General features: G+C 34.9%; 5 protein-coding genes across 5 annotated transcripts; 3 read left to right on the top strand and 2 right to left on the bottom strand.

The window, feature by feature from the left end:
- Window positions 1-16,264: 16,264 nt before the first annotated feature.
- On the top strand, window positions 16,265-18,403 carry LOC128177388 (mucin-5AC-like). The gene has a single exon (XM_052844083.1). The coding sequence runs from the start codon at window positions 16,265-16,267 to the stop codon at window positions 18,401-18,403; it is 2,139 nt and encodes a 712-aa protein (XP_052700043.1).
- A 1,526-nt stretch (window positions 18,404-19,929) lies between these two features.
- LOC128185020 (ribulose-phosphate 3-epimerase-like) lies at window positions 19,930-24,100 on the bottom strand. The gene is made up of 5 exons (XM_052854692.1): window positions 23,829-24,100; window positions 23,414-23,525; window positions 22,793-22,923; window positions 22,471-22,557; window positions 19,930-20,933 (listed from the first exon to the last, which is right to left on the bottom strand). Exons 1-5 carry the CDS (start codon window positions 24,072-24,074, stop codon window positions 20,817-20,819), a joined length of 693 nt encoding a protein of 230 aa, XP_052710652.1. The 5' UTR covers window positions 24,075-24,100; the 3' UTR covers window positions 19,930-20,816.
- A 1,862-nt stretch (window positions 24,101-25,962) lies between these two features.
- Window positions 25,963-33,708, top strand: LOC128189429 (uncharacterized). Its single transcript, XM_052861040.1, has 9 exons — window positions 25,963-26,361; window positions 27,846-27,933; window positions 28,121-28,206; window positions 28,341-28,514; window positions 28,731-28,828; window positions 30,068-30,207; window positions 31,118-31,230; window positions 31,774-31,931; window positions 33,196-33,708. Exons 1-9 carry the CDS (start codon window positions 26,255-26,257, stop codon window positions 33,399-33,401), a joined length of 1,170 nt encoding a protein of 389 aa, XP_052717000.1. The 5' UTR covers window positions 25,963-26,254; the 3' UTR covers window positions 33,402-33,708.
- On the bottom strand, window positions 33,632-46,896 carry LOC128177377 (uncharacterized; the record flags this gene model as incomplete). The annotated part of the gene is made up of 10 exons (XM_052844072.1): window positions 33,632-35,569; window positions 35,687-35,931; window positions 38,706-38,857; window positions 40,083-40,338; window positions 41,795-42,013; window positions 42,755-42,966; window positions 44,205-44,339; window positions 45,240-45,673; window positions 46,096-46,207; window positions 46,771-46,896. Coding segments are annotated over 10 exons (2,136 nt in total), but the record flags the coding sequence as incomplete, so codon positions are not given.
- Window positions 46,897-53,666: 6,770 nt separating this feature from the next.
- LOC128157282 (uncharacterized) lies at window positions 53,667-56,806 on the top strand. Its single transcript, XM_052819761.1, has 3 exons — window positions 53,667-54,777; window positions 54,933-55,145; window positions 55,726-56,806. Exons 1-3 carry the CDS (start codon window positions 54,355-54,357, stop codon window positions 56,212-56,214), a joined length of 1,125 nt encoding a protein of 374 aa, XP_052675721.1. The 5' UTR covers window positions 53,667-54,354; the 3' UTR covers window positions 56,215-56,806.
- The last annotated feature ends 362 nt before the right edge of the window (window positions 56,807-57,168 follow it).

Here is a 57,168-nt window from a genome sequence, read left to right as displayed (position 1 = left end):
AGACAAACTATTTTGTTTAGTTTTATATGTTTTTTGTCTGTTCTATCACTTTTACTAACGAGAAAGTATCTCATATACTTGAGTACATGTACATGTACGACTTATTAACAACTAATATCCATTGGCAGCAATACGCTTCCCTTGGAATCAGCTTGATACCAGTTTGCATAGAAAATTAAATTGAACTTATTAATGTACATAAAATAACCAAGATAAATGAATAACACAACATTGACAATCGTTATCATTTCGATTCCTCTTCAGTAAATGTCGTCCTGACGACAGAAAATAATGCTCACATACCATTTGTATATCATCAGAATGTTAAGACTTGTAAAAATAGAAACGTAAAAATTATTAAAACTGTTTTGATAAACGTTTAATATGATATCTGCTGTATTTAAAGGTCATATGAAACGATATCCTGACCATATTGAGTTATATACAGGAATGAGTTCATAAGTGCCTATTTAATAAGACTGACATTTTTATTTGGATATTTTATGCAAAATGTGAGCGCCACAGTCGATCAAAATTACTTAATCGGGAAAAGGAACATTGACTTACGCGGCTTACCTCCCTTGCTTATGACGTCAGTAAGACCCAATCGCCTTATAAAGCTATGTTGTGAATACAAATATCCATGTCATTTTGCAGCATTTTAAAAGAAAAAAAATACTATTTTATATAAAAACTTGTATAATTATACAATAATCAACCACGTCAGTATTTTTTCTCTCAAGAAATGAAATCGTGTGCGTTTTTATTTACATGTAATAGCGTGTACATAATGATATTCAGTTTCGAGACTGCAGGGAGAATAAATGATTTTCTTCATAGATCCACATGCAAGTATAATATAATTTTAATATAAGCATATTTATATGTTTTATTTTGATCTTTTGAATGAAATTGACAAATTCAAAAATAAGTCTGATCGTTTTTTCCCATTTGCACGTTCATGCAATTCATTAAGATTTTTTTTCTAAACAACTTGTAGGCCTCATTGTGCCTCATTCGCTTCACTATTATATTGTTTGTTTCACTTTCAAATTCACAAATATGTTACCATTTAATTTTTTTTAGTCTAAGAGAAATTTCTTCCAATGTTTTGTTTTTGAAACGTGTACTTGAATGTGCCGTGTTTTGATTTTAAAACGTGTATGTACGGTGTTTACTCACAGATCCCTTTTATCTCACTTTCTTCCGCAATGTTTTCTTTCGTTTTTTTTATCATTATTGATGATGTTCTTAATAAAATCTGTTGATTATCTTCACATTCGTTCACAACTATTTTCATCAAACAACCGATTTATTTTACCGATACATTTCTAAATCCGTAAATGCCATATTTCCGCGATCTAATTTAATAAAACGTTAATACACGTGTACACAAAGTGTTTTCTAAAGATATTGCTACATGTATATATCAATAAGTCAGAAATTTATATTATTTCGAAATAAAATTTAACAATAAATTTGCGGCATTTTATAGCAGCTCTTAAATACAAACTATGTACACAATGCCTCAAACATTTTCATTGGCCTGCCTTATATACTTTTTTATGTGACAAAATAAATCAAATCAATTTAAATGCTTTAATTCCCTTTAAATGTAGCTCAATCATTATACGTACCGAAGAAGAAAATGATGTTTCTATTTCAAAAGGATAAGGATAATTCATTAATCAGCTGTAAATGTTGGAGCATTTCTTTCGTTAAATTTCCACTCCGGTACGGGATCTTCATCATGATTTTACTTTTGTGAGAAGCTGATATTAGATTTATTCATTAACGACCAATTAAAACTAAGTCATCTGTAGGCTACTACGAAATCAAATGATCTCATTTGAAAAGAAGCACACGTTCATATATGCAAAAATTACTAAAATTTAATCGATAAACTACTGTAAAGTTACACTAGTTTTAATGCATTGTTTACATCGGTGGGTCCTTGTGACGTCATAAATCCACAAAATCAAGAACGATAAGCGGGAAAGAATTTTTTCAGGTGCTCAGTTTTCACGGCTATTTCTCAGTAATGCATAGGCAAAAAAATCTTACATCATGTATTTTAACATTTGTTTATACCAAGCTTTATATTCATGAAAGAAAATCATAGTGTTAAAAATCGTTTCATATGACCTTTAAAAACGTTAATCGCATTGTCATAACAACTCCTCCAGTTTACTATTATTGTGCTTTAAATGATGTTAATTTAAATTCATAAGCACTTCCATTTTGATGGCATTAAAAATATATATTTACATTTCCTAGTGTCTTTGCCTGTGATAACACTACGTATCGAATTTGTACTACAAATTCGATACGTTATTATGGGTTATTCGATATATAACCCATAATACAAATGACGCCAAATTGAGGCGCCAGCGGGGTTTGCTTATTTATATTTAAATATTTAATCATACGATGGCTTAAAATTATATAAATATAAGTAGTAAGGAATCATTCTTTGAATACTATGAGATGATAATTTCGGTCGGGGCGTGATCAAATCTATCATAAAGCCCTTCGGGCTCTATTGGATTCGATAACGCCCCGACCAAAATTATCACCTCATAATACTCAAAGAATGATTCCTTATTCCTTACATTGATCGTAAAACGATGCACGCAAGTAACGGTTATGTTCATTGTATCTTCATTCTGATCTTTTCTTCATTTAAGTTGTTACACACAAATACTATGCATGAAAAATTAAACAAAAAAATAAAATAAAAACAATTGCAAGTTGGCCATGCTTTATTTAAGTTAACAAAGAACCTCAATGTCTGTTCAGCTTAGATTGTTTTCGTTTCGTCCTCGCACAGAATGACGATGTGGGTGTACTCGTTGAAGTAAGCCCACCATCTCCTCATGGAGTTGGGTCTGACGTCATAGTCCTTGCAGTAAGTTGTCTGGACATTGAACTTGATGTCAATGTCATTCACCCCCGGGACGTACCACTCGGACCACGAACCGTGCTCCCACTGTATCTTGTAGGCGGCGATCCTTCCATTCAGATAGAACTGATCCACATTTCTACTAAGTCCGGCATTCCATCCGCATTCGCGCAATCCCACAGGAGCTCGCTGGATCTCCCTGCACGTGGGCTGGGTCTTGATGTCGTAAGTGACCAGATCGTTGCCGGAACGGACGTTGGGTACATTGCTCCCACTGATACCTAGCAGGTCAGACGGTTGCCGGATGCCATTCTGCAGAGTGTTTGACCTCAGAGTTGTCCCGTCCTGAAAACCTCTGTTAACGTTATCCACGGTGTATGGTAACCGTCGAGATCTTTGAGCGGAGACTACAAGAACACAGCCAATAAGGATAAAGGCTTTTAAAATCATGGTGACGAATACAAGCCGACCCTGGAATAGTTCGAAGAGTTTCTACCCTCAATTTATACCAAAGCAATAGATGCTGCAGGAAAAGTAATATGTTTTATTATGTTTTGCGTATTTTATACTTAATTGATGAAAGATTTATTCAGTATGTCAGTTTTTGCGCTGTTTGTGGATAAAAACATCGTCAATTATGACTGTTACAAAGGAAAACCCGAGATAATAGGGATGTTGAATAGAAAATTCTTTTGGAAAAAAAACAGACCTGTACTCATGTATAGAAGACCGATTTGTCCTTTGATATGGTTTAGAAAGCAATTTCTTATTACAGGGGAAGTAAGTCTATATTATCAACTAATCCCTTCTCCCCAAGAAACATGGTGAGGGGTGGGGTAAGTGATCGTATTTTTTGTTATTTGAAAATTATGAAAGACTCCAGTGTTCTGAACCCCTACACCCACCCCACAAAACCCTACCCCACCCCTCTCGTGATCCAGTCACAATCGTTTTAAATATATGAACATTAATAAATATTCGGAAGGGAAAATGTGAATTCTTAAGATATTAAAGACTAACTTTATAAAATCTAAATTTAATACAGATTACGGTTATTTCCGAGCATTTAACATATCCAATATAGTTATTTTGTTTACTTAATAGGGTATCGAAGATAGAGATAAAGGTTCCAGAATTTTATTTTCTAATTTATTTTCATCAGTTTGTTATTATACTCTGTCCCGAGTTTTTGCTTCCACCACTTTTTGCTTGATATTTCAATAATAGTAAATACCTTTGTGCTCAGACTACGTTCATCCACTAATATAAAAAATGTCCAGATTATCTGTTTTGAAACGCCCCCTCTACCACTTCAGGTTTCAATACACATCCCGAAATTGAAAGTCTACGGAGATTTGCATTGCAACAGCCATTAATAAGCCCGGATGATAACGTTAAAAAATTGCGCGATGTATTCCGAGTGTATTCCGAATGGAGAAAAGATGTAAACATTCCCCATTATAAATCTCCGTAAAGAATCTGTTTTCGTTTCTGTGAATTTTTCTGAGTGGAAAGGGGTAATTGTTCAATGAAGATATCTTGGATGTATTCCCTTTTAACGATTTCAACTGTATTTCTTTCACAGGTATGTGTAATTTTATTAAAAATCATCAAAAAGCGATGGAAGCAATAACTTGGGACAGACTTTAATTTCTGGAAATCTCTTTTAACAGAACAAAATTCTACAATCTTGCTATTTCAGTCGCAAATAACTGTCTATCGTCAATGGTTTGAGGGTATTATTTGATTGATAATTTAAATTACGACGCATTTTTTTTTTAATTTTGTTTATATATATATATGACTGTTGCAATTCCGAAGTCGACAATATCCTTGCCTTCCTCTGTTAAAAAATTTTTGTATGAAGGTATAATCCTGACGGAAATGGAGCTTTCACAGACCGTTGTTTCAATATATTTATTGTTTGATTTTCTTAAGGGTTACTATTCAAAGGAGCCGCGTGGCTTTTCTTAGGACAACTGTAGGTAATATACATGTACTCGAACAACGTAGGATACCGGTGGCGAAATCGTAACATTGACATGTTTTGTCAGATCATAGAGTCAACTATATACATGTTTGTAGTATCCTAGCTGTGCCTGCACTAAGTATGAATTATAATCTATATTATTTTTATTCTTATTAAAAATATAAATAAAACTGTCTTTAGTTTTGAACAGATACTATAAACACTGTATGAACATTATACTTGATTTTTTTTTCAAATCGGAATTTACCATTTCTCTTTATGGTCACTTGCGTTATTTATTGACAAATATTCACCGAAATGTCAACCTGAATATGTATTTGCCCCTTAACATGGTCCACATGAATATATGCTCTACATGTATGTGAAAGGGCTTGGGCCGATACCAACGCTCGGGCTGATACCAGGGCCGAGATCAAAACAACAGTGTGATGTTGTTTATATCATATATATATAAAATCAAAGTCTTTTACTCCTATTCCAAATAAGGAATATAATTTATGATGAAGAAGCTATAGATTTTTTTCGGATTTACAAAACTCGTTTGTTTTCATTCTTTTTTTATATGTGTTAAGAACTTATAGTATTTCTCAGTCACTATCACTGATAATATCCGTGGGTTGCCGCTGGACTGCCTGTCGCCTCGTCTAGCACATGTCCTATGTCCTCTCGCTGGCTGCATGCGGTAGAATCCTCGCTCGCGCAGATTCCCCGCGTGGTGACGTCACGGGCTAATAGATAGCCCGTACGGGGAACGAGTCCACAAACTACTACACTCCCTCCGTTTTCCTTGAGGGGAGTAGGTCCACGTCCACCAACGGGACCACCAAATAACAAGGGGCGTGGGAACGCCATCCCAGCAACAGCCGGGATGACTTCCAGGGAACTGAGTCTCACCTACGGTAACACCAATCCCAGCAACAGCCGGGATACTAAGTCACTAGAGCAGAGCCCGTCCAAATGACAAGGGCCTCCACACACAAAAAGGATAATCCAGGGACAGTCCAAGTCGTTCTTCGAGGTTGCGGGTTCAGTCCGGGAAGGGCAGCTCTACTACGTCTGATCCACGAGGCATGCCCTGCACAATCCAGATGGCGACGACGGCATCTCCCGTGCATCCGTTACCCTAGTCTGGACACTTGAATGGAGATACTCCAAGTTTGGTGCTGCTCCTAAAGGCTGTCCTTTTCCAACTGACTCCCAAGCAAGGGAGTTCCTAGTTGCAGGAACATGGACATCCTCCACCACTGTCTCAAGACTGCTTCCTGGTATGTTCAGCTTGGCTGTACTTGCAGTCCGAACTGCCATGACAAACAGATCATCCGAGATGGCCCCTTCGGTTGGGGGCCAAGAGTCTCCCACTATGTCATCCTTGCCCTTGGCCTCAGGGCACTTGGATTCCGTAGGAACCACCTTGCTGCTCAGCACTTTCTGCCGACAATTACTGTCCACTGGAGTAACTTCCTCTTCATGGACATCAGGATCTGTGGAGAAGGACTTCAGTAAGTTTGGTCTCCTGTGTCGCATCCTACGCCTACCACGCTTCCTCCTGCGCCTTATGTTGGGACAAGGGGCGTCCTTGTCCACAACACATGAGTCATCTGTAGGGTGCTTCCTGAAACTAGTCTTCTCATCCTGGGTTAGTAAGCTCACAGTGCGAAGCTGCCCGCTGGGCGCTTGACTGCAAGTCTTGGTCTCTTCATCTGCAACTCCTTGACAGGCACCACAGCTACGCAGGGAGTGATCTACAACCTCTCCAGCGCTTCCTTCCGCCTTCCGTCTAAGGACAGCAGGACATTCTTTCCGGAAATGCCCAGTCTTTCCGCATCTGAAACACTGACCTGTCCTTGGGCCAGGTTGCCATCTAGGGAAAGAAGTCGTCGGGATCTCAAGCCGGACCGAATCGAGAACTTCCTTTAGGGTCTTTTCAAGATGCTGCACTCGGCTTTTCAACTCCTGTATCTGACTCTCAGCTTTCACATCTCTTTTACTCGACTCCTCATCTACAACCAAACTCCTCACTGCATTGTAGCTATTGCCTGGGGGTCTGCCCCGTCGGGAATGCCGGTAGAACTGCATCCGGTCTACAGCCTCATTGACGGTCTTGCGCTGGCCATCCAGGGCATATAGGCCTGCCTCTCGGTCCTCTGCCCCATAACACAGGCGTGGTATAGCCTGAGTGTGAACATCCAGTAGGTGGGGGAAGGCGCGAGTAGCCAACGTCAGTACTCGGTCTGACCACTGCCTCAGGGACTCACCGCTGTTTTGGACTGCAGACCGGAAGTTGAGCTGGTGGGCCAAATCAGGTGCTGCTGAGCCAAAGCGCTTGTCAAACTTCCTCAGGATGTCGGCGCAAATCAGGGCTGGTCTCCAGTAACAGAGTGTAGTACTCACTAGCGGTTGCTTCCAAGAAGAAGCAGAACTGGTCGTGTTGCTCAGTCTCTGTCCAGCGCTGGCTTCGTGACAATCTAACAAACTTGGCTTCCAGCTGGATCTCCCATCAAAATGCAGATCCTTATACCTCGGCCAACTCCAGGTTGTCGGATTGTGGTAGCTGGTGGGCGGTGCAACAAACTCTTGAAAGTTGTAGCGCGCTGCAGGGGTCTGCACATCTCCAGGTAAACCATAGGCTGCAGAGGCGGATCCAGCAATTTTGAAAAGGGGGGGGGGGGTTCCAATTGATGAAAATCAATACGTGCAAAATACATTATTTGTCAATAAACAAAGCCTTTTGAACGTTTTCCGTGCGTAAATTTAATGAACATTTATCTCATCAATATCTATTTCACATCTATTTTAATATCAGGGTGCACTGCATTATTGAGCGTTTTGGTTTAGTTAAAGAAGATTTGCATAATTTTCAGCCTTAAAAAAAACCCAAGTCTCCAGCAATGAGAACGTGCGTCTATGCTATGCTTAATAGAAAGAAACACTAAGAAACCAAAAATAATTCAGACTTATTACGACAAGCTATTATAAAAATGAATTTTTGGTAAAAAAAAAATAAAAAATTATGTCTTTGATGTTTAAATTCTGAACTATTTATTGACTTTGATTTCTATTGGTTCCCTTCTTAAATCAAGGTCCAATTGATAGGATATAACGAAAATGGGGATAGTTTATCAGCTGAAAAGATGGAACATGTGAAATACAATTGTACAAGCAATAGTCATCCCAGGGAACTTGATGTGAGCCACATCACCCGGCACTAGTACAGATGCGATCTTATTCAGGAAAGTTTTGAAAAGTTGTGCATTTTCATAATGGTTTATATATAAACCCCTTACACGGTATTTTGTAACATAATTTCCGATTCTTGGAAACAAAACAAAAAAGGGTTTTCTTTTGTGTTTCTTGTGGGTATGAAGGTACGGTATAGCTAGCATTCCAGAAAAATAGCATAACTTGCATAAAATGAACTATAATCGATTTTTTAAAGAAATAGAGTAGACAATACATTGTAGATGTTATTATAAATCTGTGTTTTTAGCGACACTGCTTAGTTATTTTCTAAAAATTTTCCACATGTTTTACTCACAGATGTGAGCACCGGATGCTGATGGGGAGTACCTTTTTCGATAAAAAAAATCGTTAGGGTTTTTCATATAAGAAATACATGTACATGTAAATTACGGTGCGTTGTAAAAAAAATCTTTAAATTAGCAATTTTAAAAGCATTTTTTTGAAATAATTACAGTATTTATATAATAAATGGGGACAGTTGCCTTTAAATAGGAATTACAAGTTTTCCAAAAAATTTATATGTTGAAGAGAAAGGGGGGGTTCCGACCCCCGGAACCCCCCCTCTGGATCCGCCAATGGGCTGCTGCTGGTCACCACGAGTATTCCGGGGGATGGATATACGCTGCTGGTATCAGCGCGTAATCTGAGGGACATTGAGACGCTGCGGGAATCCGCGCGTGACTTACATTAAAAGGTCTTTCAGTGGTGGGGGGCTCATATGTATGTGCCATTCTCCCCCTTCCTTCACCCCCAAAATGACAAGGTTGGGAGGGGACCTCAGGTACAGGTATAGGATAAATACTAGGCCGATGATCCGAACACCCGGCCATAACAAACGGGCCTGGTGAATACCGATCATCTCGATGGCCACCACTGAGCTGAGACTGTGCATCTGGGACAGTGGGGTTCTGGGTGGGTGGAACCTGGGGCTTTAAATCAACTGTCTGAACTGGTCTATCATACTGCAGCCCCTGACCTACATCCATCGACTCTGGTGTAACCCCTTGCGAATAGACAGGTTGGCTATCTGAGGACTTGCATCCGGGCCATGCAAGCTCGATGGCAATTGGATTACTGGGGGGTGAATCCTGGCCATCCTGGGTAGTAAGGGGGTCAAAATCCAACAAATTTGGGGTTTGCCCCTGAGGCTCAAGTGGGCATAAAGTAGTATCCCTGACAGTAGATGCTTCCCCAGGGTTAAGGGCCACATGGGAACATTGTGACATGGGGACCCCTAAATAGTCACTACGTGGAACAAAGTCCCCAACACCAACTGGCGAACTTAAACCCTTGGCCAACAAACGAACAGGATCTATAGTATCACCCCTCCCCCTCTAAAATCTTTCAGAAGACTAAACCCAAACATGGGAAGGACCTATGTAATCACTGTGGGGTGCTCTCACAACATAGCCTACCCTAACATGCCCTGTTGCGTCCAAGGATGTGGGTTGCTTAACAATACTTACGGGATCTGGCCCGTACACACAGCCGGGTCTAATACCCCGTGACAACTCATCCCTAGACATAGACATAAATCGGGGCGATCTCTCATCCAACCCCAAAGCAAACAGGGCCTCTGTTGATGATAAATCAAAGCAAGTAGCACAAACAAAGCAAAAACTGGGTCAATGTTTACAAAAACTAACAGGAAAGCTGACCACGCGGTGGCCCCCAAAATGGCGGCCTCAACGCGATTTACTCAAACTCCCTAAACAAAATGATACAGGCTTACGGGGAAAAAAAATTCCTCGAAATAACTGGCGAGTCCAGGGCCTCGAGTTGGGCGCCAATATAGTATTTCTCAGTCACTATCACTGATAATATCCGTGGGTTGCCGCTGGACTGCCTGTCGCCTCGTCTAGCACATGTCCTATGTCCTCTCGCTGGCTGAATGCGGTAGAATCCTCGCTCGCGCAGATTCCCTGCGTGGTGACGTCACGGGCTAATAGATAGTCCAAAACACGTGTATCAGGGCTGATACACTACTAGGTATATGATATACATATACTACTAGGTATATGATATTACATAAATACAATATATAAAAAGAGCATCACTGAGACTTACTTTTGGGATATATCATATGTGTTGGCCTAGTGAAAAAGATGTCAAAAATGCGAAAAGGTTAAAGACAGACAGACTGATGGACGGACCATGAACAATATGTAATAAAAAAAAAGCTCAGTTGAACCGAGGGTTCAATTAAGCTAAATATAAACCAATGGCAATTGATCAAAACTGGCATATATTCTGGTCCCAACGTCATGAAGCAATCTCAGACATAATTCAAAAATTAATTGTACACTGTCTAAAGTCTATTGATTGAAAGCACTGACCAATTGAAATGCAATTAAAATTGTCTTGAAATAACGTTGTTAAATTATTTTATGACTGATTGAACACAAATCGGAGGGGGGGGGGGGAGAGTGTTAGCAAGTACAATGTACATAGAAAATTCATAAAAGCGATTAATTCACTCTTAAATAAATGGATGTAAAGCAGGAAATGTTTTGTTTCTTGTAGCTACAAACCTTTGATGGTTTGACTTTTAGGTCTTTGATTCTACTGTACTCAAATCATTTGTAGCTTTATTCTAATTAGGACAAAAAATAAGGAAAATATCTACTGAAAACACTTCATTTAACTTTGAAGTTAAAACCGTTAAAAAATATTACGAATTAAATCTATGAATTTCCGTTGCTGCGACCATTGCAGGAAATACTACATGTCGTAACTCATTTAAGCTGGTGAACACCCATAGGCATTCATCCAAAATAAAATCTACCATTTAAATTAGTCAAGTTTAGAATTATATGATAGAATTACAAATTGAGAATGATTATTTAATTAACAATTAAATTATTTATACATAATAATCAAAGCCTGATACTTGTATCCAAGGCAAAGCGAAGTAACTGGCATTATAAAGATGAAAGTTTTAATACAAAAGAAAAGGCAAATGTTTGATCTCGAAATGCAACATCTGCTGTTTTGAACAGAATATACACAGCTTTAGATATACATTATTTATTATATTGAATTTATATTGATTATTCAATAGTTATGCTAATTGTGCATGGTCTGTTCTGAGTTATCAAATTATATGAGTTAGCGTTCTTGTTCTCCCAGGAGAAGGATTGAAATAATCGCCCTTATATTGAACCAATGTTACATGTAACAAAACCTTACACGACTGACACTACACTTTGATCATTAGCGTGTAGGCATTTTATCTGATCATAATCTCCATAATACGCAGGCATCCCCTCCTTTTTTTTTTTAAATCATAATAACATCATAATAACATGTTTTCAGACAAATTCAATTTTTGTCTGTTCTCAAACCAATTTTTAATCTGGTATAATGTTAGAAATTCATTATAATTCTCACTTTGATGAATCAATAAACAAAGATGTTGATAGGAAGATAGTACAAATTTCATAACATCAAAATTCGACATTTATAAATAGGGTAGAACGGGGTAATTTCGACCACTTTTACTGATACGTAACTTTTAGTGTCAAATTTTGTACGATATTCCCATGAGCTTGTTTGAAATCGTTTAGGATAGTTCGGATTACTTTCCTGTCACGTATTTTTCTACTTGCGAGTAAAAACTGTCATTGTACACAGGAATATGAAGAAAAGTAAATAAACATGTCACGCGGGTTAATTTCGACCGGTCTCGGGGTAATTTCGACCACATGAATGATCAAATTCGACCACTCACTTTTTTTGTCAACTACGTTATCAGTAAAAAAAAAAACCCACATAAAAGCGATTTCAGTAAACTGTAATCAGGGTAATTTGGATCTGAAAAAATGGAACAATCCACCACGCCAATAGTCTGGTACCCGCCCCTGCCACTGCGTTTTCACTTCGTTTTGGGGTCCCCAAAACGAAGTGAAAACGCAGTGGCGGGGGCGGGTACCAGACTACCACGCCAACCCCTTCCCCTACAGTGGATTAATCCAGGTCGCACCTCTGCATCAGCGCAGTGAGAAGAAATGTAAGCTTGCAAAAAGAATAGATGATCTATCCATAGGCGTCGGAACCGGGGGGGCTGGGGGGGGGGGGGGCTTAGCCCCCCCTCCCCACTTTTTTTGCAAAGTTATACCTAACCATTAGAAACATAGCATGATAGAGGGTTCAGCCCCCCCACTTTTTCTCGCAGGAAAGGTTATTGTTGCTAAATTTACCTTGAAAGACTGAGAAGTTGGATTCAGAAGCATACTAGTCCCCCCCCCCCCCCCCCCCCCCCCCCCCCCCCACGGATTAGGAATGTCATGATTTTGGAAAAGAAAAAAAATTGGCTATAAGTAATTTTTTTTTTCGGAGGTATAGGTATACTCCCCCCCCCCCCCCCCAAGAATAGGATTTCCATGATTTTGGGAATTACTTTTTTCTCAATATTTTTGAGGATTAGTGTAGCCCCCCCACTTTCAATTTGCTTCCGACGCCAGTGCTATCAGTACCTTTAAAATCGAAATGTCTGAGACAGATCTACTTATAAAATTAAGAAACAATATATTTGAAAGAATTGAGTTGTTTCATTTTATTACCTACAATAGCTGATGCTTATTTATTTGTTTTATAGATTTATAGATTTATTCAAGGAATAAGGAGTTATTCTTTGAGCATAACAAAAATATATAATTTTGGTCTGACCGTGGTCAAATCCAGTCAGGCCCGAAGGGATCGATTTATGATTGATTTGATCAGACATGTAATTGGATAGAAAATATGCTCAGATTGCACAATCTTTTCTTAGTTGTTCCGTGCAATAATTGAAATATTCTACCGATCGTCGCCGACATTGTTCGTTTGAAATATGTGTCTTTATTGTGTGTGTAGTGTATTTCTTGAAATAAAAAAAAAACACAAAGGAAAATTTGCTTGCGAAAATATGCTAATACTCCTTCCAACACATCGCCAAATCCTTAAAATCCAAACTTTATTTTATCTCCTTAGAATAAACACTGAACGCCGCTGATTTTAGTTTTATAATGTACATTTTAGAATTTCGCGTTTAATGAAAACTGTTCTTGACGATCCCTCCCGATATTTTTAACGTTATTACTGGCGGGCAATTTTAATATATCCACAGTCGCATCCATTGTCGCTCAATAAACATAGCTTGACTCCTCTTCATCTTTCCTTCAGTTCTTTTGTGACTGTCAAATTCTTAATAATGATACAGTTCTTTAGTTCTAATTTAGGAATATGCAAAACAACACATGGACGCGTGATTATTTAGGCATAAAGTTTTAACCAAAGTTGTCCGATCCATTTCATAATTTGAATGGTTTGCATGAATGTGAAATAATAAAAAAAAACATCATCTACTCAAAAATATAAGAAAGAAATGTTTTAAAACAAATTTTTATTAGAATTAGTTTAGGAAATTTGATCTACATTGTATGAACTCCAAGATCATTTAAGCTACATATATTTATTTCACCAGCGATCAGACATAAATTAACCATGTATCAAACAGTTTTCAATGCATGATTTTATCTCATCATTAACATGTTAGGTGCGAATTCATTGTGACATAACTTAAATCCATATCAAAATATATTTTTAATTCCTCCAACACAAAATCCGAGTTTTCTTTTAATTAAAGCCAAAGTTCCAGTAGGTGCTGGCACGATAATAGTACCCCCACTGATACTGCGATTAATATCCTTTATTTTTTATGTTCTTAAGCAAACTCTCTAATTTTCTTTCAAAAATTAAGCAAGGGGAAAACCTGTAACTTTTAATACAAGTTAAATTATTTAAATTCGGACCATAATAGACGTATGATAAAAAAAAAAACGCCAAGGGTGTCTGATGTATTGTGAAACCACCTTTTTGTGGCCACGAGTGGTCGAAATTGACCCGCGTCATTAAATACCATACGGGTCAATTTCGACCAAACTTCTGCGGGTAAAAGGTGTTCATTTTAAGGGAAATCGAATTAAAAATAGTTACAACCTGAAACATAAAGTAATGCACATAGAAATTAAAACAGTTTTAATTCGATACGTACTTTTGAATTTTGATACAAGTTATGAAATGTCAACAATGTGGTAAGAGTTGCCTCTCTTGTATTTGCCGACGTGAAAGCAGGCGTTCTGAAAACGGGGATTTTAAACAAGAAAACTGTTATTCTGATCAAATAATTTAAATGGAAAACAAATTTGGGGACTGAGTTTCTCTAATTCCGGAAACATCATACGTTTCTAAACACTTCCCTGAATCCTTGTGTAGAGTTTTTGTAATTTGGTCGAAATTGACCGGTGGTCGAAATTACCCCGTTCTACATGTAGCTTGATATTGTTTCGCTAATCAATGGATAAATTGCTCAGTTTTCTCTTAAAAAATTATTTTCATACATTATTTGAACAACATTGACTGCTAAATGTAAAAAATGAAGTTGTTAATGAACTTTTTTCACTTTTTACAAATTATATTATATACACACACATAGTCACATGTACTTTCACTTCACATTGCGAAAAAAATCACATATAAAAATATTTCTTCCAAAAAAAGTTACTTAGTCTCTTCTAATAAAAAAGGAATAGGTCTGGATTCTTAAGGACAAAAAGCCCTACAGCAAAATTTGTAAATGTAATTACTTAATAAACAGTTCATACATTTTACTACATGTACAATGTAAGTTCGGGTGCATTTTGTAATTGTGTAATATTAAATTAATGCAGTTGCATGTAGTTAACAAAATCACACTTACTGCAAACTTGATCGTTAGAGATTCTACGTTTTCGAACTTTCGAACTGTCCAAGTTTTTTATTGTATTTTAAATATAACCTCTGTGTTCGTTTTTTTTTCTATGATAATTATTTGTTTTATCCTGACTAAAATTTTGCTATAAGCATCGTTTGTACAATATATTATTAAACAAAATCGATCATACATTGTTTGCGTTGTCATAATTGTAAAATTATAGGTGACCTTTTTATTACGATGATCTATTGAGATCGATGGACAACAAAAAACGTCAGTCGAGGAACACACTAGATGTTTCAAATTTTGATTAAATATACAAAAAAAATCCAAAGATTAAAATAAAAATCGTGGGGGGGGGGGTCATTTTTAAAAATAGAAAATTTACACGATTATCTTTTTATTGAAAGATTCGGAGTTTTACATTTGATGTAAGGTTTGCTGTTGAATTTGTCAGAAGTGACGGTTCATACTAATAAATTATTTGACAATACACACGTCTAGGTATCAAATTACAAAAGAAATCGGAAGATCTCTTTTCTTTGATGTTTTTTTAATGAGACATGTGTACATATTATTTCATGATTGCTTTAAAAAGAGATATGTACTTTGGATATTAACAAAAATTCAAAAATATTTTTATACGCATTTTTTAACAAAGAGAAGAAATTCAAAATTATTCATACAATACTAGTATAAAAAAGATGCTCTCATATAAAAAAAAAATACAAATGGATTTCTGTTTGTGTAAAAGAGGATTCATTCATCGAATCCCATGATGAATTACTTTACTGTGGCGTAAGACCGAAACTTGCTTACATTCATTTTAAAATTTACACGTAAAATAGAAAAATAATTTCGAATAAACTTCTGGTTAATAAATTGAAAAGACATATTTCACCTCAGTGTTATATTATCATGATTAGTAGACTTTCATTTCATATTGAGTTTCGTACTCAGCGTGTATACATAACTGAAAACGATTGGGTTTTTTTAAATTGAACGTGTTGATACATGTACACATGTATGTTATCCGATCAGTTCCTTATCCGTACTGCTAAAGGCATTGTTTCGACTAGTTAGACCACCTTCTTCCAACATATCAACATTTGTTTTAAAATTAATTGTAAAACTCAAATATAGATGTGTAAGATTATATGTGTATATTAATTGTATTAAAGTGCATGAAAAACATAAAACAACGCAGTAAACCAATTTGAAATTAAAATTGGTTTGACGAATTGATGACAGACAAAACTTTGATGAAAAACTGTCAACTATCAATAACATCAAACCAGCATCGCAATATTACGACATTCTATGCAAGCTGTTATAACTCTGTCCCTATATAATTGCAGTTATTATCCCTGTGTTGTAACGAACTGGTTTACATTACGACATGATCTTCCACATCGCGCTCACCTGTTTGGTGTTACATGGACAGGTAAATGCCCAGCTGGGGCTAGGTTCTATTCTGGGAGGAGGAGGAGGTCAATCAGGCGGTGGTGGCTTACTAAGTTCTCTTCCAACTAAACAACTCACGGATTCCTTGACCGGAGGTGGTCAATCAGGCGGTGGTCTTCTGGGCTCTCTTCCAACAAAACAACTAACAGATTCCCTCACCGGGGGTGGTGTTCTCGACTCTTTGCCGACCAAGCAAGTCACGGATTCCCTCACCGGAAATGGTCTACTGGGTTCTCTTCCGACCAAACAAGTTACAGATTCACTTTCCGGGGCAACAGGGGGCACTTTGGACAATGTTCCAGTTGTAGGGAACAATGATCGTAATAATGACGAAAACACGGAACGCAGATCGTCTGAGTCAAATGTTGAGAGAAGACCCAATCAGTCTGCATCGTCTGCATCTACAGGATCTAGTAACCAAAACATCGAAACCGTCAAAAACGTTACATCCATTGAGCCAGTGAGCGAGTCGACTTCTGGTATTGAATTGGACCTTCTAAAGTTAAAAACCCCATCAAAGGAAACTGTCCAAGAACTGACAAAAAGTGAACGTAAAGTTTTGAACCAAATCAGTGCAAATGGGTCAACGGACACTACAGAGACGATTGAAGAGGTATCGTCTACTCAACCAATCACTGAAACGCTATCGGCCCTTGAAATAGCCCTCCTTAGTTTGAAAACTCCGTCCAAGAAAACGAAGAAAGAATCGAGTTTTAGCAGCAGCAGTACGGTAAGGCAAGGCGGTGATTCACAGTCAAACGGAACACCAGCACCGGCGACGGAATCTAAGTCAAGCAGTCGTGACACAATTATACGGGACAGGACTTCACAGGCAAACGCAGAATCCCGAACACAGGGTCCTGGTTCTCCTGCCGTGAACCAACCATCCACCACTACCGAACCTGTAACCACTGCATCAACCCCAACAACAACAACAACCGAAAGCGTACAAACCCAGAATCCTCAGCAGACAACAACATTCCAACCGGAAGTAGTCCAGGATCTTCAACAAGGGACAACAACCCCAGACCCAGTATCCCGCTTAGCCCAGATTCTAGAACCGAGTGCAACTACCCCAGACCCTGTATCCCGCTTAGCCAAGATTCTAGAAGGGAGGGCAACTACCCCAGAGTCAGTGACTAGTTCAGCCGGAAATGTCCAGTCTGTTGCGACTACTCCAGTACCACTTACTACACCAGTACCAGTAGGAAGCTTGATCCAGACTGTCCAGCAGGCAGCAACTAACCCAGGATCAGCGACTGGATTAGCTCAGGATCTACAGTCTGCCTTACCAGTAACGACGCCTGCCGCAGTGGCTGACGTGGTCCAGAATCTTCAGCAAGCTGCAACAACACCGAGTTCGGTATCAGGTTTGGTTTCGACTATCCAGCAGGCAGCAACTAGCCCGGGCTCAGTGGCAGGATTAGCCGGGAACCTTCAGTCTGTCGTAACGACACCGGTACCACTGACTACCCCTGCAGCAGTAGGCGACTTGGTCTCGACTCTTAGGCAGGCAGCGACGACACCGAGGTCAGTATCTGGCTTAGTCCAGACTATCCGGGGGGCGGCGAATAACCCAGGATCAGTGGCTGGTTTAGCCCAGTCTGCCTTACCAGTAACGACGCCTTCCGCAGTGGCTGACTTAGTTCAGAATCTTCAGCAAGCTGCAACAACACCGAGTTCGGTATCTGGTTTGGTCTCGACTCTTCAACAAGCGGCAAATACCGGTAATCTAGGATCGTTGGCTGGTTCAGCACCAAATCTGCAATCTTCAGTAACTACGGCAGTTCCATTGACTACCCCAGGGTCAGTATCTGGATTGGTCCAAAATCTCCAACAAGCGGCGAATAACCCTGGATCAGTCGCTGGTTTAGCCCAGAATCTTCAGTCCGTCGTAACAACTCCCTTACCATTGACGACTCCGGGAGCAGTGAGTAACTTGCTTCAGAACCTCCAGTCAGCAGCCACTACACCAGAGGCATTAAATGCAGCAAATTTACCTGGTGTTCTTCAGAATCAACCGGGGCCAAACCAACAGAATTTGCCAACAACCACCCCAGGCGGCGTCATATAAAGATATTAAGTGTGTTAACTTGTAAAACAATTATTTAATCGTGACGAATTATATGCCACAAAATCACCGCACATTATCTAGAATAACGAATTGTGTTATTGTATCCTTATGTATTTATGATGAGAAAATAAAATCTATACAGGTTGAATGCTTTTTTAATTTTTTTTTCAATGGCATTTCAATAAAAAAGTTAGAAAAATGTCATGCACAATAGAGAGAGAGAGAGAGAGAGAGAGAGAGAGAGAGAGAGAGAGAGAGGGACACACACACACACACACAAATGGCATTTATGCCTGACTATAGCATGCAAATACACGTAGGTTTCTTAATGAGATTTTTTCAATTTAACGTTTTTCGTTGTTGGGGGGTTTATCATTTCATGCACCCTCACTCTTCTATCCTTTTACACGATACCAATCAGGCAGCAGCTTAACAGACCCGTTTATTTTTAATCCAATATTCATTTGTGTCAGAGCAACTGGGTTTAAAGCTGCTTGGTCCGATTTTATATCAAATTTTATGCATGCTTTTAAACGATGGCTATGCTTAGTATATGTATAATAATAGACATTGCAGTAGTTTTACCCGTCAATTATGCCAAATTTCAATGACGAAAAATACGTACAAAACTTGCCAACAAAACAAACGACATTAAAAGGTACCGCGTTATTTCGCCTCATGTTAAATTTCACCCCTGACGACGAGACGGGTATGGTTGTATTACGAATTTTACATCGCTTTAAATAAAGGTCGAAATGATCAGACAAATTACAAATAAACATGTGTACGTTTTGTTCGCTAATATTTCCAAAGTCTGCTTTCTTTACAATCATTGCATAGCATGCGGGTTGAATAACCCCAATCATTCGGGGGACGAAACCAAGCGGTTTCCTTTTCTAAACATTCCCGTGATGCATTTTGGTTTGTTTTTTCGTTTGCCCAAAGAGAAATTATTTTTATCTACTTTGAATATTTCCAACTTTGAAAAGAGACTGATTCTGCTGGTGTAAATAGAAGAAAGTCCATAACTTTCTAAGATAAATGATTTGTATGAAAAAAATGTTGATACTGTAATTACTAAAAAAAATCGGACCAAGCAGCTTTAAACAAAGAGAGAAATGAAATTTCATTCGTGTGAAAGGAATGGATATGCTACCTATTACTAGTATATGTATGTATAAAATGTGCAGTTCGTGGAGAAATCAGGGTCCCTGCTGGTTAGTCTGCTCTATGCCATACTGTGCCATGCTCTCCTGAGTTTAGTCTTAAAATGCGCATGTGCGATTTTATATCATTGGTTTGTTTTTTGGCAAGACGCCAATTCTTATCTCTAGAGAAAAAAGAGACAACAGAAATATCTAAATCAAAAATACATATGGAAAAGTTTATTGTATTTTATAACAAAGTAAAACTGATATAAGACAAACCTGAATGCAATCAAGTTGGACCAAAGTTTTGTCCAGATAGTAATCAACAATCAAAACTAAGATCATGGGCTATAAATAATTCACATTTCGTTTTACATGTACATGTAAAATAGGATTCAGATACAATCATATTTAATTATTTCAATATTATCTTTTCATGTTTGATAGTGATGATATGCAGTGATGACATAAGCAACATTCAAATCTTGACCTACCATAAATCTATGGAACAAATTAAAAAGTCACATGACACATGGATTTGTAACATGTATTCATTAAGTTTCTTCTGATCATTCTGATGACAATGAAAAAAAATGATTATAAATTTCAAACCTTTCATGTTTTTTTTTCAACAATCCTTCCAGTTGTAAACATACATGTATAGAGTTAATGAATAATACTTACACTGCATACTGTACAGTACATGTATAAAATGAATCAATTACATAGAATTATCCATGTCTGTATTAATAACTTTACACTATTACATAAATATGTCTTGTTCAATTTACATGAATTTACATGAATAAAGTATGAAGAGTAGACTTCTTTTTCATTCAAGTGTCTAACAAATTGTGTAACTAAAGCATTTAATCTCAAAACACATAACAGTTAAGAAAAATTAATCTTTGCATTAAAATACTCAGTATTTCAATACCTTATTATCATTCAAGAGTTGCAATTAATGCCCTAGCAATGAGAACTAGCACATATATAAAATATTTCAATCAATGAACAATTCAATATAAATAATTAGAGATATTAATTATGCAAGAGGTCACTTGACCTTGAATAATGAGCACTTCCAGAGTAGCAAGTCAAGGTCAAGGAATGCAACACTAGCTCCTATGTATGGGTCTAGCTTGGGAAGAAGACAGTCCAGATCTACTTTTATCGGTTCTCTCCACTCACTGACAGCAAATCTTTTGTTCCTTAGGAAGAGTATACATGACATATACTGACGGCACTGATATGGGGTTGACTTCCTACGCAGGGGTCTTTTGAATGGCCTGATTGACAATGTCCCTCATATAGGTTATTGTCTCTTTGGGATTCTCACTGTTAACCACAGCACTGCCTGACACAATCATGGTAGCACCAGCCTGAAATACAATAATTCACATCTTTTGATTGAATTTTCTGTATTTGGGAATTAATAAGTGCACTATTGTTTTCAGATGGAATGGATGCTAATAATGCATCTTTTAGCCATTTTAACAAAAGCTGAGACTTTAGGTGGGATGTACCTATCTATATTGATCATCAAAACAGGCTGTCAAATATTGACCTTCTTTTTTCTAATTAGCTAAGAGAAGCTCATTAATATTCATAGACTGTCAAAATCAGAGAGTTTTTCCCCCCAAAGATCTGCCCTGTTGTGTGAAATTGACACTGTTTCAACTGAAATATACAGCCCTGGATGAAGTCAATGGGTGTCTTAGTGTTTAATGTATTCAAAGAACTATATATGATATGAGTCAAATTTGGCCCCCATAATTCCCATTTTTTAAAGTGTTTCAGGTACATTATATTAAACTGTTGTGTTATTTTCTAGGAGTTGATATAAAATATATTTTTCACTTAATATTTTGATTTATTTGCACTTACGGGCAATATATGACATCAGAAGTGACCCTATTTTTAAAACTCAATCAAAATCATTCATTTAGTATCTTTTTTCAAATGGGAAATATAGAGCGACGCTTTCAACAAGAACAAACTTTTCATCACTTATTAGTACTGGATTGATACATCTTTGGTGAAAATATTTTGTTTGTTCAAGCAATCGCTCAATGTTTTCTTAGAAAAACGGCTTGAAAATGAGCCATTTTAAGCTAAAAATGCAAAAATGGCGGGAAAAGGTCAAATTTATGATGTCAAAGTTCTAAATTGTGGGCACTTAAATCAAAATGAAGATTATGAAAAAACTTTATATGTATATCTGTACACAGAAAACAAAGAATTATTCTTAAAATGACGATGTTCATTTATGGGGGCCATTTCAGCTCAAATCATATATAGTCCTTTGTCACGTGTTGCCCAAACTCCAAGCCATTGTTAAAACAGCTCTAATAATGTCAGCTCTTCAGCTAGCTGCAGGTCTGTAGCTCCCAGTCTGAAAAAATTTGGATAGATGACCTGGGAACTACAGTGCCACCCACTGAAACAATTGTATATTTAATGTGTACAAAAACCCTTGAAAATCTTACAAAATTTCTTTTTCCATACTGTATGCTGAGGATTGCAGGCACGTAGCATCAGGGGGGGCCAGGGGGAATTATAATGGAGTTGGCCCCCCCCCACTCTTTTGGAAGTTAGTAAAATATTGATATGAAAATAAGGAAATGAGTAGTAAAATTGAAGTACCCCCCCCCCCCCCCCCCCCCCCCCCCCCCCCGGATTAGGAATTTCATGATTTGGAGGGAAAAAAATTTTGGTAGGGAAGAATTTTTTGGAAGTATAGTTGAGCCCCCCCCCCCGGAGATTAGGATTTTGAAGATTTTTGGAAACTTTAAGTTTCCCTTTTTTTTTTTTTTTTGCTTGTCAAGATTTTTTGGATGGGTCTGGCCCCCCCACTTTCAAAAACGATGCTACATGCCTGGATTGAACAACTTTGAATATTTTTATCATTACACTTACATCAGCACAATGTTGAATGGTTGATGGACTAACTCCCCCATCAACTTCAATATCAAGATCTGTGTACTTCTCTCTTAAAAATGATATCTGTTCAAATTAAAAAGGAAATTTTTAAATGTTCTTAATACAAACTTAGTACAATAGTTTATAGAAGTTATTTCCCTTTCACCAATATTTTCTCATAAAAATGTAAGCATCAAATTTTAATAAATGGAACATAAAGAGCTGCAAATTTTTAAAACAAGTAAAAATTATTTTTTCTTTGGCCCTATAAATTTTAGTTTCCATGCAACATGCTTATAGTCATTGTTGCTTTATTTACCTTTGGCATCATGTCTGCCATGAACTTTTGACCTCCAAAGCCCGGTTCTACCGTCATGATCAGCACCATATCTACCAGGTCCACCAGAGGAACAAGCACATCGACCGCTGTTTTTGGTTTTATCCCAACCCCTACCTATACGAAAAAGTATCCCTAAAATTTCAGAAGACATATACCCTGAGAAGACATATCCTGACATATGGCTTCATACCGGTAGTTTCCATTGAAAAAGTTAACTGTGTAGATTAGATGCGATACTTTGTAGTAGTGGGTGTGAAATGCCCTCGGTTTACTTTGAGTTTTATTGTGTTCTAATAATAAAGTTTGTATGGGAAAAAAATCATAGTCTTCATTTCTAGCTGTCATTGTGATAATAACTCATGCTTTCCTGTGACTAGGAAACTTCCTTCCTGAATTTTCATTTTATCACAAACAAGTAGGATGTTTGCTTACTTGTAATGTAAAGTGTAGTTTAAACAAGTTTATATCCAAATTAAAAGGTAAACATAACCATCAATTTCATATGATGGATCTATTGAATTTGTTAATTGTTTACTTTGTTAGAATTGTATACACATTAAATGTTTCAATTATATTCATTTGAACAGCATAAATTCTAACATGCCTTCATTCCTGCCTCCCTGATTTTTCTTATACATGTGGTAGGGTCATCTGTGGCTTCATAATGGAATGTGTATTGATTTGCCCCTGCATCAGCCATGTTTTGAATCCACTGATATAAATGAAATATCATTTAAAATATATGTTTATGCTGTAAAATTTCTAAAACAAAAAAAAAAGAGAAAAATCATAAAGATTAAAGAGTTTAATTTAAAAAATCTCTATAAATCGAATATTAGAAAATGAACTGTTTGCATTCCTAGTCTGGAGATTTGAAATCATTTTTGACCATGTAATTTTATTGTAACATACAGATGTTTCGACACAATGCTTCTAGGTAAAAAGACAGTAACATTTAGACTCATAGTAATTTAGCTTAAATATGAGATATATGATTTAAAACATTTAATTAAACCTGTTCTGGCTTTTGGACCATCATGTGCATATCAAAAAACACCCCGGGTAACTTGGGTCGAAGACATTTAACGACAGGGTGACCGAACGTGAGATTTGGCACGAACTGTCCGTCCATGACATCCAGATGCAGGTAGTCTGCTCCACTGTCCATCATTCGTTGACATTCTGAAGCTAATTCAGACAAATCTGAATTCAATATAGAAGGACCAATTCGGCACTTTTTTCCACCACAGGGGGCTGCCATCTTTAATTTCAATTATTTGTTTTTCGAACCCGAGCGTAAATGCATTGATTTTTCCACTGCATTTATTACATAGTTCGGCATATCATTTTAAAAAAGGAATAATTTTGATTTTAGTGAATGTTGCATTATAGGTTTACCGAAACTTTAAAATTAACAGAATAAATGTCTTTCGTTGGTGGTTATTTAAATGCAATGCATACAGAACACTGCCGGATTTTTTCACCCGCTGAAACTGCATGTACGAAAGAATTTAAATATATATATCATATGGCCCATATGATAAATCATTGCATAAAGAGTCTATAACCACTTTTGTTATTAATGTATCTCACCTGTTGAGATACATTGAGGTGAAATATTTACCTTTAAAGAATAAACTCCTACAGAAAAATATTTTTTTTCAATTGAAAAAAACAACAATTTTTCTTATAGGATATTTGGCATTTCCTACCGGAAAAAAGAACTGCCTGTAGGAATTTAAATTCCGTTAAGATTTGAACGACACTCCTAGGATTTCAAAATTTGATAGAAAATCTTAATTTCCTATAGGAAAATTATCTGTCTGAATCAAGTTCCTGCAGGAAATACTTTTCTCTAACTGGAAATATAGTTCCTATAGGATTTTTAGAAACTTGTATAGGATTTACAATATTTCCTGTAGAAAAATTATACCCCCTATGAGGTTTATTACTTTTCTATTGTATATTGGTTTTTGAAGGTAAATATCTCACCTGACAGGTGAACCACACCTATAAAAAAATGGTTATACATGTATATACTCTCTAGACAATGGTATATTATATGGTGCATGTATATATCTATATGGACTTTTACAAAACAGCATCTATAACAGGTGCAAATTTGCCATTGGCATAATTATCCAGCACAGTGTTACATGTATATATGCACATTGATACTGACTGCCAGGCTTTTTGCGTGGACCCTGAGGTCCACGCAAAAAATATATAAGCGAGGTTAAAGCGGATGCACTGGGGAAAATTTAGTTTGCGCATGCCCGGTGGCTATGATGCAACCAGCTACGATGTGATGCAACCAGAAGGCACGCGCAACTTCTCGGCCCTTTTCGGCAGACTCGGAAAAACCTGCGGAAAAGGCCCGAGAAGTTGCGATTGGCTCCGTATAATGTTGATCGGGATTGGGATTCAATTTGAGGTCACGGCTAGCTTCGCCCCGTGTACATGTTTTGTCACAAGCAGTTTCGTCCCAATGCGTAGTATAAACTACAACTGGTCAAACAACGGCTTAATCTTTGATCGTTTATTTGTAAGATCATATATAGCTGTACATTTAATTATATGATTATGTTTTAAAACGGGGCGAAACCACTCGGCCCGAAACCTCTCAGTGCGAACACGTGATGGGAGCGAAACCACCCGTTACAATTTCTAGAACTTAGTAGAAGCACATGCTAGAGCTGAAAGGCGCGAACTGCGACGAAGTGAAGATCAAGATGTCAACGGTAAGTAGGAACTTGTAAAAATTCAATTTTAGGGGAGTGCATTTTAAAAAAAAAAAGTCTTATTTTTGTCAAAAGACTAAGCAATGTTTAAGAAAATTATTTAGAATGTCTCTCATAAGAACAATACAGGGATCATTGCATCAAGGTAGTTCTGTATTTGTTAATGGTGGCTCACAATGCACTGCAATAGCATTCTTTGCATTAGCATTGTTTTTCTCTTACGATTTCACATGCAATTTCTCTTCTGCGGATATCGACAATATTTTATTTCGAGGAGACGCCCTTTACGGCAGTATAATTAGAGATTTGGGACAGAGGGATAATGCTTATCTTGCACACTATGAAATGCCAAACACTGTTGTAGTAGATGGGGTCGCATTGGATGCTATAACTATGGTGTTCCGATGGGGCCACTTCGACCTTCGCACTTTCGCCTTTAGGTCGAGGCGCGAGAGTGCGAAGTTGCGAAGGCGAAAGTGCGAGAGTGCGACGGCGAAGGAGCGAAAGTGCGAAGATGCGACGGCGAAGCGCGAAGTTGCGACGGCGAGAGTGCGAAGGTGCGAAGGCGAAGGAGCGATACTACTATCGCACTCTCGCCGTCGCAACTTCGCACTCTCGCCGTCGCAACTTCGCACTCTCGCCTTCGCCTTTACTGTTTGTAGAGCTCTCTATCGTTTAAAGATAATTTTAACTATAAAAAATGGCGTCTCTGGCAGAAGACCAGCTTCTGAGAAAATATTTCCAACAAGGACTGTCATATATTGAAATCCAGATGTTGATGTATTTAAACCACGGTATTGAATTAAGGTAAGCAGACTATTAGGTGACAGAAATATAGATATGGAGTACATAATGACTAGGAAGACAATGTTCCAATTATAGTCAGCACTAGCATCTCGTAAATATTCAATAACTGTGAATAATGTCAGACACGGAAGTATATCCACAGGCACCTGAATTTTTATTAATCAGTTGCTCAATGAGCCAAATATAAAAAAAATTCTACCCTACTATATATAAATACTCAAGATTTGCATGAATTGTAGATGATAGCATTACCAATTCTTTTAGGAGGAAATGTATAGTGAGATACGTGCATGTATATCATATTTGAACTCAATGCTACACGCAACTGGATCTGATTTATGTGGCAAATCGAAGCCGGAGTCAAAATTGTATTGCACACTTTGTGTATTTTAATATATATAGTAGGGGTAGAATTTTTCGATATTGTGACACGGCTCGAAACGTCATCAAAGTTTGCATGGGTTCGGATTTTTACGAGCCAATAGCGTAATTTGTAGTGCAACCTCTTAAGTGTTGTATATCCACAAGAAATAAGTCAGGTATATAAAACGATATAAATATTAAAAACTAATGCGAGACTATTAACTAAACAATGAAACACTTAAGTAATTCAAACACCTGTTAAACCATTTATTACCCCCCAATTATTTATAGGACTACTACTGGTGAAGATTTATGTGATAAACTTAGTGAACAGATTGTGGTGAATCGCACCACCAACAATTCTTTATCACCAGCACTCCCGTTGTCCTAAAACTATGGTGAATCAATGCCACCAATAGCTTTCTTTAACTGTAAGATTCTAAAAACCTGTGACTCCGTGTAAAAACATCACCAGTAGTAATATAAATTAATTCCTAATTAATAAAAGTAAGTTTCAAGAATTCCATAGGAGCACCGTAGATAATCCAGATTTCACCCAAATTTACCAATAAAACTAATCTAATTATTAACCACAAAATCACCTGTTCAAATTAACCAATTATAAAATTTACCAATTCACCGGGTCGGCTCTTAATTGTGCCTCTAACATCCTCAGGATCTTAGAAGAACTGCAAAGCTAATTGTCGCTAGGTTTATAAACCCTGCTGCTGTAATCAAAAGGCTATTAACACACTAGGTGTCCTCATCTTCCCCGTCTAGCCAACCCCCCCTTACTGACCTAAATACACAGATTGTATCTCTTAGGCCAAAATTCACGATTCATTAAGGGAAGCCATCTATTATGAATTACAGCTGAATTCCAAAACTTAAAAGAAAATTAAAGTTATACATGACTGTATAACAATATTTGACTTATTAATTAAGCGACTACAGATAATTGTTAGAAATTCAGGTGCCTGTGGTATATCATACATCTCTGATGTCACCTTTGTCAATATTATTTCGGAAGGCTCCCCCACCCACTTAAAACTATGCTACATGCCTCAGATCAGATGATCATAAGTATGTACATCAATAATATATTCATTTTTTTTATTTAGTTACCGTACACTGAAAAGGCGTCTAAGAAATTTAGATCTTAAAAAAGTTGGAAATTGGAGTTTAGATGAAATCATTCCTGTTATCCAGGTAAAATTGAATAATTAATTCAGGTATTTAAAAGATGTCTTGTGGTTTAAACATATGACAAATTAATAATAATTGAATACAAGAGTACTCTCACCCTAACCAGAGCTTTTATATTATTAAGACGTACACACATGTAAGGTACTAGTATGCATGTCAGGGTTAAAGTAATCTATTACTATTGTTTTAGATGGAGATTAAAGAAGGCTCAAAGAATTTAGGTTGCCGTAGTTTATCTAGGAGATTATTTTTAAAACATGGAATATTTGTTGGAAGGTATATACACAAAAATACAAGAAACGGGCAAAGGCATATTTAATAAATAGTTCTTATTTAATACATTAACAGTGAAAAATACTTGTTGAAATAAAAAAAAAATAACATACAACATTTTTCTGTTATTTATGCAGGAATACAACAATGTGTGCCCTTAGAATTTTAGATCCAGAGGGAGTGTCCCTTAGGTCACAGCATTGTTTATCCAGACGCCAGTATTATAACCAAGGACCCAATTTTCTTGTTCATATTGATGGATATGATAAGTTGAAACCATTTGGATTTTGCATTCATGGAGCAATTTGTGGGTGAATAAACAAGAATTTTTTATAATTTCAGTACATGTATTATCAGTTCATGCTGACATCATAAATTGATAATTGAAATTCATATGTACTTGTAAAGATTTGTAAAAATAATATATTTTATGTACATTTTATTTCATTAAGATATGACAATTGACATTATTACTACATGTAGTATTATATGGTACATGTTTCATTTAAATTTTATTTTTATGGTAGGTTTTCTCGTCGCATCCTTTGGTTACGAGTTGCTAGAACAAATAACAATCCAAAGGTAGTTGCCTCATACTTTCTGGACTATGTTGAGGAAATAGCAGGTACTGACTTTAAAACTGTAAGAATTTTATTATTAACTCAATAAAAAAGTCATTAATGACTGCATAATTGTCAAGTGCAAATTTGTCAAACTTTTCTCATTTTCATCAATTAATTTGACTTTTCTCAGCTCACAAATGAAAAAAACATGGTTCTTTAGTTTTAGGAAAAAACACGTGCATGCACATTTTTATAGATTTTATTCTTAAGTACATGTATGTAAAAGAACTAATCAAAATGTGGCATGTTATCCATGATATGGGAAAAATCAACAAATGAATGTGCCCCACAGCCAGTAAACATATATATGTTTCTTACTTCATAAACTTGGTTAGATAGTTTTAGTGGGATACAATATATTTGTACAGTAAATGTAGAGGGAAAGAAAAATTTGGTGGCTTGACCAGTAAGTCAAACCCAGGACCCTGCAACACTATACATGTATAATCAAGTGTCCTACTACTATACTATCCATGATATGATATACGGCCGGTACATGGTTCATATAGCCCCAACTTATACAATATATTGCATTCTATCTTTAGACTGTAATACATGTATTCTAAACAATGTCTCTATAGATTATTAAAATTTAAAACAATGCAAATTAAATAACGGTAACAATTCTTTAAAAAAAATCTATATTCTGGCATATATTGCAGTTTCTATTTGGTAGGAGGTGTAATGCAGATTTTGTGAAATGTTAATATCATACCCCTCCCCCCCCCCCCCCCCCCCCCCACACACACACACACAAACGAAGTGTCCATCCATCTGTCCATCCATCCATCTCTCTGTGCAATCTGTCCAGTCCATATCTTTATTATGGAGGAACGTTGGATGTTCTTACTTCACACAAAGATGAGGGTGTGTCATGATTTTTTACCTCAGGTCAATTGGGCAAGTTGAAGGTCATTTACTAAAAAATTAGGAATTCCTGTCTAGAATATATATCTTGTGATGAAATATGATTAGAAACTAAAATTGACACAAAGATTGCTTGTGAACTGTAAATATGTCATGACCTTGAGCTTTGGTCATATGTGCAAGTTTCAGGTCACTATTAGAAAGACCATGCATCCATTACTATCTAATAAAGAAATATTTGAGTTTCCAGGTATATGTTCTTAGCAGGGGTATCATTTGTGAACTTGATCAGAGTACCTCTAGTTTTAAATTGGATTTAATTAATCTTTTAGAACTTTAACTGTTGTTAAATTCATCAAAATTTTCCAATTCAGGAGTACCAAGATGCATTAGAATAGATGCTGGAACAGAAAATGGTCACATTGAAGACATGCAGAAGGCTTTTCGTTGGAATGATGATGATGCTATGGCTGGAGATAAAAGTGTGATCATTGGAAGTTCCACATCAAACCAGGTAAATATTCTGCCATTATAATAATATACAGTCATATGTAGTGTACATGTATATTCTAAATTATTAAAAACCATTACCCCGGCATGGCCTGTACCATTAATGGGGCATCCCTACTTTTGGATTTCATTATTATTTATAGTAAAATCTTTAATCATTATTCTTTTCCAAGTTTCTTATCTTTGGTGTGTTTATTTTTTATCGAGGCCAAGGATAACAAGATTGATGCATTGTTCCTTTACTGCATCTTCTCTTTACATGAATTATTGTTATATGGATTGTCAAATCTTGGAATATTTGAGAATTGCTGATCAGCAAATGTAGCCAATGGGCCTCTTGTTAGCCATGCTCTGCTAGAAGCAGAGTCCCAGAAGCTGTAGGCAGGCAAATCGCCAATGTTTATACTGCATTTGTATGAATAGATAACTTCAAAAGCAAACAAAAAATCAAACAGTGTCACAGTAAAAGCTTCTGCTATACCAAATACCGGTAGTTAAACATGTAAAACAAAGAGCCATGCTTTGTCAAATGTATTGGTTTTATAGTCACTGTCAATGAATAAATTTAGCATTGAGGGAGTGTGTTTTTTTAGTTGTCAATATTTTTATACATGTATACGTGTTCCAAAAACAAGGCTTATATGCATTTTTATTATTTTATTTTCATATTTTTATTAGAATTGTGCAGTTTTGAAAATTTGACTCCTATATATTGCATGTACTGGAAAAATTGTCACATTGCAACTCCGTTGACAATAGAATTTCCCTAAACATGTGTACCATTGCATTTTTTCATGGATATCTGGTACCTTTATTATTTGGGAATTTTATATTTACATGTATTGTCAAGAATATATATATTGTATTGTTCTATTGATAGTTATATTGTGCAGTAAACCTTTTTTTTAATATAGAGAATAGAGCGATGGTGGAGATCACTTCGTCAATTGGGTGTTGGATATTGGATAGACTTTTTCAAAGATTTAGAGATGCAGGGATATTTCACATGTGGAAACCCCATGCATATGTAAGTTAATTTAATTTTGGGATTTCCATTAATCTTCTAGAAAATATTCTACATGCAATATATTAGATTAGAATAAACTTTCCTCAAATGATTTTGTATAAGCTAGGCCTTTGAAATGACAACCAGGCTTTCTAAGATGTGAATTTTTGTTTGAAGAGCACTTGTGTATTCTACTCTTGACTTTTAAAACTCACAACACATCATATATATCAAAATTGTAATATATTTTGATCAATTAAATCTTTATCATCAACCCAAACATAGTCACAGCAAATGAAAGATTTAGCCACCAAAAATAGTTATAATTTTTTCCTGTGCCATATTAAGCTAGATTACTGTAGCTAGATTCCCAATTAAACGCGAGGAATTAATATCTTCATAAAATATGTTTGAAGAGATGATAGTTATGCTTATTTAAAGTTGGCTGTGTATTGCTATATAATCTATATACTGTAAAAAGAAAATAAATAAAACACCTGTTCCTTGCTTTTTTTAAAGAAAACATTATTTAGAAGTTGAAATTTATATTTTTCTTTTATGCAGAGAATGTTTAAGATTTTGCTTTATGGCCATATTACAAAGGGATTTGGATCACATCAGAAAAGATTGGAATACTCACAATATCAGACATCAATCAAAAAATGTTGTAGAATGTCCCTCAGGAAAGCCAGATATCATGTTCTTCAATCCAGAGCTTTATGGTAAAACAATGTTATAAACCTATATATAGTTCAATGAAGCTGATCGAAAATAAATACATATTTTGTCCTAATTTTGGCTTGCAAAGGTTTGTTAGCCCTGTGAGTTTACACAGGGCCAACAATACCTGCATATATGTGTAGCTTGTTTATCTGATGGGGGTAAAGAAATAATTACTACTGGTGGAATCGATCCAGCGATCACATTTTACCACTAGGCCACACATATAACACTTTTACAACATGTTCTTTCAATATACGGTATGTGGCTTTATACATGGCTGTTTCAGAAAAGTCACTAGTTGAAATATGTGTCTACTTAAAGCGACAGGGTCCGATTTTTTGGGCTTTTACAGTATCAAATAATTTTTCATACTAGTAAACCAATTATCTCAGAAGGTTATAGACCTTTGCCTAATTACACAAGCAGAATCAGTCTCCTTTCAAAGTTAGAAATATTCAAAGTATATAAAAATAACCTCTTTAAGGTCATACAAAAAAAACAAACCAAATGCATCATGGGTAAGTTTAAAAAAGGGAACTGAACGAAATGTTCACAGGTCTAATTTTGATTTGCCAAAACATTATGACCTCTATTACAAGCGATGTAAAAGTCGTATAGTCATAATACAATCATCCCCACCTCAGACGTCAGGGGCAAATTTTATTGAGGCAAAATAACATGTACGATACCCTTTTAATATCATTTGTTTTCTTAACAAATTTTGTACATCATTTATTTTCATTGAAATATGGCTTAATTGACCAGGAAAACTACTGAAATTTCTATTATTATACACATACTTAGCATGACCATTGTTTAAAAGTATATACAACAATTGATATAAAACTGAATTAAGGAGCTTTAATTTTCAGTACAAAGACCAAATTAAATTAATGTAAATGTGTACTACATCTGTAAAATAAAGTTTTTATCAGGTTTCTTTGGTTTAAATTGGTTCAAATGACAGATGTTTTATTGCATACTATTTTCCTATTTACGGTATATCCTCAACACACCTTTAGATTTTATTGATGTGGTGTAGAATAACTTAGTCTTTCATGGAAAATCCTTAAGTGAGCTATATACCTCTCTTAATATGTATGGTACTGCATACCTGTTAAAATGTTACATATACAAACTGTATAAATTAAAAAATTCTTTGCATTTCTCAAAGATTTGTGAACCATATGGTTCTCATGTTAATGATGGTTATCAGGGTTTTTTAAATGCTTAAAATGAACTTTGTTTAAACTTTTTTTGTAGATGCTGTTGATTACAAGTTTCCAGTAGAAATAGATGACATAGAAGCAATGAAAAATTTCTGTGAATTACCCAACAAGTTTGGATGTAGTGAGGATACCCTAGCTCATTTAATGGACCTTAAGAGACAAGGAGGAAAATCAATACCTTGTGAAACAGAGGAAGCTGTTGAATTGTTTTTATGGATTCTTCAGCAATTACGTGCTTAAGTTGAAAGCCACCAACTTATTTATGATATTACATTGTATAAATTGTGTATGCCATGATGATCATTAACTTTTGCGGGTGACTAGTGACACATTTTTTTTCAATGTATACCTGTATGTACCCGGTATCTGTGATGTTCCTAAATATTTAAGAGAAAAGTAAACACTGGATCAGAAATGCAAGCATTAGCACTGCACTGTGATAAAAATGACAAATAACAGAAGACAAAAACTGAGTGTATAATTTTCACATTTATTTTGCATATATAGTTCATAATGAAAAAATTAAAATCACCTGAATTTATCTGTTTCCATGTGTTACTGCGTCTTTTATGTATGATGTATGAAATGAATTTATGAAAACATGTACAGTATATAAATTTCTTTTAAATACTCCCAATTGCTCTATACTTTAACTAAAAAAATATTCTATTATTTTCATTCACAAGCAGATACCAAATTGTTTACAATCAACTATGAATATAACTTCAAAAAGATTTTGAACATGTCAAGCATGCATTATATCATATTGCATTTTATTCAGTATGAAGATTTAGCTTTAGTGTAAAAAAAGGAAAAGAAATATTTAATCAAGTGTTCTTTCACATAAAATTTAGTTTAAAAAAAACTTTAGTTATAAAAGTTTCAATAGAACATATTTAAAAAGAAGAGGAAACCAAATTAACACAATAACAACTAATAAAACAATAATTCTAGTTTTAAAATCAAATAATTGTGTTGAATCATTATACTTTCAACAAAATCAATACAGTGCACTATATAAGGATATGATTGACAACTGAAAATCATTTTAACAGAAAATGTACTTGCATAGTTTCAAAAAATTCTTCAGTCATAATTTAATGAAAAATTGAATCTTAATTATATTTGCAAATACCGTATCTTATAACTGATTCCTTTATGAATTCAGTATGTGACATCTCTAAGTTGAACATACAAAAATTAGGATGCAAACGCCGGGTAAGTTAACAACTACTCTTTCAGATTTTACAAATACAAATTTTTGTTTTTGAATTTGAAAATGTTGAGTTCGTTGTAAAAAAAAAAACAAGAAGAAGAAATCTGCAAGTCTGTGCTTATTATGATGTCCCTGCTTCTAAAAAGAATGGTCACCATTAGCCTAAATAACATATGAAATTGACTTTGTACAAAAATGAAGCTAACCATACATCATGTCATGTTAAAACAAAGATCATGTTCAAAGTTCAGATATGTCAGAAAAGCAAACTAAAATTTGTAATGGACAGACACACAAGGTGAAAATGTATACCCCATTAGGAGTGAAAGTATCATTTACCTAATCAAAATGAAAATCAAACTTGCCTTTCCTAAAACCAAAAACAACAGTTACTGTAGAGCAGCTTTAAACTCTTAACTAAGAGATCAACTCAAAAACTGGGTCAACAAAAACAAGATATCTGTGATCAGTCAATAATCACTAGTGATAACCCCTGCTCTGATGTGAATATGCAAAATAAACAAAAATCGTCATTTAACAGAAGTTGACATCCGATTGGAACAATAATTATATCCTACAATATGATATTCCTAAACAAATAGTGTGTTATAATTTCAAGCATCTGCAATAAATAGTTGCTGAGAAATCTTTGACGAAAAATTGTTTAAAAATCTAAGCTAAAATTAAATAAAATTGTCATTTAACAGGAAGTTGATGTCCGATTGGTACAAAAATGTATCTTACCATATGGCATGCCTAAACAAATGGTGTCTTAAAATTTCACGCACCTACAATTAATAGTTGCTGAGAAAAATGTGACAGAAATATTTGTCACGGATGGACAGACAGACAAACAGACACACAAGGGTAAAACAGTATACCCCCAATTCTCCTTCGGAATGGGGGTATAAAAAGCTGCAGAGGGTTTGATAAAGGGTCCCAAGGCTTTAAGCTAGGTGAAACCCCCCTGTCCATGTGATGGCTTTAATCATGTCGCATCTGAACTGATCAGGGTCATTATAACCTCTCCACAACCTAATTACCAGGGTGCACGTATGAGCTATTGGTAGAAGGTATTGAGAGTTCTCATTGAAGGTGATTCGAAGTTTATGATCGAATCCCAATGGAGGCACTTCAGATGCTCCAGTCCAAAATGCTAATAGATCCTCCAAGGAAACTTCAAGAATGCCAGCTGAAAATATTTTAAAGGTGTTTTATATAATTTATATGTGTAATGTAATTTATTATACAAACTTTGTTTGCGGGAAATACAAATGTACATTAAACTTTTTTTATAACATAAATCTACCTTCACAGTCGGAGCAAAAGGATTCGAAGCAATAAATTGCTTCATCTTCTTGTTGCCGATGGTTGGAACCCACTGGGCTAAATTCTATTTTGTACATTTGTCTAAGCCCACTAAATGTCAGATGGTTAACTGGATTGGGGGTGAACAAAGTCTTGAATTCTTTAGCTGCCCTCAAAATTGCAGAGGTATGAAAGTTCCCAACTCTATTTAGACCATCGATAAACTGGGAAATTTCACTGTGTACCCTGAAAAAATTGCACACAATATTGAATATGGTATCAATAGCTTTTAAAATTGCATCAAATGTTTGTAGCTTTAGAGAGAAAAAGAGAGAGAACTAGATACGATCTCGTTACGAGTAACGAGTAGGTCTTCCGTTCAATTTTTAAACGATACGATTAAAATATCAATAAAATTTCTGAATTCCACCTCAAACACTCCCTTTCAGATAATGTATACGATTGTCAATATCCTTTAAAATGCATAACAAAGTGTTTTGCTTTTTCACATTTTGCATATTAAAGATTTAAGAGTTTAGTCCCCTAAAATCAATAATTACGTCATCAATGGGTGTGGCAATGCGTTGTACAAACTGATATAGTTATGATCAACAACTTTGTTTTTGTAATGCATAATAAAATCTTTATGGTTTTTAAGGTATATGAAAAAGACTTTACGAGTGACTTGGCCCCTAATTTAAGGGTCCAGCCCCTTTTTCTTGAATTCGGTCGAAAAGGTCTCACAAATTCTAACATTTTTTGTTATTACACGTATCTACAATTGTTGATCATATATGAGATACAAATGTTTGAATATTTCAGGGGCCAGCCCTCTAGATCCTTAATGGGGACAGATATTGGTGTCTTGATTGATGGAATCGATTAGAATTATCAACGCAAGCATTTTCTCTTTTACAAAGCTTAACAAAATATGTCTCCTTCTCTAGATATATTGTCTCAAAGTTTAAGTACTTTGGCCCCTAAAAATCTCTAATTACGTAATAAATGGGCGTGGCAATGATTTTTCCTGATAGATATTGTTACGATCAACAACTTTGCTTCTATAATGCATTACGAAATCTTTATCATTTTTAAGTTATCTGTAATAGAGTTAACGAGTGTCTTGGCCCCTAATTTAAGGGGCCAGCCCCTTTTTCTTGAATTCAATCGAAAGGTCTTACAAATTCTAACATTTTTTGTTCTTACATCTATTAAAAATTGTTTATCATTTTTGAGATACAAATGTTTGAATATTTAAGGGGCCAGCCCTCTAGATCCCTAAAGGGGACGGAAATTCGTGTTGTGATAAGTGGAATCGATTTAAATCATAAATTCAAACATTTTCTCTTCTACGATGTCTAACAAAATATTTTTACTTTTCTAGTTATATTGCGTCAAAGTTTAAATACTCTGGCCCCTAAAAATCCCTAATTACGTAATAAATGGGCTTGGCAATGATTTTTTCTAATAGATATTGGTACGATCAACAACTTTGCTTCTATAATGCATTACAAAATCTTTATCGTTTTTAAGTTATTTGTATTAGAGTTAATAAGTGTTTTGGCCCTTAAATAAAGGGGCCAGCCCCTTTTTCTTAAATTTGTTGGAAAGAACTTTTGATTATCTACCACTTTTGTTATATATGTCTTAACAAAATATTAACTGATAAAAAGATACAGATCAAAATGTATGAAGTTTTTGATGCAAAATTCGTATCCAATTTTCGAGCCTAGGCGAGCTCAAAGGAATGGCGCCACTGGCGCAAAAAAAATACGTTCTGCACATCTTCAAACTATGGTCTACCTATCCTGAAAATTTCATATTTATATCTCTTATAGTCTCTGAGTTTATGTCTGCACAAAATGGGTCGTAAAAACTTACAAAATCGGCCGTAAATCGGAACCGGATGTGACGATTTCAATATTTCAAAAAACTTCTAGAATTATGACCACTGGCAATCATCTGTGAAAAAATGGTCGAAATCGGCCGAATAGTTTTCGAGATATCGCGTGCACAAATTTTGTGGAAAAAAATAATAATAATAATAATAAGAAACAGTACGAAAACAATAAGGTCTTCCGTTGGAAACGGAAGACCTTAAATATGTCGCTCTGATGTTAATAATTTCATGAAATTAATAGTTGCTGTGAAATCTTTGTGTCACATAAGCCTTATTAATGAAATATTTATTAAAATATATTGATATTTAATAAACTAATTCATAAATCATCACCATTTTCATCATCTATAAGACAGTGAATTAAAGAACATTGGAATTTACATATCATTCATATTCATGGTGTTTTACAATCCTTGGTTGAGTTGGGATTGTGAAAGGTCAAAGGTGTTTGGGTCATGTGAGAGCTGTATGATGGGTTGTTATTTTGAAATAGTAGTGAATAGGTAGTTTTACAAGTTTTAGACTTAAATTAAGTGCGCATGCTTGGTGCCAAATTCCTGAACTAATTCACTTCACCCCCAGTCAGCCAAGAGAAAGGAAGATCTCCTTCTCCATATCATATCATAATAGTAATATAAAACAACTATCATTTTGGTAAGTTTGTTTGCCACAGTGTTAAAGTTATGTGATGAAATAATCAATTATTCAAAACATAAATTAATCATATTCAAACATCTAAAATTGTTATACCCCTGTAAAACAGTAACTATATAACTCTATACGAAAAAAAGTCCAGCATTTTGACTGTTGGACTGGAACTGTTGGATTGGTACTGTTAAAATTGACTGTTAAAAAAGACTGTTGACCGGTGATGTCACATTCCGCGAAAACGTGTTATTGATTAGAAGGGGTAAAACAAAACAGTTGTTGACTGTGTCTTGGGCAACAGTTGCATGATCTGTCGGACCGGCTCGCAAACTTTTCATATTCAGGGGTTCAATGTATTTTGTCAAAATCTATATACTGCTATACGTAAAAGGAGACAAATATAGCTCCGTCATATGGAGTTGGAGATGAATTACATGATAATGATATATGGAGTGTGCAATTTTTAATTTACCTGAAATATATTTCATTTTTGAACAAGATTTTCAACAGTTCATCCTTTCTATCAATCTTCAGATTGTATGGTGCAAGGCCTTGATTTAGAAGCCAATCGCTGTTTTTGGATAATGCCTCTTCAAATTGTTCCTCTGTTGTTGCCTCTTGAATCTAATTATAGATGAGATAATAAACATTGCATTATACAGTAATTTACCAGCAAATATATGTATGTAAAGTAATATCCATTTGAAATAAAATACTAACTGTTCTGATCTATACCATTATTGACCTATTTAAACATATTGCACAATATTATGGGCATAATTTAGAGGCAAAGATGCAAGAGTGCGAAGGCGAAAGTGTGAAGATGCAGAGGCGCAATAGTAGTATATGCTCCTTCACCCCTGCATCTTCACCCTAAAGGCGAAAGTGAGAAGGTATTGTTGATTCCTTATTTTATGCAACTTTTTAATTTCGAGACTCAACTGTTTTGCATTAAATCGAGAGAATATTAAACCAAGAATCCTGAATTTCTATTAAAGTTGCATTTGGTTTACATCCTTAAAAAAAATTTAAAAGCAAGATATTAAAATCAGCAAGATGTGCATCTCGCAATTGGATATTAATTCCTTGCGGTTAATTTGGAATCTACAGAACTGTATGTGTTGCCTCAAACTTTGTTGTATATGAATTATATTTATTGAAATCTTGGTCTAATAAAAACTGTCTAAGCTATTTGCCCTCCAGTTCAATGTCGAAATTCAATCCCAATTTTCCGGGCTTTTCTGACAGAGCTTAAAAAAATGGCTCAAATGTATGGTATTAACATCACTGGATGTAAATTTTTTTATACAAAATGGAGTCATTTCAAATCAATTTAAGTAACAGCTAACAATCTTATATGTCTCTTCTGTGTTGTATCTAAGGATATATGAGTTTAAGATGGTATGGGAATAAGTACCTCCATATTGTGACACACTACCTATCTACATATAAGCAATAAATTAAGGTATAGTTTTATAAATTAAATTCTTACTTAACGGCATAGCACAATTGATTTGCTAGAGCATTCACTATAAATTTGTAGGTCATTGAGTTTGAAACCCACTAGGGCTTTAATAATTTTTACCTTTCCAAAACAATGAACACCTACCTAATACATTCACTGTGTTTTATCTAGCTCTGCAGGAAAGACCTGATAAGTAGCCATTGTGTCAAACATTTTGAGATAATTTCGACTCAAAATTATGTTTGACACTTAAATATATATAATATATATCGCAATATTTTATTTATAAAATACATAAAAACATCTTGAAGATTGTCCCATATGTAAAAATATGCTGAAAAGTGTATTTTAGCAATTAGCGGACTGATCACTATATATAGTTACCTGAAGAAAAATAGCTCTGACATCTGAGTCTACAACACTTGTAAAATCTTGAACGTCAATGTCTCCACCAGTCATTAAAGAAAATAAATCAGTATTGAAAACTGGCAATCCTGGCCCACCATTAAGTATACTCCAGGCCACAAGGGTACCACAGGTTTCGTAGGTTTTTTTGTGAAGAAGACTGATATCATGTCTGAAGACCTTGTTGCTGTCGGGTCCCTCTAATATAGCCTCTTTAATTGCCTTCATCAATTCTCTGAAATGTAAGTAAAGATTTAACATAAAAATTCATTTCTTAAAATATAACATAACTGTTAAAGGTACCCAGTTATTGAAGCTTCACTTATTTAACAAGGGCACCGCTAAGCATTTCCTCGTGACATAAATTGTTGTAGGGGGAAATGCATTATTTAGGAAAATACATGTAAATTTGTCAGATCAAAATAAATATGACAAGTTAAGACCACTTTGAATTCATAATATCTATTTTATCCCAATCCCCAAGATTTGTGGTGTATAAATTGGGGGGGGGGGGGGGGGGGGGGGGGGGGGGGTGGGTGGGTTACATTTTCGTGGTTGCACAGTTTTCTTAATCCTTGCAGAAACTCAACACATATGCTTTAAAGTTTAATAATTTACAGTCATTTAGTGATCTTTTAGGTTTCATAAAAGCATACATGCATAAAAGATCCGTACCGGTATACATTATGAAACGTAGCTGAAGATTTAGCGATCTGTAGTCTGCTCTGATGGACAACCCATAGTAGTAGATAAGCAGCTATTTATAAATATAAATGTGAAACAATTTTCGTGTGATAAATGTTCAATACCTGTCAAAGACTCTTTTGAATTTTGGACTAGTTCTATTGTAAGTAATACAGGAAAATTTGTCCGGAAGTTGACTGCTTGTAAATTCGATGTAAATTGGATGACTTTAATCTCTTGCCTGCTTCAACTTTTAACTATGGGCAATCTTCTATATAATTCTCTAATACTACAAAACATTTGTTTTTTACCTTTACTGGATTTAAATACCCAAAAATGTCAAGTTGTTGATTTAATTAAACTGCATACGGTAGTGATTTACTTCAAGTCGTACATAAAATTACCGAAAATGTCTATTGTCAAGTCCATACATAAAATTCCTCTATTAGCTTTCGTTTTTTACAATAATTTAAAACATATTGAATCAACTGACTTGGAAATCAATAGGGTTGTCCTTTTACCATGCCAAAGAAGTGTACAAAGTTTAATAAATATTAATGAGAGGGTTTTCTTAGAATTTTGGTAAAAAGCTGACAATGGACACACATACATACACACACACATCAGCGATGCTATATCCTCCTCTCAACAAATTGCACGAGGGAATAATAAACTGTTTTGCATTAACAAATATTTTACAAATAAGCATTAATTCATAATTTCAGACATTCCAAGACTGTGCAGGCTCAACTCTAGGGCAGATAATTATTCCATTTCTCTAATGTTCTTATTAATACTGGCCCGCTTTAACCAAAATTTTTAAATCAATCAACTCAATCTTCAACTCAAATACTTAAAAAAAAAGTACATGAATTTGAAATCAAAACTAGACTTGAAGCAGAGTTGGGACTTGTGGAAAGTTGGTGATGGTGGGGCCTGAAGATGAATGAATTGATATAAAATACATTTTGCAAAGTATTGGTTAAATAAATCTAACTAACATGTACCTGAAGAATTCTCTTTTTGGACCACCTAAATCATCTCCAATCTCTCCACTGAAACTAACATGAAAAGGCAAGAGGAAGTTGAAATTTGGCCTTGATACTGCTCTAAATGTACTCTGTAAAAGCTTTCCTCTGTGTACTACCACTGAAACTGGTGCCCCATCCTTTAAGTGACTTCTAGCTACCCACCATTTCAATATTCCTTCTAAAGATGGCTCTGGTCTACAGAATACATTCATATTACATTTCAAATGCATTATAAGTCTACAAAGGCAGAAATTAAAAAAATTATTTTGTCTAGCTCTTAAATACTGCTTTCTAACAACCCCCCCCCCCCCCCCCCAATAAAAAAATAAATACTTACATGAGAAATTACTATATGTAACTTAAATATACGTACAGTTATGAAATATTTCAAATGAGTTACTGGTTTTCCTTTATTCAAATCTTGTAATAAATAATTGTAACCGTTCTGTAAGATATATTTTAAGTTTTTATTTTGAAAACTATTTCTGTTGTTCTTTTATTTCTATACTCAATAGAGAAATGATTATAGATCTCATTATCCACCCAACACTTTAAGGGCTGAGCATGACATTGGTCACTAAAGGGTATACAAAGTAATGATACTGCATGCATGTGATAAAATGTGGGATTTTGACATTCTGTAATATGTTTGAAATATATGTTCATGTCCATTTGAAATTTATTTTCATGATAAACATGTATATATTAAAGATTTTAAATTAAACTTAATTATGCATTCAAATCAATTGTAAAATGCATTTATGACAACATCGTTGCACAAAATAAAAAAAAGAATAGGCTTATGGGCCAGAACAAAAGTTATTGTAAGCAAGCTCTTAATCCAAATTTTAAAATATGACTGAACTTTTTTCCATCAATCTCAAAGACTTCACTATGAATTCTACAAGAGAAACTTTAAGTAAATAAATTACTTACTCGGAACTTTCCAAACTCTCTCTTATAGCCATTTCAAGTTCATGATCGAATTCCGAAAGTCCAGGTTCATGAAGGATAATGATTGGTTCATGTTCTGTCGGGCAGTGAGTATTTGCAGCCGCATGATTTGAAGGAAGAGCATCAACATGAATGTCCGGCAAATCCAAAGCAGCTGATGTTGATGTTGAGGGTCTATCTTCTGAACTTAAGCCCTTAATGTACATAAAATTGACTTTAATTTTTCAAACTAGACAACATTGAGATCATGACCATCTCAGATGGCCCCCCTTAAATATTATGGACAATTGGATGAAAAGAATTTCAGGGAGTTTTACTTTGACTTTTACCTATAACTTAAAAAAAATTTCCAGCTGATATAGAACTTCTATTTCAATCTCATTAACTCTTGCATACAGACATTTTCTCTCAGTCCGAGCAAGATTAAGCAAATGGAAAATAATATACAGTCTTGTTATCTACTATATGTCCTTCTCATTGATTTGGTTCAAGGTCACTGCACACCTTTAACCAAAAAGCTCCAACAACAGGTAAAGTATTAGCCAGCAGGGCTAAGTGGAGAGTATATATATGCTCTATTAAAAGAGGGATTTTTGTGTGATCGATATGACCTTGATACTTGACCTTTAAATATCATTCAAGTTCAATGCATATCATTGGATCAAAAGCACACATTGTGGATGAAGAATAGCCCGATTGGAGCAATTAAGGGAGAGGAGATATGCTCCAGAAAAGTTAGATATGCTCCAGAAAAGTTATCTCAGATGGACAGAAAGATGGATGGACAGACTGATTACTATAGGGTTTCCGTAAAGCAGTGCCCTAATGACTCAATTGAATAGGATTCAATCCATTTTTACAATACATGTAGCATATAAATAAATAAATAAAAAAATCTTTGATCCCTGATAAACACATAAATAGTTTGTTAGGATTTTAAGTGAATTAAACTGTGAAATGACATACATTGCATGTATATTTGATACATTGCATGCATGTATTTGACAGTATTGCACTATGAAATTTGATTTCTGTTTGAATGTTTTTTTTATCTTCATAGCATACCAAAAGTTGAATTTGTAATGCTTCATTTAATTGTATTCACATTTTGTTCATAGATGTCAACATTAAGTGGGTTAATTTGACAGGAAAAAATATGATTGTGATCCACATATTTTGATCCCTTAAAATTAGTACAGTAAAAAAACAAAAACTGACTGTTGCATTTTTAGATCTATATTAAAAAGATTCACCATTTAATTTGCACTGAATGTGTTTCTCCCCCCCCCTTTTTTTTTGGGGGGGGGGGGGGTAATAGTTCTCAGGGTTTGAATGAAAAAGATTTTAAAGTTAAATCTTAAAATATTAAATAGCCCAATAGTTCTTTAAAAGTACAAGTAATTGGTAAAATTCTTCTCCTTTTTATATCTACCTCAATAATGTTCAGTCTCCTTCGTTTAAGTCGGGGGAATGTGACAGTTGGGGTTCCTGTATCTTCTTCATCGGATTCTAAAGCAGTTATCACCCCGCAGCTTGCTTCACCATTGGTTGGCCTTTTGAAACTTTTCTGTACAAAACAAGAACCCTGTAGATTAAATTGCTCACATCTGAACACAGTATAGCACACGTCCTTGTTTCTGTAATAGTTCATCATACAGTATGATAACAACACTGCATGTTAATTTTTATCTTAATGTTGGGTATAATTTACCATGGGCACAATTTACCATGGGCACAAGTGCCTGTGCTGTATTTTAGACCACAGATAATCAAAGACAGATATATACATATATATATATATGTGCACACACACACCCCCATACACGTGTCATACATATATACAGATTATTACATAGCAGTTTTAATATCGCATCATATATTATACCCAAAGGTCACTGTACATTCACAGGAGACAAACTTCCAGGTTTACCGGTATATTGCACAAGTTAGAAAAGGGTATATTTTCTATAAGATATTTCATACCTATTTACTCCATGGCTATAAGGACAATAGAAAGTTTATTTTCCCTGAGACAGCAACTATTTCTCGAGGCGAAGCCGGGAGGAATAGTTGTTGTCGGAGGGGAACAATAAAAAACTTTTTGGGACTTTAAATGATTCAATCAGATGACCAAAAAGATCATTTTTTATTGTTTCATGAACTCAATTACCTCATATAGATTTTAAACTTTATTACAATGTATAATGTATATGAAATTTCTTCCTTTAATTATGTTGAAAAATTATGGCAAATTAATTTTGATTTGTCTGTAAACTGAAAAGTACATGTAATTGAAGCCTTAATTGATCTGTTCTATGGTGGAATTCCAGTCTATTAATTTTGCTAATTTTTTTTTTTTACTGGCATGTACAATTAAATGTATTTAAATCAAATTGAGCCAGTTTTAAATTAGGTCCAACAACCTTATTCTTCCCTTCTTTAACTTTTAAAAATTCTTATAACTCACCAACTCTGTGTGTAAGTAAATTCGCACAGGGGTTGATTTCATCTTTCTGAAGTAATTTCCAACTGTAAAAGACTCCCCATTCCCGTCTGTCTCTTGAATTGGAGAACCAGAAAAGGATGCCAGATGCACATCTAAGGCATCTAGTCTCAAATCCTGGGCCTCAGACATGCCATTTGGAAAAAAAATATCGGTGATTTCACTTATTAACTGATTCAAAGTCAAGTCTTTGTTAAAATCCACGATCTGTTGACCTCCCCCTTTGCTTGCAGAGATCAGTTTGTATACTCCTGCCCTTATTGAATGTTTCCAGCCAACATAAAGTCTTCGTGTTAACTTTGTTTTCTGATCCTTTTTCGGGCTTTTGGTTCTGCCAGTCTTCCTCTGCTTTTGGAGTTCAAGAAATGTCTTGATGCAACTCATTGGCGCATCACTCACTAAAACATGAAAATGATATTACTTCAAGTTTGCATAAATTGAAAGTATGATTTTAAAGTGATTCTCACCATATTTTTACTTCAGAAAAAATGGGTTTATTGACCATTATATTGTACACGAGTGGTTATAATTTAGGGTAAAAAATACTGACCGCGAATTTTATGTTACTAGTAAGACAAGGTAATTAATTTCAGTGTCTTTTGCAGCAACTGAAGCATTTTCATAGCTCTCTGGCCTCAACAGAAAAGGTTTAATAGGGGGTGGGGCAGAGAGTAACAAACAATGTATTTATAATACTATTGGTAATATGTTAAAATAAAATTGTTCACCCTATCCTAAAATGTTTTCCTGGGAAAAGCCAAGACTTGATTTTCATTAGATGTTTACAATTCATTCTTAAGTAAATAAATGTATTTGTAACCTTTCTTGTGATTCCGACAAGCTTGCTTAATTTTCAATCTTATTCCGATAGAAACAATTCCAAGTTTAATGAAGTCTTCGTCTGTCATCTCCTCCACTTCATTGATGCCAATCTAAATTGTACAGTATCATGTATGTTTGATCATGCATTTCACAATGGACATACTTTTTAAGTACTATGAAATTACTTAATCAAAAACCATTTGTTAATGCATCAAAAGTAAACAATAATAAAAAAAAAATTTAAAGTAGCATCAAATCTGATCACATTAGCCTAATCTGATTAAACTGTGTGTCAGTTGATGTTAAGTGATGTCATTTAATATACGGTAGTAGGCCAGTACTGCATCAATTTATGACACATCCAATCATATTGAAATTCAATTTAACAGAGAGCTTCCAATGTTTCTCCATAAGAAAGATATCAAATTAATATGTTTTTTTCCTTCTAATGACTTTGAACTTGCATAAATGACCTTAGGTCAAAATCATGTAGGAAATACCATAGAAAAATGGATCGAACACAATTGCAGACAGATGGACGAACAAGGTGATTCCTATATTATAGTATATACCCCCAATCTTTGTTTGCAAGGGGAGGGAGTTACTGATTGGTCCACTTACATGTTTAAAAATCAAGATTAGCTAATCCTCTAGAAGATCTTACACAACTTACCATATTTTCCTCAAAAATCTTTGTGTAATGGCCCAATCCGATTTTTTTTAGGATGGTGCACAACTCATCAGTTTCAGTTTCTGCAATTAAATTATTTAAGTTTGTAAAGCTATTAATTTCAGCATATAATTACTTTTATATATACATTTGCAGATAAATACATAGTCTTGTAAATGTTAAACAATAGTCTAAAGCTAAATGTATACTTGCTGTGGTTTCAGATGTTGATCACAGTTTTTTTGACAAAACCCTTATTTATAGGTGTGTGTACATGTATATATTATTGTATCGTTTACCTTAACAATTCCAAGGTGTGCATATTTTGTGACATTTTACATTGGTGTTGCTTTTTGTGTGTGTATTACAAGTATATATTCCATATATTCTGTCAAATTTTAAAACCAAATATTTCCCCAACACATCTAACTTTTATAGATTTTTCACTTACATGCCTCAGACTAATTTTGAAACACCCCCACCAGCCAAGTAAGATGAAATGGTGTGGTCTAAAGGTGACTTGATCCCAATGTGAATTTCAAATACTTCACTTTCCAAGGTTGGTTAGAACATTTATAGGAAAATATTTGAGGCCATTTCCATGGACATGCGGTTATGCAGCTAATAATATATATATATACACTATGGAGGAATATTTAAACTGTCGTGACATCACACGTGTACTCACATTGTAGATCTAGCTATTTCATATTTCACAAGAATATATCAAAATCTATTTCTTTTAGAGTGTGTGTCATTTTTTCGTTCATAATTTTATGTGTCGATAAAATGACGTAACAATGCACAAGAATTAAGAACTGGCCACTACCGACTCTCGCATTTTGTGTACCATTTACAACTATCGTTTATATGAATATTTACATCATACATGCGCGGATCTAGAGGGGGGGTCGGGGGGGTCCCGATCCCCCCGAAAAATGAAAATTTATTAAATTTACATAGTAAAATTATATTTTAATGCCTCGGACCCCCCCCCCCTGGCAAACACAATTATCCTTCGGACCCCCCCTGGAAAAAATTTCTGGATCCGCGCATGATCATATACTATTGTATATAATCTATGACTGTCTAGTGATCATTACCGTTACATACAACAATAGGCTAAAATGATTCTACATTTCGTTTCATGAAACAGTATAAGTATATATCCATCAATAAAATATAGGCCTAACTGTACAAAATAATGCCTACCATCCATTTTAGCGCCGTTTACTCTTTAACGCATGCGTATTTTAACATCCGAGTGCGTTCGGAAAATTTCGGGCGAGTCCGTTACCTGCATCAAAGTTCTATGAAATCAACCGAGATTTGCTGAATGGAATAATAAAAGGCGAAGGCGAAACTGCGAAGTTGCGACGGCGAGAGTGCGAAGTTGCGAAGGCGAAGGAGCGATACTACTATCGCTCCTTCGCCTTCGCACCTTCGCACTTTCGCCGTCGCATCTTCGCACTTTCGCCCTTTCGCCGTCGCACCTTCGCACTTTCGCCGTCGCATCTTCGCGCTTCGCCTTCGCAACTTCGCACTCTCGCATCTTCGACCTAAAGGCGAAAGTGCGAAGGTCGAAGTGGCCCCATCGGAACACCATATATAACACATCCTGACATACTATTTGGTGTTGTAGGTGAAAATAATCTGGCACATGATGTAGGTGCAACTAACTTAATGGATGCTTTAGAGACAGGGTTTTACGTTTCAGATCATTTACTGGCAACATTCCAACAGCTGAGTATTGCAATTAATTTTAACAGAACAACTGAGCATTATTTTGTGTTTGATTCTCATAGCAGAAATATCGTTGGTCAACACAATCCGTTTGGAACTGCTGTTTTATTAGAGTTTACTGATATACATACTTTACTGGCATATTTAACAAGTGTATACACAGGATCTGTTTATAACATTTCTCCTGTTTTGTTCAACCATCAAAGACCATCATTATTAGAGCACAACCAGTCAGAAATCGTGGGAAGTCATGGGGAAACCATGGACCAGACACCAATACATACTTATAGTACAAGTAATGTCAGTACAGAAGATACCATTTCATTAAATTCCTACAAAAATTATTCACAAAGTGAAAGTACATTGAATTGTTCTAGTGTAAAGCAAAAATATACCAGTGAAGAATTTTTTGTTGAAAGTTATTTTAAAAGTGAAAAAATATTGCAACATTTCATACAAAATGTGAATTTAACAACAGCTGTAACTTTAGAGCAAGAAAGGATTGATGAAGAAAAACAATTAAAAAATCATTTGAATAGATCTTTATTGGAACATAGTTATTGTTGTTCTGCTGAATGTAAACGTAGGAAGCAGAAGGGGAGATACACGAAAAATAAAAGAATTTGCAATAATTTTGCATCTGTTAATTCCAGTTTGCTTGCAAATTCACCAAGATTTGTTGTACTAAATGCAAACTTTGATGAAAACTACACACTAGTTTCTGAGAGTGTGGAGGTTAACACAATAGAAAAAGAAATTAGTTCTGAACAAATGTCAAATATGTCAAAAAATTCAATTTTGGAAAATTTTTTCAGAGAAATTAAACAGACTCCTTCCTTTGTTTGTTCAAGTTGTGATAGAATTTTATATCATGACCAGGTCCACAGACTTAAAGATGATTTTCAACTTACACAAGCTTATAAAATAAATGCTAGCAGCATTGTTTGTTCATTTTGTCATAGTCATATTAAAAAAAATGAAATGCCTCCATTCAATAGTATACTAAATGCTTTAGATCCAGGAAATATCCCTTTTTATCTCAAAAACCTAACTTACATGGAAAAAAGACTTCTTTGCAAAATTCAAGTGTTCATGACAGTGGTGATTTTACCAGGTGGACAATTAGCAGAAAAGGGACTAGCTATTGATTTTCCAATAGAATTACAAAATCAAGTCTCAGTACTTCCTCAAACCTTTAAAAATTCAAATGTCATCACCGTGTCATATGAGAATAACAACATTTTAAAACCAACTCACCTAGTCAGAAAGGAAAAACTCTTAAAAGCCTTGTTGTGGTTAAAGGCACATAATCAAATATATGACAACATTTCTTTAAATTTTGACCATATCCCAGAGGGTATAAACATAGAAAATGAACTAGCTGTCATTGATAATACTTATGAAGAGTATGCTGTTATTCCATCAGATTATGTAATGCCACACATTGATATTCAAACTTTGTTGAATAGTGATATCCCTCATTTGTCATTGAAAAGATGCAGGTCTACTCCATTAAATGCATATGACACTCCAAAAGGTGAGGAAATGGCATTCCCTCATTTGTTTCCACAAGGTGTTAATGGATTTGGTCATGAGAGACCTGCAAGATTAACTCCTTCCAAATATTTTAAGTGTAGAATGTATTATAAAGATGGTAGATTTAGAAAAGATATTTCCTATTTACTGCATGCAGTTAACTATTACGAAAAAGAGAGATTATTAAATGCTGTCAGTATTCACATGAGAATGAGAAAAAGCACTGGATTGCTAACAGCATCAGATGTAAATAACATTTCAAGTAATCCTGACTTGTTGCAGAACTCTTACATGTTTATGAAATTCATGAAAGGTACAGCTGCCTACTGGAAAAACAATTTATTAAATTTATTGGCAATGTTTAAATGTCTGGGACCTCCTAGCTTATTTGTGACGTTATCAGCTAATGACATGCATTGGCCCAATCTAATAATGTCCCTGGACTGTTGTAGCTACGAAAAAGCATGTAACATGACAAACTGTTTACAGTTGGTGAAAAATGACCCAGTTTTGACAGCACTTCATTTTCAACGGCGGTTTAGGATCCTACTGAAAGATGTTATTCTCGGACCCTTAATGCCTTTAGGAAAAGTAGTTGATTACTTCGTGCGTGTAGAATTCCAAAATCGCGGAAGCCCACATTTTCATATCTTCTTTTGGATTGAAAATTTTTCAGAAATATTTAGTGACCACAAAAAACTTGTAAAGTATATCAATGATGTTATAAGCACAAAACACAGCACAAGTCAGTTTGCTTCAAAATTTCAAACTCATCGTCATTCTGACTACTGTTTGAGAAAAACTGGCCGCTGTCGCTTTGGTTTTCCATTTAGAGAAATGAAGGAAACATGCATTTTGAGTAATGTGGATTTACAGTCAAACATTATCAAAGGCAAGTTTTATGAAACTGAACGCACTACAGATGATTGTTATATAAATGCTTTTAACCCAGTTATTTTGAATCATTGGCAAGCAAACATGGACATACAAGTGATAGGTAATTGTGAATCTGCTGCTTATTATGTATGTGCTTACTTATGTAAAGCAGAGCCTGAAAATTTAAAATTTGAATTGTCAAAAGTCATTAACAACTTGAATCAAATGCCTGTTTTGTCTCAGTCTTCTAGAATGCTAAAAATTGGATATTGTGTTTTAAAGTCAAGAAAATTAAGTGCACAAGAAGCAGCTTATAGGCTTCTCCCAGATTTGAATTTGATAATTTCCTCAGGGTCAGTTCTGACACTAAATACAAAACCACCAGAAAAGAGGTTCCGCGTACTTAAATCAAAACAAGAACGAGAGGAACTAGATAATACAAGTACAGATATATTTTACAACAATATGATAGATTATTATCATGCACGTCCAATTGAACTATTCAATCTATGCTTATTTGAATTTTCTCAATGGTATGTTAAGTGTGCAGACAAAGATGTTGATATATCTGTCGCTTCTTCAAGTAGGCAACCACGTATAAGATTAAGGCCTCCGTTTCAACATGTCATAATGCGAAAGAGATTAAAATTTTTGATAATTCGCCTCCCAAAGTTGCCATTGTCATCTGATGATTACTTTTACAGTCTCTTGATGTGCTTTTTACCCCATCAAAATGAAGAAGAACTTATACAAAAAAATCAAACCTCAAAATATAGCACAGCAAGAGATGCATTTATTGCTAAAAGACAGAACATGCAATTAGACTTTTTAGAATCAGCAACACTAGTAGATGAAATTGAAAATGCAGTTCGATTTATTCGGTGTTCTGTAAAAGAGATGGAGGCTTTTATTGCCCCATCTACTTCTGAACATGTATATGTTGATGATAACTGTCTTTTGGAAGATCCCTCATTATCAATATCACACCCTCATAACTTGGATGATGTTGATGTTCATTTGAGTAGAGAAGTAGGAAATGAACTTAGTTGTGAAAATAGTGATGAGCTGCACATCAATGAAATTAGTACATCATCTATATCTTTTGATGAGATAAAAAGCAGAATAGCAAGGTTAACAAGGTGTCAAAAAACTGTTATGCATTACATTTTTAATCATTATAAAAACAAAGATAATTCTCAGCAACTTTGCATGTTTATTAGTGGTGGGGCAGGAGTTGGAAAAAGTTACCTCACAAGACTGATTATTGACTGGTTAAACTGCTGTTGCTCAATTGTTTGTGGAAAATCTCCAGTAATGGTATGTGCTTCAACTGGAACAGCAGCTAGAAATATCTTGGGAATTACAATCCATAGTGCACTATATTTACCAGTGCAACATGGAAATGAACCCAAATTTCATGAATTATCTGGGAAAAGTTTGAAGAAATTAAGATCCACTTATTCATATGTTCATACACTGATCATTGATGAAATTTCAATGGTTAGTGCACAAACTCTTGAATACATTCATAGAAGGCTAACTTCAATTAAAGATAATGATAAACCATTCGGAAATGTAAATGTTATTGTCATAGGGGATTTCCTTCAATTGAAACCTGTTAAAGGCAAATATGCCTTTGAAAATGCAATTCTATGGTCAAATTTTAAGCCTTTTATTCTCAAAGAAAATGTACGGCAATCTGAAAATGTTACATATGCTGCAATATTAAATAGAGCTAGAGTTGGCTTACTGAATGAAGATGATCTCAAAATTCTACAGTCGAGGTTAATTAAGCCCCCACAAAGAGATATTTCTTCCCTTCTTCATTTATTTCCCACACTTAAAGAAGTTCAACAACATAACAACAAGATGCAAGTGTTGTTAAGCCGAGAATGCATCGAGGTCAAAGCTAAACATTATTTTTCTCAAGATGACATAGAAAAAAAGGGGCTTCTTTCTAATGATGATATCCCTGTAGATGATAGAAATGCAGGTGGGTTACCATGCCAGTTACAAATATCAATTGGGACAAGGGTTATGTTAATAAAAAATATATATACATCAAAAGGACTAGTAAATGGAGCTCTTGGGTTTGTAGAGTCAATAGAAATGCACCAAGAAATGACAGGAGAAGTTAACTTAATATATGTTAAATTTGATGACCCACATATTGGAGGTATTCTTAAAAGGGTTGAGCATAATAATGCAATAGCTATTGAGCCCTTGTGTCAAGAATTTTATTACAATGGAAGAATACTTGTTAGGGAGCAATTTCCTCTCATTCAAGCATGGGCAACTACAATACATAAAGTCCAGGGTGCATCTTTATCACAAGCAGTCATTTCAATTGGTAACAATGTGTTTGAAAATGGAATGGCTTATGTTGCCTTAAGCAGAATCAAAAAATTGTCAGGTTTATATTTGCTGGCATTTAATTATCAGAAAGTTACACCCCCTGTCAAAGCTTTGGAAGAGTATACAAGACTTCGTTCTTTAACAGAATAATTAATCTTTAAGTTAAATGCTGTTAGCCTGTATTTGCACATGTGTCTATTGGCAAGTTGTCTCCCTGCGTGCTGAACACTTCTCAATAAAAAACAGACATTTAATTAATTTATCCCAGTTCAATTTTTAAACATGCATAATTATATAGAATTTAAAGATGTTACTAGACCTATCTTTAATCACCAATACCAGAATTTTAACTCTATATAACTCGTGTGAGCGTGCTGAATTTCTTTTCAAATAACATAGAAATTTACATTATTTCATAACGTGACAATATTAGGGTATTGTTTGGTATATATTCTTAGCCTATATTAAAAGCAAAAATGGCTACAAGCAGCACTAAATGAACACTGCAACAGTATTGATAATTCAACACAACAGTTTGAATTTACTTGGAAATTGAAATGACTATTTTATATCATAAATCAGATGATTATTTGACAAATTATTTTTTCAAAATATGAATACATGTACAAATGATTGTCTAATATTTAAGTCACCTGAGTCACTCAGATGACCAATTGCAATTGATATAATATGTCTGTCGTGTGTTAACAATTGAACATTTTTAACTTCTTCTTTAAAACTAACTGCTTAATTCTTTTTAAAGTTTGTTAAATGCATCTTAGGTGTTAGAGGAACAAAAAATGTAAATTTCATAACTATTGTCCCATAACGGTCCTAGGGGCAGGGCAACAATGGTAATGAAAATATTCTTCTGTACAAAAGCCCTTTACCAAAATTGTAAATGTCATGTCTCCTGGGGTTTGACTCTAGGGCGAGGCCAAAATGCTTGGTGACTGTTACATGTAAGATCAGTTGTCCTCTTACTGCAAGTAAGCTTCACATTTCATTTATATTCACAAAGAAATAGTTGCAAAATGTATGATATGTAATTATGATGCAATATTGTGAAAATTGCAGATGCTGAAAATAAAAGACATTAAAGACAAAGAAGTGAAAGATCTCATTCTGCCACCATCCCCTTCAGTGCGAGGGGTAGTGCTTGAAGTCAGTGACATTGAAAAAGCAGAAAATTCACAATACAAAGATAAATTCTATGCAATTATTGCTGATGAAACCGCAGCGATATCAGTAACAATCTATGATGTACAGAAACAAAACAAATTTATTAAGGGAATGGCTGTAGTTCTGATGAACATTCTTACGAAGCAAAATTTTATAGCTGTTACAAGCAAAACAGATGTAGGCATTTGCAGACCATTTACTATTCCTGATGATATCAGGCTTCATGCTCCAACCCTTGCTGGACAAACAATGACCTTAAAGAATGCACTTGCTTCACCTGTAAAAACGCTGCTTACCGTAAAGGGAAAAGTTGTTAAGGTACTTTCATATTTAAAGAGTGAAGTATATTATTTAGAATTAAAATTGATCTTTTTTAATCATCACATAAATATGAATCATTAAAGCATAAAATAAAAAATACTTGTTAAAAATTCTTTCATTTTCTATAATTATGTATTCTAATTTTCATACAGCTGTCACCAGCAAGCAAGAAAAGGGTAGAACAAAACGAGGTAGATTTCCAAGAGGTCATGTTGAAAGATACAGACAGTCACGCAACAGTTGCAGTGTGGGACAAGATGGTGAATACACTACAAAAGGGAGAATGTGTGACCATTACAAAGTGCAGGGTCCGTTTGTTTAATGAGCAGAAACGCCTTACCACTACAAGATCATCCCAATGTGAGGTTCGTTGTTGCACATATATAGTCAATGGTATAGTTTTTAATTACATGCAATTACAAATGTACCATGTTTTGTAAAATGAAATTATATTGTTGTACACATATAGTCAATAGTATAGTTTTTTAATTACAATTACAAATTTACCATGTTTTGTAAAATGAAATCTTGGAAGAAATTCTCTGTCATGAAGTGATATTCTAAGAAAAGATTCCTCATAAAATTTTATTTTCAGTTATTAAAATAATGATCACTGTAACATCACTAAAGCCCAAAAATTGGTTTAGAAAATTGCCAAAACTGTGTATTCTGCAATATTGTTCTAATACTTTAGTATAAGACATTATTTACCTACTTGAATTTTTTGTGTTTGACATCATAAACCTACTTCAATCACTCATGTTAGTGGGTCATGTGTGCTGAAGTGAGCAATGTGGCCCCTAGGCTCATTGTTTAATCTGAAACTTCGAAATGTAATCTTATGAGGATGCATAGAAAGAAAAGGAAATATAACATACCAGTAAATATAAGTAACAGTAATCATCAGGAAATTTAATATTTCTCACTACTTTTATTAAATTATAGAAACTTGCATATGATGAAACTCTTCTGCTGGTGTCTGACGATGAAGATGATGATGTGGACAATAATGGAAATTGGAGTAACACCCCCATTTCTGATTTCAAGAGTGGAACCATCACCGCAGTGTTCGATGTCGATCCATACCTAGCGTGTCCCACTACATCATGCAATAACACGAAACTTGCCCCAGCTGAATCCATCCAATGCATGAAATGCAAAAACTGCGGGAGAAACTATGGGGAGAGCGCTTGCAATAACTACATACGTGCTACTGTTATGATTGAAGTAGAAGATTCTAACAAACCTCCCCAGAAAGTAGCAATATTTAAGCCTCAGATTGAAAAGCTGTTCACTTCAAGGGGTTTCACACTTCCTTCCAGCAATGACCAAACTGAGCTTCTCCTCAAATTCTTTGAAATAATTCCAGTTGACATCAAGTTTCACATGATAAATAACACTATCAAACAATTAACCTGCAAAAGAGTTGCATAAACATTCAACTGCACTGCAACTGCTGTAACAAGTATCAAACTTGTTCAGTGACTTGCACAGTTCTTTTTTTATTTGATCGATTTTATACCAGTATGGCGAGTATGCACTTGGAAGAGTATCATTATTGTTTTGTTTATTGTTGACAAACTTGCGAAAGAGTTGCATAAACATTCAACTGCACTGCAACTGCTGTAACAAGTATCAAATTTGTTCAGTGACTTGCACAGTTCTTTTTTTATATTCAGTTGATATTATACCACTATGAACTTTGGAAAAATATCATTATTGTTTTGTTTTTTGTTCACAAACACGCAAAAGAGTTGTATCAACATTCAACCGGATTACAATTGATATACATGTACTGAGTGTACTTTTTTTTTCAGTGTAGTAATCGCTGTTTATTATCTAATATGATTGATATGCAAACTATAACAAATGTTTTTTTTTCTTATTGTGTGTAGTTCACAATCAAGTTTTTAAGTTTTCTTAATAAAGTACAATTAGTTTTATTTAATTTTTTTCCTCTATTATGCAGTATAATATCATTATCAGGAGATATTGAAATGAATAGCAACATGAAAGAAGTCTGTTCTTCAGGTTCATATCAGAACATCAGCAAGTTAACTGAAAATTAACAGAAATGTCACTCAATTCACAAAAATGAGAATGAACATTGCTATTCCTTTGATGTTCATTATTATGGTTTATAATATTGTGTATGAAAAATTAGAAAATTATTAAAAATAAACAAGAAATTTGTGCAATTTTCAAATTAATATATTGCACAACAACTGGGAGGGGGACTATCATTACCCCCCCCCCTCCTTTGAAGAAAGAATGGCATACATGTATTGCTTTGCTGCTGTCTATCTGTTTCTCGGTCGGTTGGTCACCCAACAATTTCCGTTCCTTTTCTTTGCAGCGGTTGTGCATATTGAAATAAAATTTGGTATA

The sequence above is a fragment of the Crassostrea angulata genome, chromosome 1 (assembly GCF_025612915.1).
Source record: "Crassostrea angulata isolate pt1a10 chromosome 1, ASM2561291v2, whole genome shotgun sequence".
In the NCBI taxonomy this organism is placed as follows: domain Eukaryota; kingdom Metazoa; phylum Mollusca; class Bivalvia; order Ostreida; family Ostreidae; genus Magallana; species Magallana angulata.
The sequence above is the reverse complement of the archived record's forward strand: the minus strand, read 5'-3'. Positions and strand labels throughout refer to the sequence as shown.

Coding starts and splice junctions, on each gene's coding strand:
- LOC128185020 (XM_052854692.1), bottom strand. CDS start 24,074: ATGGCAGCCCCCTGTGGTGGAAAAAAGTGCCGAATTGGTCCTTCTATA. Junction 23,526..23,828: donor TGGTCCAAAAGCCAGAACAG/GTTTAATTAAAT, acceptor CATTTATATCAG/TGGATTCAAAACATGGCTGA. Junction 22,558..22,792: donor TGGCAGACATGATGCCAAAG/GTAAATAAAGCA, acceptor TAATTTGAACAG/ATATCATTTTTAAGAGAGAA.
- LOC128157282 (XM_052819761.1), top strand. CDS start 54,355: ATGCTGAAAATAAAAGACATTAAAGACAAAGAAGTGAAAGATCTCATT. Junction 54,778..54,932: donor TAAAGGGAAAAGTTGTTAAG/GTACTTTCATAT, acceptor ATTTTCATACAG/CTGTCACCAGCAAGCAAGAA. Junction 55,146..55,725: donor CAAGATCATCCCAATGTGAG/GTTCGTTGTTGC, acceptor ATTAAATTATAG/AAACTTGCATATGATGAAAC.
- LOC128177388 (XM_052844083.1), top strand. CDS start 16,265: ATGATCTTCCACATCGCGCTCACCTGTTTGGTGTTACATGGACAGGTA.
- LOC128189429 (XM_052861040.1), top strand. CDS start 26,255: ATGGCGTCTCTGGCAGAAGACCAGCTTCTGAGAAAATATTTCCAACAA. Junction 28,207..28,340: donor CATGGAATATTTGTTGGAAG/GTATATACACAA, acceptor TTATTTATGCAG/GAATACAACAATGTGTGCCC. Junction 28,515..28,730: donor ATTCATGGAGCAATTTGTGG/GTGAATAAACAA, acceptor TTTTTATGGTAG/GTTTTCTCGTCGCATCCTTT.